Here is a 71,665-nt window from a genome sequence, read left to right as displayed (position 1 = left end):
GAAAAATATTACCACAAAAGAAACCTCTAAAGGTGGTGTCAACTTGGACTGGGCCAAGGAAAACATGAGCCCAATTACAATGTGTTTCGATCAGAAGAAGGGCTGGACTTCAGAGGAACTAGGCCCAAGAAGCAGGCACTAGAAGAGACTGGCTAGACAAACTAAGGAAACTAGCCCAGGTAAGAAGGTAGGCCTAGTTGGTATAAAGAGATAAGGGTCCGTGCCTTTACAGGAGCTAGACCCCAATATTCTAAGCTTTAAGAAGAGTAAAGGAAAGGATAAGGAAAGCAAACCCTCGAATGAGGAGAACAAAGCAGATGGCAGTGTGGTGGTGGCTGCGGGGTAGCATCGCTGAGCCCAATGAGCATACTAGCGTGGAACTGTTAGGGTTTGGGATCGTCTCTGGCAGTTCACTTACTCATTGAGGAGGTGATATTGAAGAACCCCACCTTGGTGTTCCTTGCTGAAACTAAGGCACAACTCAACCTAATAAAGGGGCTCTAATAGAAATTAGAGCTAACTCAAGGGATAGTGGTTCCTAGTGATGGTTGGAGTGGCGGCCTTGCCATGCTGTGGAAGGAAGGTACAATGGTGAACTTCAAGAGCTACTCCAATTCTCACATAGACGTGGTGGTTATGGATGAAGATGGTGGAGGTCTGTGGAGAGTTACAGGCTTTTATGGGCACCTGACGCAGGTATGAGATATATTTCGTGGGATTTATTAAAAACCCTCCACTCTCAAGACAAGATGCCATGGGTCGTTTTTGGGGACTTTAATGAGATTGCCCATTTGGATGAGAAATTAGGATGGAAAGAAAGGGAAGCAGACCAAATGGAGGCGTTTAGGGAGGCACTGAGTGTTTGTGGGCTTTCTGACTTAGGCTTTGTAAGGCAAAAGTATACATGGTGCAATGGTAGATTTGGGGACCAACGCACCCTTGTTAGGCTTAATAGGATGGTGGCCAATGATAGCGGGATAGATAAATTTCTAGAAGCAAGGGTCTTCCATGTATCTATGGCTACATCAAACCATTGTTTACTTACTCTTATCCTAAAGAGAAGTAGACCTCAGAGAAAAAGAAACAAGCGTTTCTATTTTGATGCGATGTTGGCAAGAGAAGCAGAGTGCAAAGATGTAATTGAACAGGCATGGGATCCTTATAGAGATATTTCAGACCTCCCTATCTAAGACAGACTGATGAGGTGCCAGAAACAACTACTGTGGTGAAATCAAACAGTATTTGGCAACGTTAATAAAATGCTGAAACAGAAACAAAACTGTTTGCAACAATTGGAATCTCTTAATTCTCTTAATGACATAGAGGTTGAAATACGGGAACTGAGGAAGGAGATCAACGAGGTGCTTATCAGAGAGGAGATAATGTGGAAGCAAAGGTTGAGGGTGGAGTGTCTAAAGAGCGGGGATAGGAATACAAAATTTTTTCATGCAACAACAAGCCAAAGACGGAGGAAAAATAGAATTGAGGGCCTTATGGATTCCGCAGGAGTGTGGCATGAAAAGGAAGGGGAAACTGAAGCTATAATCCTAGACTACTTCAAGGCCATCTTTAGATTGGACTACCAAACCAACTTTGAAACAAGCCTAGGAGCTATGGAAGAGAGTGTTAGAAAGCCCGATAAAAGAAATGCACCCGACAAAAGCACCAATTTGGAAGGCACTCAAAGAAATGCACCCGACAAAAGCACCAATTTGCTTAAGGAATTCAAGCCAGACGAGGTCCGAAAGGTACTCAAAGAAATGCACCTGACAAAAGAACTAGACCTTGACGGTATGTCCCATTTGTTTTATAAAAAATATTGGGATATTGTGCCTTGTGTATTAGATTGTGTTCTATAGGCCCTCAACTTAGGCATCATACCCCGCCACGCTAACTAGACATATATATATGCCAAGCCCCCAAAACAAAGAATCTCCAAAAGATAACCGAGTATTATCCAATCAGTTTATGCAACGTGTTATACAAAATTATTTTGAAGGTACTAGCCAACAGACTAAAGAAGATTCTGCCAGAAGTCATATCTAAATCGTAAAGCGCATTTGTCCCAGGAAGGCTCATAACAGACAATGTTCTTGTCACCTTTGAAACTGTGCATTCCATTGATCAAAGGAGGAAGGGAAAGGAAGGGCTAATGGCGATAAAACTTAACATGAGCAAGGCTTATGATAGAATGGAGTGGCCTTATTTGGAGGCAATAATGCGAAGAATGGGATTCTAGGAAAAATGAATTTTGTTGGTGATGATGTGTGTGATGACAATGTCCTACTCAGTTTAGTTAATGGGGATCCAAGGGGTGCTATTACTCCCTTAAGAGGGCTCCGACAAGAGGATCCAATCTCCCCATATTTATTCCTATTGTGGGTAAAAGGGTTATTGGTAATGATAAGGAGGAAAGAAAGGAATGGCAGTATTAGGGATATCTTGGTCAAGAGAAGAGCACCCAGAATATCCCATCTTTTCTTTGCGGACGATAGCATTATTTTTAGTAGAGCTACAATTGGGGATTGTAGACAAGTCTCTGAGGTGTTAGTGGATTATGAGAAGGAATCGAGGCAGAAATTGAATAAAGAGAAAACCTTGCTTTTCTTCAGTAAAAACACGAGCTTGGAAATCCAGGAGATGGCTAAGGAAACCTTTGGAGCACAGATTGTTCAACAGCATGAGAAGTACCTTGGGCTTCCCCCACTGATAGGCTGAAGCAAAAAGAAAGCTTTTAATCTAATAAAGGATCAAGTGAGCCTAAAAATTGCTGTTTGGAAAGGTATGCTTTTGTCCAATGCTAGTAGAGAAATTCTGATAAAGGCAGTGGTGTAGGCGACCCTCACTTACACAATGAGCTGCTTTAAGCTCCCGGACTCGCTTTGCTTGGATTTGAATTCGTTGATGGGAAGATTTTGGTGGGGTCAGAAAGCAAATGAAAGAAAGCTAGCTTGGATCTCATGGGAGAAGCTTTGTGCCCCAAAGACCAAAGGTGGAATGGGGTTTAGGGACTTAAAGGCATTCAATTTGGCGTTATAGGCGAAACAGGGATGGCAAATCCAGAAAAATCCAAAATCCTTAATTCATAAAGTTTTCAAAATGAAGTATTTTGCAGAAACTTCATTTATGGAAGCTCAAATGGGGAAAAGGCCATCCTACATATAGAGGAGCATCTTATCTGCAAGGGAGGTAATTAAAGAGGGATATAGGTGGGTGATTGGTAATGGAAGGAGGGTGCATGTATGGAATGACAAATGGATTCTAGTGGCAGATATGTATAAGGTGATAAGCCCGAAAGTCCAAATTAGTGGAGGAGGAAAGATGATCTCGTGTTTGCTAGATGAAGAGAGCAGATGTTGGAATGCCAATCTCATTCGAGATACATTTTTACCTCATGAAGTAGAAGTGATTCTTGGAATCCCAATAAGACCTGTGGCCCTAGAAGACTCCCAAGTATGGTCAAAAACTCCTAATGGAACATTTACAGTTAATAGTGCATACAAAGTTGCATATAAAATGCTCAAGGAAGCTAGTAAGGTGAACAGTAATTATGGTTGCTTTGACAATTCTAAAATGCAAGCTCTATGGAAAGCCATATATGGAACCTAAAGTGCCAAAGCAAAATTAAGCACTTCATTTAGAGAGCGTGTAGGAACATCTTGCTTACTAAGTACTGCTTAAAGCAGCGAAAGGTTATTACAGATGATAAGTACAAATTGTGTGGTGAAAAGGAGACCACAAGACACACGCTTTGGAGTTGCAAAATAGCTAGGGACACCTGGGAAGCACTAAAAGTGAAGGATGCTAATCGGACTCCACCTTTGGAAGAGTTCATCGATGTGATTTGGGGGCTGGGAGATCAATTTGGAGTTAGCAATTGGGAAGTCTTCGCTACTACAACGTGGAGTCTATGGAACAACAGGAATGCTGTTAGACACGGTGGACAAGGAAAACAGGGGAGAGTGATAGCAATGGAAGCTCAAAGGTACGTTGAGGAATTTTGAGCACACTTACCGAGCGACCCCCCAAAGATCATCCCACCTCCTAAGAAATGGTCTCCACCACCACTCAATTGGTATAAAGTCAATGTGGACGGCACGATTTTCAGGGACCAAAGGAGTATAGGAGTGCGTGTGGTCATTAGAAATTATCGAGGGGAGTTAATGGGAGTAATGAGTAAGAAAATTTACCTTCCACTAGGAGCAATTGAGGCTAAAGCAAAGGCAATGGAAGAAGGCATACTGCTAGCGTGGGACCTAGGTTTAAAAAACATAATCATAGAAGGTGACTCTCTGGCAGTGGTTCAAGACCTTAATGGCATTACCTCCCCTACTATTTCCATTCATAAGATAATTGAAGGCATCACTTGGTGTTTAAAGCAGTTCGACACATGGAAAATCTCTCACTCAAGAAGAAGCAACGATATAGCTGATCAGCTATTGTATGATGTACTGTCTATGGACCTTTGTCCTAGTTAATGAATTTAAGTCAGTGAGTTTTTCATCAAAAAAAGAAAAGAAAAGAATGGATCATCTGTTAATTTGGAATTAGATATTAGAGACCAATAGACCTTATATAGAACACAAGCTAGAGCCTCTTTAGATACATGATACATCTAAAGAGGGACAACTTATTCATCTCACATTACCTACATACTCTCCAAATATTTATAATATATTCATCTCACTATAACTATTATATATAAAATTGCAAACTAATTCAGACACATGATTCAAATTGAAGTTTTTGATACAACTAACAAAACAACTTTTGTGATATTTGATCAAGATGCTAAGAAAAACCTAAATAAATCTGCAAGAGATCTTGCTAAAAAAACAAACTGGAGGTACAAATTATTGAAATTAAATTAATTTAAAACTATTGATCATAATATATATGGAATTCCTCATATACAGATTGATATTTGAAAAGGAATCCCAAAAAGAAAATTTTAGGAAGAAAATATGTTTTCATACTTCGTTTGAATGAATTCAATCTAAAGGATGGTTTTGAAAATTACACAGTTGTTAAGATTTTTGATGCACCTTCTATTGACAAAAAGGTATGGAAGAAATGAAAATACACAATCTAATTTGCTATATTAATTCTTTTGCTACACGATTCCTAAAGTAACAAAAAAAAAATATAAAAACATTTACAAAAAACTATCACATCACTGAAATTTAATATGAATGCATATATCTATGCAAAATCTTAGCGACAACAAATTCACAAGTATGAACTTTGTGAGATCCAGTCAGAATCTTCCAATGTCAATTCATTAGTGATTAACACAAATAATGCAATAAAAGGAAAAAGTGATGAAAGCTCAAAAATTGAACAAATAGGGATGGACCACACTTCAAATGTTGAAGATGAAGAAATAGATGGTGAAAACATACCCCTCAACAAGATTTCAAGTGTTGCCATACCACAAAAACAAAGCATTGAATAAACAAAAAAACAAGATTTCACAATGAAGCTCTTTATCATATCACATAGTAAAAACCAATAATATGGAATGAATTAACATGCTTTTATCAACTTTTATTATACAATATTACTTCAAAGCTGTTTTTTTATTGGTCACTACTTGAATAGAATAATTATAATAAATATGTGATTGCAATTTATAATTGTTGTTTTATATGATAAACTCATTACTAACAAAGTTTTATAACAAATATGATATAATATATGTACAAAATTTTCCAAAAAAAAAAATTACATAAAACATTACAACATTATCCATGCATTACACGGGCAACTCACTAATCTATATATCTATATATATAATAATAGGTAAAGTTGAGAGAAAGTTCAATTAAATTTCAAATTAGAATTCAATTGGAGTCTAATTTTGTGCCACGTGTCCCATCTAATATAAGTTTTTAAATTTTTGTGCTAAGTGAGTTAATTCAATGTAAAAATTAGAGTTTAATTTTGTGACATGTGTCCCATTTAATCTAAGTTTTTTAATTTTTGTATTGAATGAGTTAATTTAGTGTAAAAAACGATGAGTCCAATATAAGTAAACCATAAAAAAACGTAATTTATGAGCCTTTTTTATAAAACTAAAAACAATTTAAGTTTATAAGTCATATATATATATATATATATTTATGTCCCATCTAATCGAATTTTTTTTAATTTTTGTGCCAAATGAGTTAATTATAAAAACAATTCAAATTTATAAGTCGTCTATATATATATATATATATATGTGAAGTTTAAAGAAAATCCAATCAGATTCTACAATTGAAGTCCAATTTTGTGCCATGTGTCCTAAATTATTTATTTTTAGAGAGAGTTTTTTTTCTTAATTTTGGAATTAAATGTGGGACCATATCATAAATATCTATTCAAGTGAGTTATTGTGTACAAAAACCAAAGAGTCTAGAATTAATGAACATAAAAATATTTTAAAAAATGAAAATTTTGCATTTTCGGCCTAATAACATTCTTACAAGACTTTTTAAAGAGTTAAAAAAAATAAGAATGACTATTAATAATATTCAAATTATATGTGTAAGAATTATATTATGCATCTTAATATATATCTTTTAAGCATATCCATGCATATGCATGAGGTTACAAGCTAGTATAGATAATAGGTGAAGTTGAGAGAAACTCAAATTAGAATTCCAAATTAGAGTTTTAATTTTGCGCCATATGCCCTAAATTATTTATTCTTAAAGAATTTTATTTCTTAATTTTAGAATCAAATGTGGGGGCCATATCATAAATATTCATCCAAGTGAGTTATTAAATATAAAAAATAAAAAGTATAGAATAAATAAATCTTAAAAAAAAAAGTGCTTCACAATAATTAAAAAAAATAAACATGGACAATAAATTTTATACCTAATAATCTCTTTACAAATTTTTTTAAAGAGTTAATAAAATATAAAAAATGACTATCAATAGTATTTAAATTAGGGAAATGCTAACGAGTGCCCTTAGGGCATTGGTTAATAATTCATTTAAAGAAATTTTTTATGGGAAATGAAAAAAAAAAAGTAATTAATATTTTGACAGTTTTTTTTATTTCCCATAAAAGTAGTATCAAAATTTTTCTAAAATGGATTATTAACGAATTCCCTAAGGGCACTCATTAGCGTTACCCTTTAAATTATATATATGAAAATTATATTATGCATCTTATTATATATTTTTAAGTGTATTTATGCATATACTTGAAATTACAAGCTAATTATCCTTAAAGTTCATCTAAATGAACCAAAAATGGTTGAAGTTTTCCGTGTAGACTTGGGTGCAACATTAATGACATGGTTCAGGTCTTGGTGGTCATCTCCTTTTTTCCCTATTTAGTCATTTCCATTAAATGTTTTCCCATTTAACGAAGACCCTTAATGGCCTACATGTTGCTGGCATGAACCAATCTAATTACGTTGCATGGGAGTCAAGATTGGTTGACTCGGACCAGAAAGTTGTAAGTGTATAATTTGGGCATGAAACATAGTCTCTCATGCAGAAAAATTATTATGTATTTCCAAAGTATCATAAATGTGTATTCTCTCCTTTCACATGAATGATAGGTTCTACTAATTAAATTCATGGTGAAACCTAACATTTATGTGAAAGGAATGAGTACGCATTTATGGTACTCTGAAAGTACCTAATAATTTTCCTCTCATGCATACATAAATCCTCTGTCTTCTTGGTCACGCCATAAGTCCTTTGGCTTCTTCCTCTAAATTTGAGGACTTTGGTGTAACAAGGACAAGTCTTCTTGGTCATATGCGATAAGTCCTCTGGACTCATATTTCCATGGGGAATCTTAACCATTCCATGATTCCAACCCTGATAATACTTTAACATCAAGACACCACATATATTTTGGTTGTGAGTGAAAATTCCACAAGTAAAATTTTCCTGAGCGGTTAATTTGGTACTTCAATTTATTCTCTCATGTTTACAAACAACTTAGGGAGATTCCTTGAATGATTAATATAATCACTTTAATCCTGAATGTTCAAAATGGGTATGAAACACCCTTGGACGTTTAGACCCCAAATTACTAAATATCAATTCAAGCTTATTATCAAACAAATAATGTGCGGAACATGAACATAAGCCAGACACAGAATTGGTAAACAATCTAAGCCAAATATAAACACTTCCACAACAGAAAATAAATTGCAAAGATAAAGGAAAGGAAGATGCAAACACACGGACAACACACGATGTGTTATCGAAGAGGAAACTGAAACCCTCGGTGTGAAACCTCTCCGCCGCCCTCCAAGCGGTAAATAATCTACTAAAGAATGTAGTTGTGATACATGAACAACAGAAGACCCTCCAAGCCTAATCTACCCAATGTATCTAAGCCCTCCAAGCTTCTTGCTCCAACGAGGTTCTGCCGAACCTATTTCTTCTTTTGCTTTCTGGATTCCGCTACTAAACCATAGCATCAACCAATGTAGATTGGTCCCTTCATAACTACTTCCCAAAGCACCAAATAAACCTTCACATGGATGTGGGTATGGTGAGAAAAGGATTTGGTCTCAAGGATCCAGCCAAGGATCTTCCAGTGCCATTTTATCAATGATCAACACAAATGATGCAACAAAAGGAACAAATGATGGAACAAAAGGAGAAAATCATAAAAGCTCAGAAATTGAACAAATAAGGATAGACCAAACTTCAAACGTTGAAGATGAAGAAATAGATAATGATAACATGCCCCTCAACATGCTTTACAAGTGTTGACATACTTCAAAAAACAAAGCATTCAAGAAACAAAAAAACAAAATTTCGCAATAAACCTCTTTATTACATCGCAAAATAAATATCAATAATATGGAATGAATTACCATGCTTTTATCAACTTTTATAAAGCTCTTTATTACGTCATAAAATAAATATCAATAATATGGAATGTTACCATGCTTTTATCAACTTTTATTATACAATATTACTCTAAAGTTGATTCTTTTTTGCTGATTACTTCAACAAAATAATTATAATGAATATGTGTTTGCAATTTATAATTGTTACTTCTTATGATAAGCTCAGTACTAACAAAGTTTTATAACAAATATGTTATAATATATGTACAATATTCTTCATAAAAAATTGCATTAGCTATTACAACATTATATGTGCATCGCACGAGCAACTTACTAGTTACTATAAATTTTATTATAAAAATTTTATAAACTAATGTAACATTTTAATAAAAAAAATATTAAATTACTTGTTATAATAAGTGACATATCAATTTATAAGACTTACGGAAGAAAAAAAAAATGTAAGTAACTCACTCTCTTTTTTCATTAAAAAAAAATAAAAAATTACTACTCTAGATTAATTGGGGAGCCTTTCCATGTTGGGGGCTAGGGCCCACCAGCTTTGTTTATGCAAAAATTATATGTTGTACCCGGAATATATGCCGGGTACACCATATGCCAGCTCTTATTTATGAATACCGACACACTAGTAGGAATTGTTCAACGCAGAGGAAACTTCATCTCCTTTCATGTATTTCTTCTAGGAAACTTCCAAAATTTTTATAAATTAGGAATACCAACACACCATTTTGATATGCAATTCTCTCTTCTCTCTCATCTCTCTCTCTCTCTCAGTTATATCAATCTCCCAGAATTTTTTTTTCAAGGTCGGCATGCAGAAGCACCAAGTTGTTCCAAGTAAGTTTCAAAAGAATTTTGAGTTAGACAAGTAAATTTTAGTAACCGAATAATATATAATTGCAATTTATGGTTTTGTATTTCATAAATTTGTTTGCAGAATTTGTTGCCAACAGCAACAACTCAGACCCTGGTAATCTAACAATTCGTGAAGAAAGAAAACAATCAATAAAAGAATCAGCTTCCATTGCATCACTTTTTCCACCCAACAACTCTGACACTGATCACTGATGATAGTTCAGAATCCAACGAAACACCTCCGAAATTTTCTCATTATTCCAATTCCATAATGGAAATTTTCTCACCAGCCAGGTCTAGTGATTCCGAAAATTATTTAGAAATAATAATTCCAAATTCTTCAATTCCACACTTCTTTCCACTCCCTAATGTACCAACAACAAGTCTTTCCATTCCAATAATCTTCCCACCTACCATGTCTGAGACTGAGACAGAAGATGGTTGCTCAGAATCTAACAAAACACCTCGTGCGGAATCACAACTCTCTTATTCCATAGTTCCACTCTTACCACCAGCCAGGTCTCAAACACGTAGTTCCAACAATTATGAAATAATTCCCACTGATCCTTCCATATCAGCAAGTCCCAGATGCACAATCCGGACAGCAATCTTCAATCACTTGACTGAGTTTCTTAAGCTGAAGAGCAGTAACAGTCCAAAATTCTCTCATCCCAAAAAAAATTCCATACTGTCATTCTTTTCCGCAGCCAAAGACTTGATCGAAATTAGTGAAAGAAAACAATTTCCTTTGCGAATGCTACTTAAAGCCACTAACAACTTCTCAGAAGATCACAAGATTGGGAAAGGTTGCTTTGGCTCAGTTTACCGTGCCACTTTAGATGGTGGCCAAGAAGTGGCTATTAAGCGCCAGGGCAGTGCTCGTGCCTTCCTAATTGAATTGAAAGCTTTGTTCCACCTCAATCACAAGAATGTTGCTTGGGGGAATGTGCAGAATAGCTTTGAAAATGATTTGTATATAGTTAGTTAGGCAAAACTTGAAACTATAAGGGAAAGTAGACATCTCGAGTTTTAAAAAATCGAGATCCATTTACATAAATCTCGAGTTTTAGAAACTCGAGTTCCATGCAAAAAATTTTTTAGTTTTATCGCCCCTATAGTGGCGTTTTTAAGTCCTATAGTGACGTTTTAAATCCCTATAGCACAAAAATCAACGTAAAATGGCTTTATTTATTATTTTTTTTAAAGGCTATTTTCCAGGATGGTACCTCAATCAACCAATTCAACCATTTGAACCTCAAAACTCATAACATTGAGCAGTATGAATAAAGAATGTGCTTGAGTAAACCAAAATAGAGCTCCAAAGAGCAAATTGATCCAACTGACCAATAAGGTATCTCCCCAATATCCACAATGAACTAATTGAACCCCAAATCTCAGAACAAAAAGGAAATCAAACAAAACTTGTCTATGCTAAACCTGCCTCTTGTACAAAATCCCAAAATGCAAATTCATTAAAATTAAGACTGTATTAGGACTATCAAAATCTTCAAGTTGTTATTACCCAGTAGCTCCTAGGCCAATCTGCACCTTATCAATGACATTCAAATTTTTAAATCAAGTAATTGTACTGTAAAAAAAAAAAAAAAAAGCATCAACTTTTAGATGAATCTTCAAGTTGTTCAATTGGTTTAACCACCGATAACCTGCACCCACACACGCATTAGATTATTTACAATCTCAGTCATTGATGGGCGATCTCGACCTTTCAGACTTACACAAGCCACTGCTAGGGACCCAACATGTGCCACTCCCTTTCTTTCAACTGGGGTAGGTGGTGGTACTCTTGGGTCCAAGACCCTGTGAATTTGATCTTGGGCAATGAATGGCACTATAAAATCAACTATAAGCCTTTGCTCACCATTTTCATTTTTATGAAGTGCCTTGTACCCAGACAACATTTCTAGCAATACAACTCCAAAGCTGTATACATCAATTTTGGTTGTCAACTGCCGAAGACTAAAGTACTCAGGGTCCATGTAACCAATGGTGCCAGCCACACAATCCAAATGGTGTGACTTGAAGTCCATGGGGGCCTTCTCAGATAGGCAAAAATCAAACACTTTGGCAGTCCACGTAGCATCTAGTAATATGTTAGACGACTTGATATTGCGGTGTATGATTTGTGGTACTGCATACACGTGTAGATACTCAATGCCTCTGGCTATGTCTAGTGCCACTTTAATCCGGGCAGTCCATGATGACAACAGAGGAGTACTTTGAAGCTCATGAAGATGGTCATGAAGTGATGTCGCGGAAGCCTGAAGAGAAGCACACACGATGCTCTCTTGATGAAACAGAAACTAAACTATTAGTTCCTAGGTAGTAAACCTCGAATCCACGAGGGGTTCCTTGAATCCACAAGGTGATAGGTCTAGAATCCACCAGAGAACACAAAAAACACAAGTCTGAATTTTTATTGATAAGAAAACTATGAAAAACGTTTACAGACTTAAGGGCCTATTTAAGGGCTCCTTAAAACTTGACTGACAGTAAAATATAATCTAAAATAACTCCTAATTGATACCTAACCATAACAGGAATCAAATTTGACCTAAAAAGCATTAAATGCACCTAAAAATAAGGAAATAAATCACCTAAACCTAAAATAACGTTTTTTACATAAAATACCAAAAATAATAAATTACAATAATTAAATAGTAAATTGTGTCCTACATCAGACCCCTCCACTTGAAACAAACTCGTCCTCGAGTTCATCTTTGAAATCTGAAATCTCCCATGCCAAGAGAACAAATACTTTGAATACTTCACCTTCTTTGTCTTCTTGCCAAACTTGAAAGTCATTAATTGGACAACTTGAACTTCTTCTCCCTTGATCTTCATGTAATTGACAATATTCACCAAATAAAAGTCAATAATCAAATCAAATCTTTCCACTCCAATAAAATCAATAAACTTTGTTTCGATGTCTCCCAATAAAATAATAGGAGTTTGAATGTTGCAATCATCTAATTTGATTTCATCGAGATTGTTGACAACTTCCTCTATAATTTCTTCTTTAATGGTCTCTACTATCTCAACCTCAAGATCTTTCTCTATAATAGGGTCTTCATTAATCTCCTCCACAATCTTGATTTTAGGTTCTTTTTCTATAACAAGACCTTCATTAATTTCCTCAAAAATCTCGATATTCTCTTCTTTGACGTCTCCATATTCTTCAAGAACAATATTTTTTTAACATGTAATTCTTCCTTTAATGGTGGAATATTTGGCTCTTCAACATAATTCAAGTATGAACTCCTTGGCCAATAATAATCTTGTATTGTATACGACAAGATTTCTTCACAATCTAAAGGATAAAATTTGATAGCAAGCATCTTTTTCATCCTTGGCCATGATCTAATTTTGTCTTTACCTTGTCGAATTCTATCAAATTGTACTCGTTCCCACCAACATAAGGCATACTTACTAAGTTTATACAAAGCAAGTCCAACTTTTCTCTCATAACAAATATTCTCATAGTCAAATAAATCCTCTAGATCAAGTAACCAATCAAGAAAATCTTCTTTTAAAAAATAACCATTAAAACTTGCAATTCTCTTGTAAGGTCTATATGAAATTTGCTTACCAATAGGTTGCCCGTGAGTTATGTCTCCGCTTCAGTTATCCCTATTGTTTCCATTCTTCAACGGCGCCATCCTAGCATAGATATTTGTGAGTGCTTGTTGTACGTCACGTAATACTTGCTAAGTTATTCGTCGTTGTTGTGGTGGTGGTTACCGTCTCGCCGGTTAGCAATCAGACCAGGGTAAGTCAAGGCTCTGATACCAACTGATGTCGCGGAAGCCTGAAGAGAAGCACACACGATGCTCTCTTGATGAAACAGAAACTAAACTATTAGTTCCTGGGTAGTAAACCTCGAATCCATGAGGGGTTCCTTGAATCCACAAGGTGATAGGTCTGGAATCCACCAGAGAACACAAAAGACACAAGTCTGAATTTTTATTGATAATAAAACTATGAAAAACGTTTACAGACTTAAGGGCCTATTTAAGGGCTCCTTAAAACTTAACTGACAGTAAAATATAATCTAAAATAACTCCTAATTGATACCTAACCATAACAGGAATCAAATTTGACCTAAAAAGCATTAAATGCACCTAAAAATAAGGAAATAAATCACCTAAACCTAAAATAACGTTTTTTACATAAAAATACCAAAAATAATAAATTACAATAATTAAATAGTAAATTGTGTCCTACATCATGAAGGGTACCATTTTTCATGTACTCGTACACCAATGCGTACTCATTACTATCCTCACAAAATCCTACTAAGCAAGCAACATTGAATTTTTTTTTTAAATACAAATAAATATTAAAATATTTAGTTAGTTGTCACGTTGCAAAAGAAAATTGAAAACTAGCATCTCGAGTATCTAAAACTCGAGTTCCAAGATAAAAATCAAGTTTTTAAGGCTTGATTTGTAAAAAAAATCCAAGTAAAAATCGAGTTTTAAAAACTCGAGTTCGGAAAACGCCGCTATAGGGGTTAAAAACGTCACTATAGGGCTTAAAAAATGGAGTTATTAAAAAATTTAGCAGGAAAACGCCGCTATAAGACTTTAAAACGTCAGTATAGGGTATAAAAATGCCACTATAGGGCTTCCTGAACCTGGTATTGAACACTTATGAAAAAATTTTGCAGGAAAACGCCGCTATAGGGATTTAAAACGTCACTATNTGCTAAATTTACTCTTATGTCTTTAGTACATAATATATAAGAAATATATATATATATATATTTATAGAAGTATATAAGAATTTTTTTTTTGAGAAAAAATATATGAAATAATTTGACACATTATAAAAATGACACAACACAATTTTTTTACTTTATTTTAACTTCTTTCTCTATCTATATATTTTTATACCTATATATTTTTATATATAAAATATGTGGTTTATTAAATTGGTTAAAATAACATATTAAAAAAGAAAAAAAAATACCGGATTAAAAAAAATTGTTATACTGATATATATATATATATATATATTAAAAAATACGTAGACATCATGTGGCACAATTGACGCGCAATAGGAGAAATTATAAAGTCCTCTAGTGGACCACGTCATTTATCCACCATTCTACTAAAAAAATTCACTTGTTTAAAATTGTTGAGTCAGTAATTAATTTTTGTTTAAAATTTTTTTTCTAATTAACAATTTTAAACAGTTGAAGTTTTTTAGTGGAATGGTGACTACATCACTTGTCTACCATGTGGATCTTATAATTTCTCACGCAATAGACAAGCTTGGCATTCAACATGTGAACCCAAGCTTTGTCTTGATTGTTGCTAGTGACCAGCCAATCTTGGCTAGTAAAGCTCTATTTAAGTCTTCCATTCTTAGCCTCAATCCACCATACTCTTTTTGGTTTAAAATGCTGCCAAGTCAACAAACCCCCCCCCCCCCCCAAACAAAACATACCTCCCCCATGTAAATTTTTTAAACATGCAATGATTGATTCATAGACAAGTGATTTACAGTGCCCAATACCATTATTTATTTTAAGAGTTTTTTAATTATATTTAAAATGTTAAATTGATGCATTTGGTTTAAAAAAAAAAAAAAAGCATAAGTGTAAATTTATACAAACTATATTTTTTATCTTCTCATTTTTTCTTTTTTGAAACCAAAAAAATAAGTTTTCTATTCCTCTATTTTTCCATATAAACCCCCCCAGTTTACTTCTTTGATCCGCTGCTGCTGCTAACAAATTGACATGCCCAAAACAGTTTAAAGAAGCAATCAGTTTTGCTAAATTAGGGATGCACATCTTCTTGTCATCTGTTCGCTGTTTCGAAAAGCATTGTACATATATGTGACAAAAGTTACTGGGACTAGTTGCATATCCATGAACGAATTAAGCAACTTTTCTTCTTTTTTCTTGGTAAATAATCAAGGGAAATCTTTATTGAGAGCAAGTTGCCAAAACACCTTTTCATTATTCTAAACAGAGAATCTACAAGACCTAAGAAAGTCTATAGATAGTCGCCGTTTACAACAAATTTCTTTGTTCTCATCAGTACAAGGGAATGATCCATTGAACTGAATAAGTTTGACAAACATGATGGTTAAGAAATCTGCAAGAAATAAATACAAACACAAAACAATAAAATGTTGAGCAAAAGATCCCAAGAAAGTAAATTGACGGTGGTAGTGAGACGACCAAAAATTAAGAGAAGCATCCAGTTCTTGGAATGAACCAATTTGGACTAACCCAAGTAAAGCCACCATAGTTGGCCATAAGTAATTATAAGTTCATGTAGCCACAGCTTCCATAAACTCTGCATCCTCTCCCATAGCCTGTAGAGTCTCAGGCAAAAGGCAAGCTTCAAAATCAATGCTACCCTCCTCCTTACCAGGAAACACAAGTAACCGCCCATCAAATTTAGTCCCAGCACCGCTTCGTAATGCCACTGGTTTTCCCCAACCAAAGTCATTACCATACACGTTGTGCCGTGGGGAGCTTCCTAAGAGCAAGGTGTTACTTATGGGGCGACTAAAGTTCACCATCCTAGGATTTTTCACCCATTCATCTAAGAACTTTCTCACCATATGTGGGGTCTTTGAAGCAAGCGCATTGTTTATGCGCCAAGCCGCCCAGCCGAGTCCATGTTCTATCAGTTCCCCTGCTCTGCTTGTGACACTTTCCAAGTCCACCGCATTCCCGAAGTGCTGTTCTGGCAATGGAGGCTGCATCCTTTGCCTTGTACCCATAGCAATCGTGCACTTAACCTCTTCATCAGCCTCCAGACACCGACTGCGAGTAACAGATCGCCAAAAATGACCCAAGAGAGCTTGCAGAGATGAGATCCTATCGGTGCCCATTTCATTGTTGGCCTTTGCTTTAAGTTCAGCAATTTTTTCTTTCGTAAAGTGAAAATACCTTTGTTTCAGCGGAGGAGGGACCCACTTCTGAGTCTTTTCTTCAAGCATATTTGGTATATGAACCGGAAAGTTGATGATTCCGTCAAAATGGCTACGTTCAAATATGGGATGAGGTTGCAATTTCTCGCAAGTGCCTCGAGAAATCTCAGACCAAGTATTAAAGAAATGCCAGAATGTGGTTCCATCACAAACCGCATGGTTTAGAGTGCAACCGATGAAGATGCAGTCAACAAGCTCAGTTACTTGCACTGACAGCAACGGCTTGGAAATGCCCTCGCAGTTCAGAACACCGTTCATAAGAAAGAAGGAATCGACAATCTGCGGAAGATAGATAGGCTCAAGGATATCAGCCATAGTAGTACCATCTGCAGCTGCATGGACGAATTGGGCTCCATGGTTATTGCAGTCAATGAAGAAGGAGGTGGTGTTATCTTCACTGTTCTCAATCATGGCAAGACGCCCAGCAAGGGGATAGAATATATCCAATGTGCGGGAGAGAGAGGATTGCAGGTGATGAATCACATTATTTTCTTCAAGTTGTTGCTCCTGTGAAGTTGTAGGTTTGAGAAAGATGAGGCCCCTTTGAATAGGACCGTATGTGAGGAGGCGGAGATCCCATGGAGTTAACTCGATTCTTCTGGTTGAGTAATTGTTACTGGTGGGTCGGATAGTACTGGTGGAAAGGAAGTGAACCATGTTGAAATTTGATTTCTACGCAAAGAAGTGTAGGACTTTACTAGGAAACACTGTAGGTCGAATCTCATCAAACGCTAGCGTATGATCATGCCCAGGTTGCCATTTATGGCCTAAGATCGAGCTATGATGCGCAGTTGGGGTTGACAGGATGACGAGGCCTTCTGGCAATGCAGTATATGGTCATAATAAATAAATAAATAATTCTAGCCCAATAATTTTTGACACGACCTTCTACCAGAAAGTGTGCAATGAATTTATATAAATTTAATAGACAGCTAGACATTGCAACCTAAAATAGTTGTCGTAAAAATTATCACATTTTATGGGATATTAAAATCATTTAATATAAAAAATCACATTTAAGTTAATCAAGTTTAAAATTCATCTAAAATTAGACAGTCATACAAAACTATGTAAAAAAACTATTATTGGTACAAATATTTTAATATTTTAATAAAATATAATGAAAAATAGATAATTTAATATAGAATATATTAGAAAAATATCTTTTGCAAAATAAAAAACATATATTCTTAGGGCCTGTTTGGATACAGCTGAAAACTGAAAACTGAAAACTGAAAACTGAAAATACTGTAGCAAAATAATTTTTAAATGTGTGAATAGTACCGTGGGACCCATTTTTAATGAAAAAATTGCTGAAAAGTGAAAATTGTGGGTCCGTGAACAGTAAAATTTGAGTTGAAAAGTCACATGTTGCGGCTACTGTTCAATGAACAGTAACCGCAACAGTGATGAACAGTGAAAATTCGGCTGGGAAAGGTTGACACGCGTGTGAAAAAAAAAAAAAAAAAAAAAAAGGAGCTGAAAACGTAACGGCCAGACGCAAACGCGCTGGCCAAACGGTCTCTTATACTAAAATGCGATTAACAATCAATGGGAGTCACTAACAGTGGCGACTCTAGGAATTTTGTATAGGATATTCCTATTCTACTTTGAAAAATTTTTGGGTCATTTCGGGTGCTTCAAAAAATACTGGCCGAAATTCAAGATTTGGTCGGCATGAAGTTTGTACTTAAAAAAAATAATGTTCTTAAAACCAAAACAAATTTGCATTCTGTACACCAAAAAACCTCAAAAGGGAAAAAAAAGAAAAAAAAAAAAAAAAAATGAACAAAGTTACCTATACAATAAACTATAAGTCATTTGAAATATTAATAAAATTATTAATTATTGTTGTTTAGTTGTTTCATTAATTTGTTTGTCTTTTTAAACTATAATTTGTTATATTGTTGTTTCATTAATTATAAAATTATTAATTGTTGTTTAGCCTAACATAATTTAATTTGTTTATCTTTTATAATGTATTGGTTAAAGAAATTATTAATTATTATTTATTAGTTCCTTCATTATTTTTTTTTACTAACTATTAGCATAGACCCCATGTGCATTATCCACTACTTGCGTCTCATGTCTTTACTTCCCACCCGGTCCCATGCCCCATTCGCCCCTCCCCCCACTCAACAGACAAGCCCCAATCACAAGAGCCAATAAGAAATTCACAATCACCAATCATAATAGACAATACACTAAAAGACAAAAAGAGAATCAACCAATCACAAATATTAATAAAGTTACAATAAAGCTAAGCAAGCCCGTATCAAAAAAATAAAATAAAATAAAATAAAGCTAAAGCAATTTCACCAAAAAAGAAAAAGAAAAAGAAAAAAGAGAATTAGCCAATCAGATTAAGTCTTTAGTTTTAAAGAGAGAGAGACTCTCATTTTACTTTCATACTTTCATTCTTCAAATAAAAGAGAGAAAGAGACAGAGAGAAGTAAGAGAGTAGAGAGAAAACCCATTAGAGAAAAAGAGAGAGTAAGAGAGAAGAAAAGTGTAAAGTAAAGATGAAATACCTTAAGGTTGAGGGAGTAGAGAGGCTGAGGCTGAGGGGTGGCGCTGTCGGGCAGGGTAGCAAGTCGAAGCGATTGGCAAGGAAGAAATCTCCGATCTGATCTATGCTATTCCGATCTCTGATTTGACTGGCAAGGCCGAGGTGATGACCGATCTCCGATCCGATTGGCGATGATCGATGGCAATAAGCTTTGTTGCTCGAATTTGAAGCGGAGGCGATGAGCTCTATTTCTCCATTTCTAATTTCAGTTTTTGCTACCATCTGTGGGTTAGGTTTGCTACCATCTGTCTTTAGGTTTGGTTTTGGTTTTGGTTTTTTTTTTTTTTAATTTTTTTTTTGAGAATCTGTGGCCTGTGGGTTTGCTACCATCTGTTGGGCTTGCCAAATGTGTTTTTTTTTTTTCTTTAGATTGGGTTTGCTTTCCCATCAGTTGTTTAGGATTGATGTTGGGCTTTGGGTAGTGGGCTTGCTCTGCTACAATATTTATTATTTATTTTTTTTAGATATTAGTTTAAAAATTTTTTGGTTTTTTTTTTTGCTTGAAAGTAGAACAGATAATTTTTTTATTTTTTATTTTTTATTTGAGGGTGTTCTTGATTTTTCTTGAGGGTGTTCCTATTTTTATTTTTAAGGGTAAACAAATAAAAAAAATTTAAATTATTATATATTAAAAAAGTTTTATTTTCAGGTCAAGGTGTTCCCAGGAACACCCTACCCTCAACGTGGCGTCGCCACTAGTCATTAATGGTCACTGACATGGTAATTGAGTAATGGCACTACGAGGGTTTGTCGGTAAATTAAAAAAATGACAAATAAAATTTGACATGTGTATTAAAAGCATAAAAAAAAATGTAATTTAACAGTTAGATTTTTAAAATATGTAAAAAAATATATATTTTATTGAGTAAGGTCGTAGTATTAAATTGCAACTAATTTTGAAGTTAAATTAAAAAAAAATGTTCCAAAATTTTTTAAAGAGAGAATAATGATGTCCCAAATTTTTTATTTGGTTGTTGTGCGTCCTTGACCCCTTTTTTTTTTTTTTTTTTTAAGAAACAATGGGTTCTTGAGTGTTGGATTGTGTATTTTGGATCTGTGGTGGGGCCGTTGTTGCTAGCTTTTTAATAAAGCTGAGTTAGTCATGTGTATTATAAGGTCTATGATGGGGCTTGTCTTTGGCCGATTGTGATGAAGATTTGTCGGTTCTCGGTTGGAGCCACAACAAAGGATAAAAGCAGGATTCTTTATTTGGAAGAGGCCAAAAAAAAAAAAAAAAAAAAAAAAAAAAAAAAAAAAAAAAACAGAACAAAACTGTATTTCAAAAATAGATAAAACATGAAATATTAAAGTATCTATGTTCAGTTTAATTAAATATAAATAAGTAAAAAATCGAAACAGTTGTTTTTAAAATATTTAATCTCAATCTTCTACTGTAAAATATATTAAATGGAGCTCAAACTTTTTGTTAAATCTGAAAATCATGTGTATTAAATATTATAAAGATTTTCATAAAATAAAACATTTCATTAAAAAATGTTCTTCAAATTTTTGCAAAACGTACTTTGACAATATTCATAATTAAAAATGTTCATCTTATAATTGTCATACAAACTCTTCTCCTCAGCTTCTGCTGATCCTTCTACTTCTTTGTTTGCTCAGAGCCTCAGTTGTTATTTTACAATTCAAGACAGTAAAAACCTATTCCATCCGAGTTTGAACACCTAAAAAAGTTTGCAACTTATGAATAGTAAAGTTGCATATATGTAACCTTACTATTTATAGGTTGTAAAGAAAAAAAAAAAAAAAATCTTGTGGTTGTGTATGAAGAGAAAAAGATAGTGGGATGAAAGAGAGAGATAAGAATATTTTTTATTATTTTATTAGGTTAATTGTAAAAATAAAAACTGAAATATAAGATGAATTGTAAAATAAATTAATAAAATAGATAAAGTAGTTTTAGAGATCGTACTAATGCCATCTTCGGATGTGGTGAAGTTAAAAAGAGAAGACAATGAAGTTTATATAGTAATTTCAAGTTGATCTTAAAAAGTATATATTAAGTATGCGTTTGAATTGCATTTTTGGTGCTGTGTTTGTGCGTTTGTGTTTACCTTTTTTATTTTTATTTTTATTGAGAAGCGTGTTTCACATGACATTTTGTCTGTCAGTGGATCCCATGCGTTGTGCACGGGACCCACTACTTCTTTGACTAGCAAAATTTTCGTTGAAATGTGTCTGTTAGTAAGTCCTGCGCACTTTTCACGAAATCCACAAACCTCTTTTTTCAACAAAACTTTTATTAAAAATGGGTCCCACGATACTATTCACACATTTTAAAATTATTTTGCTACAGTATTTTCAGTTTTTAGCAAAATAAGCGGTATCCAAACGGACCATAACTCTTATTGAAGCAATATATAGTCATATGGTCAATCCACAAGCGCCTAACAATTTTTATATTTTTATTAAGTAAGAAAGAAGAAATGTCGTAAAACCTCTCCGCCGCCTTCCAAGCGGTCAATAATCCACTAGAAAACGTAGTTAGGATACATGAACTTCTCAGACCCTCCAAGCCTAATCTACCCAGTTACCTAAGCCCTCCAAGCTTCCTGCTCCAACGAGGTTGTGCCGAACATTTTTCTTTTCTAGCTTACCAGATTCCGCTACTAAACCATAGTATCAACCAATGAATATTGGTTTCTTCCAAACTGCTTTCCTTAGCACCAAATGAACTTTCTCACAGACGTGGGTGTGGTGAGAAAAGTATTTGGTCAATGACCTCTCAAGGATGTATTAATGGAGTGGAAGAGAGTAGAGGAATTTGTAGAGTCTCTTAGATGAAGATTGGGGATGAGGCAATCTTATTTTGCTCTAGGGTTTCTCTCACAAAATTCTCTCTAGAAGCTCTCTACATTTTGTGGGTATAAGGGTCTATATATAGTGGTGTGTGTTTGGAATATGAAGAGACATTTTTTGCCAAACAAGGCTGGTTGGAGGCTTGGCCTCGTGGCTTGTCCAAGTCGGGAGTTCAAGTCGTGAAGTAACGGCCTGGACAGCCTGGGACTTTTGTCCTATAGTGCGACAGCTGGTGCAACCCTTCAGCTCCCCTGTGTGCTTCTCACGTGCCTACAGTTGGCGGCTTACCAGTCGCGAGTCAACCGCAAGTCCTAGTTGCGAAACTCTGCTTCTTTGCACAAACTTGAGCTTTTTTTCACACTCTTTTCACACACTACCCTTATATGAATCCCACCTAAATACAGGGTTACTAATTGCTAAATTACAAGTAAATTGGCATGGAATAAAGCTAACAGGATGGTTGATAAATTTCAACCTTACATTCTTGGTTATAATTCTCTTGGTTAATCCGTCCATTTTAGCTAAGTATGATGATCAGTCCATCCTCTATTCAGACCTTATAACTTATCTTTTCTTTGGATGAATTCGTCCACTGATAACAATTGGGTTATACTGAGCTCGCCTATTATATGGATTGCATAGTTATCGTACTGGGATGGATTCGTCCACCTATGGACTTGTGAGCCCATCCATTATGTAGATACTTTGGAATGGATTTGTCCACCTATGGGCTTGTGAGCTCGTCCATTATGTGCACTAGTTATCACATTTTGGGATGGATCCGCTTACTTTATTTTAAAAATTTTTTGTTAATGATAGACCCGTCCTCATGATGGGATAAACCGTCCACTTTAATGGACCATGATTATTGTCCTCTTGGATTTTAATCATAACCATCCACTTTACAGGTTTTACTATCCTCCTGGATGAACTGTTAATTTTATGGACTTCAACCTATATTCGTCCACTCTACTAGACTTAACAAAATATCCACCCTCTTGGGATGAACCGTCCACTTTATGGACTTTCTTTATATTCGTCCACTCTATTGGGCTTAGCAAAACATCCACCCTTCTGGGATGAACCGTCCACTTTATGGTCTTGATAAAAGTATTCATCCTACTAGGATGAATCGTCCACTTTATGGACTTATATTCGTTCACTCTATTAGACTTAGCAAAATGTCCACCCTCCTGGTATGAACCGTCCACTTTATGGCTTGATAAAATATCCATCCTACTGAGATGAGCCGTCCACTTTATGGACTTATATTCGTCCACTCTATTGGACTTAGCAAAATGTCCACCCGCTTGGGATGAACCATTCACTTTATGGACTTGTATTCATCCACTCTATTGGACTTAGCAAAATGTCCACCCTTCTGGGATGAACCATCCACTTTATGGACTTAATAAAATATCCATCTGACTAGGATGAACCGTCCACTTTATGGACTTGATAAAATTTTGTAGAAAAACACTTCAGTCATATCTGAATATTCCTCTTATTATTAAACCAAAAATAGTTCTTAAATAAAAAGAAGCTTTTAAAAAAGAACACTTAAGAAGTATTGTAGTAAAAGTAAACCGTCTAGGTAGTAAACTAGAAAATCGAAGAATGTTGTAATAATTAACTTAAACTAGCAAAATTTGAACAAACTGAGAATCTATCAGATGTTGCTTTCTACTGGTAGTACTTTCTTAGGTGCTCGGTGTTCCATGGATGGCACAGCTTTTGCCCGTCTAGTGTTTCGAGGTGGTAGGTGTCTTTCCTTTGCCACGGCGTAATTCGGTAAGGTCCCTCCTAGTTGGGGCCGAGCTTTCCTTGTGCAGGATCTCTGGCAGCACCCATTACCTTTCTCAGGACGAGGTCTCTGACCTGGAAGTCCCTGTGTCTAACTCTAGAATTGTAGTTCTTAGCCATGAGGTCTTGATAATGTGCTAGTCTTTGTTCAGCTATGGTTCTGACTTCATCTATTAAGTCCAACTGCAGCCACATAGCCTCGTCATTCCTTCGTTCGTCATGATTGTCCACCCTATAGCTTGTGAGTCCGACTTTGGCTGGGATGACTGCTTCACTCCCGTATGCTAGTCGAAATGGTGTCTCTCCAGTGGGTGTTCTTGCTGTTGTCCAGTATGCCCATAAAACGCTTGGAAGTTCCTCTGGCTAGATGCCTTTTGCCCCCTCGAGCTGAGTTTTGATGATCTTGAGCAAGGATCGATTCGTAACCTCAACTTCTCCATTGGCTTGTAGGTGGGCGAGTGACGAGTAATGGTTCTTGATTCCTAGCTCTGAACAGAATTTCCTGAATGCATTGTTGTCGAATTGCTTTCCGTTGTCAGAGATAAGCACTCTTGGTATCCCATACTTGTAGATGATGTTCTTCCAAACAAAACTCCGAATATTTTTTTCCGTGATAGTGGCTAGTGCTTCTGCTTCCACCCACTTGGTGAAGTAGTCGATGCCAACTACAAGGAATTTCAGCTGCTTGATTGCTGTTTGGAAGGGGCCCATGATGTCTAATTCCCATTAAGCAAACGGCCATGGGGTTGTCATAGGGGTGAGTTCCTCCAATGGTTGTCTGATGGAGTTGCTGAACCTCTGACACTTGTCGTAGGTTTTGACATACGCTTGCATGTCCCTCTGCATGGTGGGCCAATAATACCCTACTCTGATTAGCTTGAGCACTAATGATCATGCCCTCGAGTGGTTTCCACGGATCCCCTTGTGAACTTCTCTTATGACGTACTCTACTTCCTTAGGGACTAAGCATCTCAGGTAAGGGCGAAGAAGCCTTTTTTGTACAAAACATCCTTCATGGGCACAAATCGCGAGGCTTGGACCTTCAACTTCCTTGCTTCGTCCTTTGTGTCTGGTGTTATTCCATTATTTAGGTAGGAAAATAATGGCATGGTCCAGTTGCTTTCAGAACCTATCTCCTACATATTCGTACCATCGTCTATTAGCGTCGAGGTTTGGATGAAAGATAATACCTAATTGAGGACAAATATGCATTCTATTCAGGCGGCCTTAGCAAGTCGATTGGTGCATTCATTCTCCTCCCTTGGGATTTAAACAAACTTGATTTGGAGCTTGCCAATTCGACCCTTCACCTTATCGAGGTATTTCTTCATTCTTCATTCTTGCATTTGTAGCCGCCGTTGACTTGACTGGTTACATATTGGGATTTGCAATGTATGATAATGTTTTTAGCCCCTGCTGCTCTTGCAAGGTCCAGCCCTGCTATTAAGGCTTCGTATTTTGCTTCATTGTTGGTCGTAGGGAACTCAAGTCGGATCATGCACTCGATCCTATCTTCTTCTGGAGAGATGAGTACTACGCTGGCTCCTCCTGCTTGCTTATTGGAAGACCCATTCATGTAAATGGTCTAATGCAGAATCTCATCTATCCCCTGGCCATCCATTAGAGTGGATTCGGTAATGAAATCAGCCACAACCTGTCCCTTTATGGCTGTTTGCGGACAGTACTGTATGTCAAATTCACTCAACTCAACTGCCCATAAAGCCATCCATCCTGTAGCGTCAAGGCTACTCATTGCTCTCCTCAAAGGCTTATCCATCAAGACAACAATGGTATGTGCTTGGAAGTATGACTTGAGTTTTCATGCTACGATTACCAGTGAAAAGGCCAGCTTCTCCATCTGGGGGTACCTTTCTTCTGCTCCTTGAAACGCACGGCTTGTAAAGTAAACGGGTCTCTGAGATCCGTCTTCCTCTCTTACCAATGCTGCATTAACAGCGACTTGCGAGACGGCTAAGTATAGGTAGAGCTCTTCCCCTGGCTTGGATAGGCTGAGCAATGGGGGAGATGAAAGGTACACTTTTAGGTTTTCAAACGCTTGCTAGCATTCGTCTGTCCACTCAAACGATTTCTTCAACGTGCGGAAGAAGGGAAGGCATTTGTCCATTGCCCTTGAGACGAACCTGTTTAGTGCTGCTATCTTGCCATTCAAGCTTTGCACCTCCTTGACCGTCTTCGGTGGGGCTAGCTCTATTATAGCTCGTACTTTCTCTAGATTGACCTCTATACCTCTTTGGGATATCATGAATCTTAGGAACTTTCCTGTAGTAACCTCGAACGCACACTTACTCGGATTTAACTTCATGTTGTATGTCTGGAGGGTGTCGAAAGTCTCTTGGAGGTCGTTCAAGTGATCGTCTTCTCGTAATCTTTTCACTAGTATGTCGTCTACATAGACTTACACATTCCTCCCAATTTGGTGCGCAAACATCTTGTTCATTAATCTTTGGTATGTCACCCCTATGTTTTTAAGCCCGAATAGTATTACTTTGTAGCAGAAGAGCCCCTGGTTGGTAACAAAGGAAGTTTTTTCTTAATCAACTTCTTCTATCTTGATCTGGTTGTAGCCCGAAAAACATCCATGAAGCTCAGAAGTTGGTGTCTTGCGGTCGAATCTACCAAGGTGTCTATCTGTGGGAGCGGGTAACTGTCTTTAGGGCAAGCTCTATTAAGATTCGTGAAATCAATGCACATCCTCCATTTTTCGTCGGCCTTCTTGATCATGACCATATTCGCTAACCAGTTGGGGTAGTATACTTCACGAATGAAATCTGCATTAAAAAACTTTTGAACTTCTTCAGCTATAGCTTTGTCTCTTTCTTGAGGGAAAACTCGCTTTTTCTATCGAATAGGAGGCAACGTGGGTGACACGTTCAACCTGTGAACTATGCCTGGCATGTCCTTGTGACTCCAGGCAAATACATCTTGGTTTTCCTTTAGGAATGTTATGAGCACCTGTCATATCGTCCGACTAGATGACGTCCCCACTCTAGTTGTCCGTTCAGGCCTTGAGACATCAAGGGTCACTTTTTCTAGTTCCTCCACCGGCTTCGCTACTGCCCGTTGTTCCTCTATAGACATGGTTTGCTGGTGATCATCCATCTCTAGCATGGCAATGTAGCATTCACACGCAACCACTTGATTCCCCCGCAACTCCCCTACGCCCCGCAACTCCCCTACTCCATAATCCGTAGGGAATTTGATCATTAAGTGGTAGGTTGAAGTTACAACCTTCCATGAATTAAGAGTGGGTCGTCCGAGAATGGCATTGTAAGCGAACGAGCAGTCAACCACGAGGAATGTTACATCCTTAATGATTTGTTGGGGGTAGTCACCTACCATTACTGACAATGTGATGGTGCTTAGGGAAATACCCTTGTACCTCTGAAAGCTACGAGGGGAGAATTTGTCGATACCAGTTGTTCTCTGTCAATCCTCATTTACTAGAATGCTGGGTAATACAGAATGTCCACTGAGCTGCCGTTGTCGACCAGGACCCGATGTATGTTGTAATCCCCTACTCGTAGGTTAACAAGTGCATCATCATGCGGGTGGTGAAGTTTTCGAGCATCTTCTTCGGAGAATCCGATGACAGGGTTGTCTATCCATGCCATCTTAGGTATGGATCCTGTGAGCTAGACATTCTACACCATCTTAAGGTAGGTCTTGCGGGCTTTTTTGGATGACCTAATGGATGCTATGCCCCCTACAATCATTCTTATATCTCCTATGGGCGGTCTAGGACATTCATTCTCTTGTAGCAGTCGACTGTGTCGTGGCCGTGGTCTTGGTGGAAACGGCAGTACTTATCGCTTGACCTCTTATTGTGATCTCTTTTCAGCTTGCCAGGAAACGTTAGGGCTCCTTTGTCTTTGATCTGCATCAAGACGTGGTCTATCGGGGTTGTCAACGGTGTGAAACTTGTGAATTTCTCGGTAGGGGGTTTAGAGCGTCTGTCTCCCTGCCGTTCTCCGGTCCTAGCCATCTTTCGCCCTCTATCTTACCGAGTGTCCTTATGTCTTTCCCTTTTTCTAGGTTTCTTTTCTCGGGCCAATAATGCATCTTCCGCGTTCATATATTTGGTAGCCCTGTAGAGTACATCCGACATGGTTTTTGGATCGTTCTTATATAGAGAAAATAGGAACTTACCCTTCCATAGCCTATTAGTGAATGCTGCTACAAGTATTTTGTCATCCACTTCATCAATCGAGAGGGCCTCCTTGTTAAAACAGGTTATGTAGAACCTCAGCGTCTCATCCTCTCGCTGCTTAATGTTCATCAGACATGCAATAGACTTCTTATACCTGTGTCCCTCGATGAAGTGCGAGGTGAATTGGGCGCTTAACTCCTTAAAGGAACTAATGGAGTTGGGCATCAGCTTGCTGAACCAAATCCTTGTGGGGCCCTTCAGCGTGGTAAGGAAGGCTCTACACATGATCTCATCTGGTACCCCCTGAAGGTGCATCAGGGTCTGAAAAGACTCCAAGTGATCCAGTGGATCCTTGTTCCCATCGTAGTTTTCCACCTGCGACATACGAAACTTTGGTGGAAGGGGGAAAGAAGTGACGGGTGCTATGAATGGCGAATCTGTTCCATGGACTAAGTCATCGAGTTCACTTGATACTCGTCCCTTGAGGGCATTCATCATGAAATCCATCTGTTCTCTCATCATCTGCATTTCCACAACAATGTGGGGTGGAGCTGTATCAGTGATTGATGGACGACTCATGTCCTGTCTTTTTGTTCTACTTGGGGCATTACTTCCTTTTGGCCCCTCTTGGTCTTTTCGTTCAACACTGGTACCTTTTTGGTCCTCCTCCTAGGTGTTGTATCCCGTGTTCTTCTGACGCAGCTGCTCTTCTAGGTCTTGATTCTGTTGGGTGAAACGTTCCACTACTGCTGTAAGGGTTTGGACTTGCCTTTCGAGGGCAGTGGGTCGCGGCTCGTCTCCTTGCATATTGTTGGTGGTCGCCATCGAGCGAGTAAGTACCATGCACCTCTTTGTTCGGGAAGTGTTTGTGTGGCTTACAAGTTGCTGTTGTTTCCCACAGACAGCTCCAATTGATGATGCCGAAAAAAAATCACCAATGAGCTACATAGTCCTCGTATGCTTGCAGCAACACCTACACAAAAATAAGAAAGGACCTAACAGAGAGCACCGGTGTGGTGCCAGTCAAATACCTTTCGAAGGTCAAGTTAGAATCTTTTCACAACTTTAGAGTGCCAGAGCTAGGGTGAATTATGCATACCTTTTTTCGAGGGTCTTCAGGTTTTATAGTAGAGTAGAATCTAACTCCCATGACTTGCGCCCCAAACCCCTTTCCTTTTTGGAGAAGATCTCTATTGATACGCATATATTTTAGAATCCTTTTTGTGCTAGAATTCTACTCATGTTGGGATGTTGTGGGCTAGGGTTAGTCTTGAGATGCAAGTCGTTTCTATTTAAGGTTTCTTGGAGACCACACAATCATCAGTTGAGCGCCACGTGGACTTTGGATCTGTCCACCAGGTGTCCATTCACATGCAATCCGTTCATCATTAGCTCATTTGCATCGCACTGTCAAGTCCACTTAAGTGGATCCGTCATCTCTAGTTCTCTTCTTCTTCAAGATTCTCCCAACTGCAAACTTACATTCTCATTTTGTTATCGAAATGTATTAGGCTCAGGGTCTATTGAGTTTATGAACAAATAGCATTGGTTTTGGGGCAAGTTTGTTAAATTATATTAGAAAATGCAAGAGACCATTGGCTTTTTTCTTGTATCAAGCTACGAATAGACACAATCTAGTGCTAGGAATGAAAATCAAGTTGGAGAAGTGGTCAAATAAACTACTCTTGGGAGTAAATAGAAATTGATTTTTAATGTATGTTGAAGAATGACTATGACTTTGTACCAAAGGCATGCTAAATAATAATCTGCTCTAGTCTGGTTGACAATTCATTTCAAAGGTATTCAACTTTAATCTCATGTGCTCTGAACTAAGTTAAGGATATATACAGATGGCAGTGATCATGCATGGCTGGAGCTGGACTCGGACATATTTTAATTTAGAGCTTATGGTGTCTTTTTGTGTTAATCTCATGCTAAATAATGAGGAGCGCAAGCATATGGGGGTATAAACCCCCCTCCCCCAACTGCTATTTTAGCAATTGGACAGTTGCTATTTTACCCACTAAAGCCTTAAAAACCATCCACATCCGGGTATGTAAACTTATATTAAAATAATATTATTTTCTCTCTCTGCTCCATCTTTTCTTCTTTTCTACATCTTCGTCTGACTCTTCACTCTTTCTTCTCTCTGTCTTTGTTCTTCTCAATTCTTTCTTAGACACTCTCTCTCGATTTGTTGGCAGTGGATTGAAGGGGCTGTAGATCGGGTCTTGCGATTTGAGTGGTGTGGGTTTGCCGTGGGTTTTCTTGTCATTTGCGGCTGTGGTGTGCTCGCCGTTTGCTTGTCGTGGGTGTGTTTGCCATTTGCTTGTCGTGGATTTGCCATGGGTGTGCTTGCCGTGGATTTGGGTTGCCGTAAGTTTGGGTTGTGGTCATGGTGGTGGAGACCTTGGGATGCTGATTTTTTTTTTTTTTTTTTTTGGTGTTCAATGTTGATGGTGGATTGTGAGTTTTTGTGGATTGCTGGTGGTGGTGGTGTCAGGTGTGTAGTGCAGCGGTGGCGGGTTGGTATTGTGCTCACGGTGGTGTAGACCGTGGGTTGCTATTTTTATTTTTATTTTTTGAATGTTGATGGTGGATTGTGAATTTTTGTGGGTTGCTGGTGGTGATGGTGTCAAGTTTGTAGTGCAGCGGTGGTAGGCTGGTGGTGGTGGTGGTGGTGATAGGATTTGTGGCGGTTCTTGTACAGAAAAAAATTAGAGAGAAAGAATAAATAAAAATAAAGAAATGATAAATAAAGTATAAAAAAAGAATATTTAACTGATGTGATTAACGAATAGAAACTGGGATGTAGGGTATATTGTCAAATGAGTTGATATAATAGATAAAATAACTTTTCAGATGGTAAAATAGAGATTGGATTAGAAACCTGGATTCTAGTGCTCTAATTACTTATATTTACAATCTACTATTCACGAGTTCGTAAACACAAAATAATATAATTTATTCACTTTCTCTCTCTCTCTTTTTATGGTAATTGAATTGTTTATATTATTTAATGTTGTAATTTATATTATTTAAATAAGTTATATGTAAAAATAAAAACTGAGATGTTCGGTGAGTTGTAAAATAGGATGGTAAAACAGATAAAATAGGTTTTTAAGGTATAAAATAGAGACTAGTATATATCCTCGGATGCAAGTGCTTAGGTCGGGTCTGTAATTAGCACATGAAATGATGACTTCCCAATTTCCTATAAAAAAATAAAAGGATCTATGATTTTTTAGTGGAGTTTGTGATATATTTTTGTGTTAAAATTTTAATTCTTTTTTTCCTTGTGGTATGTATTTGTTTCTTAAAATTTTTTTTTTAAAAAAAATATATATATATATATATATGTGATGATAAGTATAGTAGTAACGTTTACCCCGTTTTGTACGCCCCTGGAAAGAAACAATTTATGACGGTGGAGGCTGCTTTTACTTTACACATCATTTTGTAAGTTCGAAGATGTTAACTGTAATTATCGCACACTCTTAGTGAGATAGTCACTTCACAAGTGTAAGTGCTTGTGAAGTGTGAGGGATAAGGGCCGAAGTTCAAGTTTCTCGGAGGGAGCTTCACACATATATACACTTAGATTATATTAGAGTAAAAATTCTATCTTGCAAAAAAAAAAGAAAAATGTCAACTGTTATGTGATCGATAACTTTAACTTATTCCTTTCCTTTATATTTTATGGAATTCTATTCTTTTATTACGATTCATGTCTAGCCCATTTCTTTACAAATTCTTAATCTTTGGAGTGAAGACTAAAGTGGGACAGAGACAATACTAAACTTGCTATCTATGAAAGTGAAACACTTTCCCATGTTTTTGTGTCATTAACAAAAGCTCTACACAGAAGGGTACAGTCCCGTACTTCTTTGAGTGTGTGTTTTGAAGTAACTTTCCCAGGTTTTTGTGACACAATAACAAAATCCCAAGCTAAACATAGAAAGCTACAAAGTCTTGTTTTTCTTTGAGTCACAGAGAGAGAGAGAGCTCATCATGGAAGACGGTGGGAATGGCACGAATGTGAGCCATGAGAGCAGAAGAGAGAACTTTGTGCCACAAGATGTTGAATCAGCATCGAGAAGTGAAATGTCATCTGGGTCTTGGAGGCTCAGCGTGCATGAGTTCCCAGCACTGGCTGAAAAAAGAGATAGGGAGCATAGTTTCTTCACTCTCCGCACCCTTCTTCATGCCCCATGTAAGCAGTAACCATTCTTTCATGAATCATGATCTGTGTTTGAAAACATAGATATAATTGATTAAGGGTTGGCAATGGGCCGGCCCGGCCCCTTTTTTCTTGACCCATGGGCCTACTGGGCTGGGTTTCGAACGCTGTTGAGTAATGTCTATTTTGTTTTCAGAGAGCTGAGCTACTAAGTTGGGCATAATGAGCTATTCATAAACTTTTTTAATGGGTCTTTGAGGGGCTTATAATTTTTTTAAAAAAATTATAATTATATTATATTACAAAACATAAATGATCAAATTAAATATACTTAAAAAAACCATTGATTAACTTGTATTGATTGGAATAAATAAGTATATTAATGTATCCATGAATATATTATGGTGATAATAATTGCATTACTACAAAATATGGAGAGATTTTTTTTTTTAAAAAGAAAGAATCAATGACCTATTAAATTTAAAAAAAAAATGTCTATAAATACTTATCATGGAAGAGGGTGGGAATGGCATGAATGTGAGCCATGAGAGCAGAAGAGAGAACTTTGGGCCACAAGATGTTGAATCGGCTGCGAGAAGTGAAATGTCATCTGGGTCTTGGAGGCTCAGTGTGCATGAGTTCCCAGCACTGCCAGAAAGAAGAGATAGGGAGCATGGTTTCTTCACTCTTCGCACCCTTCTTCATGCCCCAAGTAAGCAGTAACAATTCTTTCATGAATCATGATCTGTGTGTTTGAAAACATAGATTAATTGATTAAGGGTCAGCAATGGGCCGGCCTGGCCCCTTTTCTCCTTGGGCCATGGGCCTACTGGGCTGAGTTTCGGGCGCCGTGGAGTAATGTCTATTTTGTTTTTTGAGAGCTGAGTTATTAAATTAGGCCTAATGGGCTGTTTATGAACTTTTTTAATGGATCCTTGATGGGCTTATAATTTTTAAAAAAAATTATAATTATATTATATTACAAAACATAAATGATCAAATTAAATATACTAAAAAAAACCATTGATTAACTTGTATTGATTGGAATAAATAAGTATATTAATGTATTCATGAATATATTATGGTGATAATAATTGCATTATTACAAAATATGGAGAGATTTTTATTTTTATTTTTATTTTTTTTAAGGAAAGAATCAAAGACCTATTAATTTTTTTTTTCAACATCTATTTACTTCTATTTTATTAACGTTTTAAATGGTTTTTTTTTTCTATCTTTTAATATAAAAAAATGTCTCTAAAGTAATTAATTTTTTTTTTAATTTGAAATTTACTAGACTACTAGCAAAATATATTTTTAGTAAGCATGATTTAACTCAATTACTTTAAGTATCTTAGTGTTTGGCCAAGACATGCCAATATTAGAATGAAAGTTATTTTATTTTTGGAATTCCATATTCTTTTTTAGGAAGATTCAATGTTTAAGATTGAGAGTTAAAAAAGTAACTTTCAATCTCAATCTTTGAATAAAAAAAATTTTAAAGTTAAAAGTGAAGAAGTAAAAAAATTTGTGAGAGAAGTTAGGGGTAATTGCACTTGGTGCACTGGATCCTAATCCAGATTCAAGAACTATTTAGTAAAAATAAAATAAAATAAAAGGACATATCACATAAATGTTCTTTGTTTAATGTGAAATATGTAATTTAATTTTGGGCCTCATATCTGAGTGACTCATCTGACTCATTGGTTTCTTTGTTCGGTGTAAATTAATCTGATTTTTGGCTTGATAACTAAGTTGACTCGGATGAAGGGGGGGGGGGGGTCAGCTTATAATTCAATTTTGGCTTGACAACTGAGTTGACTCAACCAAGTTACTGATCCAATGGTATGTTTTGTGAAAAAGGGGCTATTATCCCTATGGCTAAGAACATTATAGTTCAATTGACACTTTTTGGTGTCGTTTAACAGAAAATTCTTTCAAATCATCTCTCCCTAATTATCAAATTATCCAAAAAAGACTATTTACCCAATGATAAGTTTTGCATCCCTTCAAGGGAGTGGTCAGGATTCACTTATTAATATTGGGCAGGGATCATTTAGGTGCCCAATCTATGGACTTTCACAATGGCTGAAATGGAGCATGATTGCCATCAAATCCAAAACTCACTACGAAATTTCCAGCAAATATGATCCTGAAATTTTTAATGCTCATGAATTGATTGTTGAATGTTGAGTGTTCACATCCCTATTCCCAACTTTGTTAGGATAACAACCACAATTGAAATAAATACATTAAGAAAGAAAATATATAAATTTATGATCTTTTTTCAATACTGTTTGAAGCAAATTTATTCTTGTTAGATGTTTTTGGGAATTCCAATTTACCAGCAAGGGACATTCTAAAATTCCTTCCTGCACTTAAAATTTGTGAATGATTGAGTCATACGTCTTTCAGGAATAACTCCTTTCACATTCTTTGGAGAATATACATAAAGAGAGAAACTATAGAATAGACTTCAATAATGTCATAATAATTCAATGGATTGTTACTCTTTAACATACTTGATGTTGGGGTCTTTTGGAAAATGAAATATCAAAATAGGATGACTTTGAATGCTTTCAATAATTCAATTTGACTAGTGATGAACATAATGTGAAACTTGTTACTCTTGACTGCAGGGAAACGAAGCAAGGTTGCTGATTATTATAAGAAACAAGAAAGACTCCTTGAAGTGTTTACTGAGATGGAGACCATGGCTGAAAATGGTTATATGCCTGGAAATCTAACAGAGGTTGGTTGTGTTCAACTTGATGATTTTGAATGACAACTGGTGGAACAAAATGGGACAAATGTTTAATGAAAATTTCAATCTCCCATCATATGCCACCTTGTGCCTCCCCACCCAAAAAAGAAAAACCATACTATATCTTCTCAGCTAAAATCTTTCTTGTTTACTAGAAAAAAGAAACGGATATTTTTTTTCATTGTTAATCTTTTTGCACATTATTATTCTCAGGCTGAGATGCAGCAGCTTGTGAAGAGAGAGAGGGGATGGCGATCTATATATCAAACATAGCTAACATCGTGCTCTTTGTGGCAAAACTCTATGTTTCTATTCAGAGCAGATCATTGGCGGTTATTGCCTCAACATTGGATTCACTCTTAGATCTCTTGTCAGGGTTTATATTGTGGTTCACAGCCCATGCCATGAGAAACCCAAACCTGTACAGTTATCCAATTGGAAAGAACCGGATGCAGCCAGTGGTAAGTCATCCAATCGAATAACTCTTTGAAAATTCAGATTCTGATGGATTTAAGTTGTTGAAGCTGATAGTGAGCATTCATGTGTACTTGGTTAGGGTTGTATCTATGGATCATTTGGTTGGTCAGAAGTTGCTAGAGTGAAAATTATGCATCTTAAACTAATTAAACAAGTTAACCCCAAAGAAGTTGAGATTTTATGTTTTTATTTCTCCTTTTCCCTGATTTCAACAATTCTTTTTGCAATCAATGAGGGAAATAAACTGAAATGCTATTCCATCATTACTACTATTGGCTCAGCTATGTCTTATTCCACAAATGGTAGAGGCAAAAGCAACAAATAGACATTTCATGATGTCATGCTACAGTTTATTCTATTACAAGAAGTCTGAGATTAATGTATTGCAAGACTAATTATTTCATTAGGTCCATGGTTTAGGCTCTCATTTTGTTATCTAAATGTTGATCTTAGGGTCTTCTGAGTTTATAAACAAATACCATTGGTTTGGGGCAATTGGTTAATTAGAAACTGCAGTCAATAGACACAATCTAGTCTTAGGAATATAAAGTTCAGGAATCAAATTTAAAAGTAGTCAAATAATCTACTCTTCAGAAGAAATAGTATTGGTTTTACGCATAGAGTTTGAATGTAGGTTCAAGAGTGATTATGACTTACAAGGATGTAGACTCAAGGCATGCCAATAATCACATCATAGACTGTGTTTCAACTTTTCGTTACAACTTACAACACGTGCTTTAATATATTTTACTAATTTAGCTTGCAATTGCAGGGAATCATTGTTTTTGCTTCAGTAATGGCAACTCTTGGGTTACAAATTCTGCTCGAGTCTGTTCGGCAATTAATTGCACAGGTATGCAACTTTTATCTCACGTGTCCTGATCTAAGTTAAGGATGCAGAAGGCAGCAATGAGCATGGCTAGACTAGGACATATTTTAATCAAAGTTGGCTTTGAGAAGAGATTGAAATTAGCTCCCTTCTTGATGTCTTGTCAGAACTCCGAGGTCAAATGTGACCTTGGTTCTTGGTACTTCATGAAAAGGATGACATAGGTCTTGAGCGACTACCTAAATGTATGAGATCCTTGTTAGATCACATTCTGAGTTGGTGGATGCAACATTTGAACATGACCATTCTAAAATTTCATTTTCTGTAGTCATTTACTGTATCAGTTTGCCCTTTAATATTAATTTTCAATTCCTGTGCTGATTACAGACCCAGCCTGAAAAGGATCCTGAGAAGGAGAAATGGATGATTGGGATAATGGTCTCTGTAACCATAGTGAAGTTTCTGCTCGTGGTCTATTGTAGAAGATTTAAAAATCAAATTATTAGAGCCTATGGTCAAGATCATTGTTTCGATGTTATTACTAATTCAATTGGTTTGGGAGCAGCTGTTCTGGCCATTCAATATTATTGGTGGATTGATCCTACTGGAGCTGTTATAGTGAGTTCATATGCATCCCTTCCCCCCCTCCTTATTTTACTATACTTTTGATAATTGGGTTCATTTGTTGTTTTTATTCATCCAAAAATAATAATGATAATTGGATTCAGCTACTTTACAAGTTATTAGTTTCCTTTCTTTTCCTAAAATTATCAAAATCACCAGCAGCCATGTTTGGCATGACAAAATATTGGCATTCACTCTATATCTCTCGTTTTTTAAAGTGAATTGCCCACTATTTGTGGCTTGAGGATAGAACTTTCATTGGCTCCTTGGAGTTAAAACCTTAAAGGTATCCTTTTTTTTATAATGATTTGTTGAACCTGTGATGCAGATAGCATTATATACAATGAATATATGGACGAAGACAGTCATTGAGAATGTCTGGGCACTAATTGGAAGGACAGCACCACCTGAATTTTTGGCAAAGCTAACATATCTGACATGGAACCACCATGAAGATATCAAGCACATTGACACAGTAAGAGCGTACACTTTTGGTTCAAATTATTTTGTGGAGGTTGACATAGTTTTGCCACAAGACATGCTTTTGAACAAAGCTCATAATATTGGTGAGTCACTGCGAGTGAAACTTGAGCAACTCCCAGAAATTGAGCGAGCTTTTGTTCATATAGATTTTGAGTATACTCATAGGCCAGAACACAAGATTGCGATTTGATGAAAATGATGATGATGACAGTAGTGATGATCAGAGCTCAGCCTTTCCAGAGCACAAGGGTATTTGAATGAGTTGCTGATTTAGTTAATATGTGATGCAATTTTATTGTGATGCCAGATTATATAATTTACTATCTGACGGCTTAATGCCACTAATCATGAGGTATCCCTCTTTATTATTTAGTAGATGGATTAGACAGTTGATCTTGTACTAGTCCTTGATATGGAACCATTTTTCTTTTAATGCAAGATGGTAATAATTTGGATAATATGATTCACCCTTCAGGACAAACTTCATTCTAGTCATGCTAATGCAGCAAGCCTTCATTTTATTGTTCTTGTCAATTTCTTTATGGAAGTTATGGAAGCAATAACTTCATTTTAGGTATTTTCTTAATTTCTTTAGTATGGTGTCACTATTGATTCTCCTCTTGCGGCTACCAAAAGTGTTTGTTCTGCCATATGACTTGAAATGAATAGATTAGACGACCAATCTTCAGTTATCTTGAATCTTCTTCCAATTTATTAGTCGAGCAACAGCCATTTAGGCTGCCAGATTGCTGCTGCTCAATCCTTCTGGGGTTCAAAAGTTCAAGATATTAACTCTTATGTTTGTCAAAATTGTTAATCCATTGTCCTACTTCATACCAAAAATTTAGTAAAACCATAATGCAGATAACTTCACATACAATTGAGTATTTGGGGAAATGCAGTGATGAAGCATGTATAGCTTATGGTACTCTCACATGCACACGGGGTACATTGAGCAAAAAAAAAAAAAAAAAAAAAAAAAAAAAAAAAAAAAAAATTTGGCCTGAAGTATATGAAGCATTTATGATTTTGTAGTAGATATTCAAGTTAACAGTGAAACAGAATTTGAGCAGGACAGAGGTCATCTATTTGGACCCTAGCTTTTTGCTAAACGTACCTTTAGATAAAAGCTAAATGTCAAATAAAGTAAGATAATTGATTGCTGTATGGTAGAAAAAAACAAAGTAGAGTGATACCTATAATAAGCAAAAAGTACTTTTCATTTTTAGAAAAACCATAACGTGAGACCTGTTAGATTAAAGGGTAAAATGTAAAACTGACCTTCTAAGTTTCTTCAGATTTTCTTTCAGTTCTCTAACTTTGCTTTTGTTCATTTCAATCCTTTAATTTTCAAGTTTATTCAATTAAGGCTTTTCTATCAACTTTTGTTATATGTTGCGGTTAATTTTTCAATTTTATAAATTTTTCTTCAAATTTTTTAAATTAAAAAATTCAATTAATGATTGAAAAATAATTTCCAATTTTTTTTTTCAAAAAATTTTAACAAAAGTTAACGGAAAAGCCTTAATTGAATAAATCTAAACTTAGAGGACTGAAATGAACGAAAATAAAGTTAGAAGACTAAAATGAAATCTAAAGAAAGTTAGAGGGTCAGTTTTGCATTTTATCCTAGATTAAATAAATTAATAAATTCATCATTTCCTAAAAGTATTAGCATTTACAACCCCCCAAATTGCTATTTTAGCAATTGAGACACTTAAAAAGTTCTTTAACCCGGTATTTATATCTAAAACATTTTAGTATCCGTAGATAGTGGGTACTTATATTTACAACCTACAGTTCATGAGTTTGTAAACACAAAATAATATAATTTATTCACCTTCTCTCTCTCTCTCTCTCTCTCTGCACTTCTTCGTACTTTCTTCTCCCTTTCTTCTCCCTTAGTCCCTCTCTATCTTCGAGTCTCTTTTCTCTCTCAGCTTTCCCTCATGATTTTGGGTAGGATCTCTGAGTCTCTCTTCTCTCTTAGTTCTCCCTCACAATTTTAGGTAGGGATTTGGGTTGGTGGTACAAATCAGCGTTTGGGTCAGTGGCTGTGGTTGGAGTTTGGGTCAATAATTTGGGTCTGCGTTTGGGTGGTTTTTGGGTTAGATTTGGTGGTGTTTGGGTCAGCATTTGGGTTAAAGTTTGGGTGGTGTTTGGGTCAGATTTAGGTGGTGTTTAGGTTTTCGTTTGGATTGGCGTTTGGGTGGTGATTGGGTTGACGTTTGGGTTGGTGGGTGTTTCGATGGTAGCGATAGGTTGTTTCGGTGCTTGCTAGTTTTGGTGATGGGTTTCGGTGATGGTTGTTTTGGTGGTGGCTGGGTTTCACTAGTGGATCGTTTTGGTGATTTTATTTTAGCATTGAACATAATAAAATAATATAAGCAATACAATAAAATAATATATCTACTACATTAAACAACTACCACTACCTCGAACACAATAAAATAATATAACTTTTAATAAAATATTTCTTTTTTATCATCTTAGCTACCATGCATGGCTATCTTTGGTTATACATTGTAGCTCAACAACTAAATTTTTTAAGTTTTCCTTCATAATTGCAACATGCTTTTAGTATTGGTGGTGCTAAAAATAGCAATATTTTTTTTTTAGCACCACTAATGCTAATGCTAATACAATGAAATTTTAGGAGGAAGATGACAAAAATCTAACGATTCTTATCCTCAAATGCTGACAGTACATGAACGACATTCTTATCTTCTAGTTTGGTGTCTGAATTGTTTTCCCTAGAAAGTGCCAAAGTAAGGAAGGTAGGAGGAAGTTTCTCCGCACAGTACAAGTGGATAAAGCATTAAAGTTTCTGGGTGTGTATATATATATATATATAGATATATTTGCCACTCCCTTAACTTTTAAGTCCTAATTGCGCGCATTGTGGATATGAATATCAGCAGCACAAGTTACTTTCTGAAGGTTGGTGGGTACGTATAGTAGGGGTTAGGATGTGTTTTGGTGTCATATTTTACTTTTAAGTGGCCATGCGAAAGCAACCACATGCATATTGAATTATTGTATATGTCTTTTAGGATTTTTAATACATGAATTAGCCATTTTCTTTTATTTTTTTAGTAAAAGTTCATTTACCATTCCATGAAAATATTTTTGGCACATAATAACAACTCTTAAATTACAACTAATGTGAAGTATGATATTTTGGTTAATACTCATTAAATGGTCAGATTGTAAAATTTATAAAATTATGAACATATACACCTAAACTTCAAAGTTTAACTTAAAAACAATACAAAATTTAGTTGTCCTTATGTTATATTATCTATACACAAATTTCGGGAAGAAGAATAGATTATTCCATCAAGAATTTGAGCTTTTTCTTTTTTTTACTCTTACGAAGTTATAAAAATTTTTTCCCCCTTTTTTTAATTATTAAAACTATTACTTCTTTTTTCTTTTTTCTTCAACTTTATATATATATATATATATAGGTTTTGAACTAATAGGAAAGATTTTCTTTTCCTTTTTCAATTGAAGTTTGTCATAAAAAAATAGTCTATTACTCTTTTAGTTATGGCACAAAGAAAAAAATAATTACGTAAATAAAATTCATAAGAAGGAATTTAAAAAAAAAAAATAATGAAGATTATGATGGATAAAAGGGAAAAATTCCTTTTTTATTTTATTTTTTATAATAAGGATTATCGACGCATGTGCCGACTCTTATTAATCATCGAGTATGAGCATCCACGTTGAAATCTCACGAAGCTTCGTCCTTTTTTTTTTTTTTTTTTTTTTTTTTTTTTTTTTTTGTGGAGAAAAACACGAAGCTTCGTCTTTTTCATTTCAAACGTATCCGGCCGGAATTGTATGGAATATTGGCACATGTCATATAACTTCCATAACTAACAAACGGACACGCAAAATATCTTTTTTGCATGATTTTGGGGGATTAAATAATACTCTATATATTTACATGGGACTGGGTTAAATTAGTAAATTTGAAAATATTACCATATTAAAAAACAAATTGGGTGCAAAGGGTGTTTTATTTATTTATAATTTTTTTTTATATGTAGATCATAAGTTTACACACCAAGTAGGTAAGAGTGCCTAATTCCATTACATCCCATAATAGTGCTTTAATATGGTAGAAACTTCATTTTGCAACTCTTATTTAATCTTGTTTGTATCTCATGTGCAATGTGCATATCATCATCACACCACGTCACAAGTATTTCAAATTATAACTCAAATATCATAGTCAAATCAAATCTAATTCAATATTTCAAATAACTAAATGATAATATTTATTTCAAATTTAGTTTTATATTTGAGATACCATTTTGTGAGTCACTTCTTTCATCGGCAACAGAGAAATAATTGTGAGCCATCTCTCTCTCTTCCTCTGCCCCTCTCTCTTTATTTTGTGTTAATCAGAGTTAGGCCATATTTTTTTAATGATTTCTCACAATTTTTTAAATTATTTTAGTTTTATTTCTTAATTATGGAGGCTTGGGTTGCATAATATGTAAGGAATTTGAATGATGGAGTTGATAAAATTCTATATGGAGAGTTTTACATTTTGTTTGTGTTTATGTATGGAGTTCGTAAATTATGTGTTGAGCTTTGCATTTTGGTAAATTTAATTAGTAAGATAAGAATCATATAATACTAAACACAAATCTTCAAGAGTGTTTCTCTTACAATATGCAAATATTTTGTTACATGTAATTACAAATATTATTGTGAAACAATCGGTATATTAGATTGGAATTATAAATGATGATGCCGCAAATCTCACCAGTGAGTTGCACGACGCTTGTACGCTCAAAACAAAACCTACACAACGAAAAGGAAAGGGCCTCACAGAGAGCACCGGTGTGGTGCCGGCCAAATACCCTCCGAAGGTCAAGTTAGAACTTCTTTACAACTCTAGAGTGCTAGAGAGGGGTTAATTATGCGTACCTCGGCTTATGAGGGTATTGGGGCTTTTATAGTAGTAGAGGGTGGACCTTTCTTCCTTGGAGTAGAAGTCTTTTCCTTATAGGAATCCTTATGCGCGTAGATTGCGGAATCCTTTCCTTATAGGACTCTGATACTGGGCGTGGAATACAAGTAATTTCCCTAAGACCCATGCGTGATGACCAAGTTATGTTCTTTATGGAACCGTCAGCCTTTCAGCCGTCAGCCTGTACTTCCCTTCAGCTAAGTTACCGTCAGCCTTTATGCTTTGTTCAGCAGCCTAGGGGACTTCAGCCCGTCGGTTTTGTTTTAACCTAGTTAGCATGCATTCCTTCGCGCCTAGCATGTCATAGAGGACCCGTCAGCCAGAGCAAAAGCTGACGGGTTGGGCTCATGGTACCTGCGTGTAATTCTTCCATATCAGTTGCCCCCTACTCCATATCTCCGTCGGCTGTTCCTGACGGGTTATGGAGTTTGCATTCGTCACTGCCTGCCACTTTGATCAAGAGAAGAATCATTACTGCTGACCCTTTTAACATTAAATGCAAGGACAGGTGGCGTGCTTGGATTGGCTCCGTGTCTGAACGCGGGCGTCGCTTCGTCTTCCGTGCGTTTAGCTTATATATATATGTGGTCCCCTCTCCTCATTTTCACTATTTCATTCACCTGATTTCTGGAGAGCACATCCGTCGCCCATATTCCGTCAGCTCTTCCAAAGTTCCCGCCGTTGCTTTTTCAACCGTCACTCCAGAACTTTGTAAGTTTCCCTTCCTTTCTCGCATGCTTTCAATTTCTTCTTCTTTTTCAAAGTGAGGTCGTCATCCTAGGTGCTTAGTTTACACCCGTCACTTGTAGGTAGATGTCGAGTGATCAGTCGTCGGTCCGCGAAGGAGCGGGCTACGACGAGGTGTTTGGTTCAGGCTCAAGTAGTGAGTCTGAGAGTTCCTCCTGGTCGTCAGAGAGGGAGACGTCAGCACATGTTGCCGTCGAAGAAATGGAAAGTCAAGGAAACGGCGGCCAGGAGGAAGAAGTAGGCGAGGGGAGTGAAGTTGAATTAGGGGGGAATAGTGACGGGGATGAAGGCGTCGAGGAGTCTAGTGAAGGGGATTCTGTAGGTCCTGAAGGTAGCCGTCCCTTCATCCTTCCCAAGGACTGGGCTGTGAATAAATTCTCTCCAAAGATGACGCTTAAAATTTTTAATGAACTACGTACCCGTTTTCAAATCCCAGACCATATTCCCATCCGTCTGCCTATGGAGGGTGAGAAGTGTTACACGGGAAGAACTGCAGACGTTGGCATGTATGACGCCATGTTTGCTGCCGGGTTGAGATTGCCCCTGACGGCTTTGCACCGTCAGCTAGCTGATTACCTTGGCATCTCAATTAGTCAGATTGCCCCAAACTCCTGGAGGATTTTCATAAGTGCCGAGGTGTTGTGGGGTCGTTTAAGCGGAGGTCATCGTCAGCTTACTTTGGATGAATTCTTCTATTGTTATAGACCTCGGCACCTTTCTTCATCAAGAGGGATGTATCACTTCGCCGTCAGGGAGAAGGATTTAAGGCTGGTGTCTGAAATGCCAGATTCCAATAGAGCCTGGAAGAGTAGGTTCTTTTTCGTAGAGGGGACGGATTGGGTGTGCCGTCAGGATGAATGGGAAACAATTCCTCATGGTTGTTTTGACAATACTTGGGGGTTTGTTAAGGAGTCAGGTCTTAGTCGTCACCTTTTATCCTCGTCAATTTGCCATATATATTTTTTAACTTTGAAAAGATACTAACGCAGCCAAATTTTTTTTTTCAGCTTTCGCTCGTCCATCAATAACTGACGAGCAAGAAGACTTCATCCGTCGGCTTTTGGAGATACCCATAGGAGAGCGATCGTGCCGGGACTTAATTACCCTCGATACTCTTTACACATACTGTGGGGGTCCCGAACCAACGCCCGAAGCTCGTAGGTTGGAAGATTTTGCTCGTCACCGTGAGTCTTTACCTATCCGTCAGCTTTTAAACTTTTAGTCGTCGGCTTTCCCTTATGTTTGCTTTTGTTTGCCTGTTGCAGAAATGGATGTTGCTAAGGAGCGAATTAAGGCCGCTGCTGCCCGTCAGCGGGAGGAGAAGAAAGCTAAGGGTGAGGCGACGTCTACGTCTGCCCCCAGGACCGTCGCCAAGGGCTCCCAGAAGAGGAAGACTGACGGAGTGGTCATTCGCCCGCCGAAGAGACCAGCCGTTACTCCCGTGAAGTCGCCCCCTACGTCGGGTCATGGAGCTGGGAAGGGCGTCATGACCTCTTCCGGTCCCGTCCTGCAGGGACCTCAGAGCCTGCTGATGCACAAGGACTTTGCCGTCGAGGCCATCCAAGCCCTCATAAAGCCGACGGACATGGATCCTTGCGATCAGCTAGGGACGGAAGAACTGGGGTCGTCGGCCTTGTTCGACCTTTCTCGGGTAAGCCGTCAGTTTTACTTTGACTGTCGTGCCCAACTTTTTCTTTTTACTAACTGACGGTTATATCATTTTTTAGGCTTTGGTTCGTGTGAAGGCGCTGCAGGATCGGTGCGTGGCCAAGGAGGGGGTCGTCACTCGCGTTAACAAGCACAACGCCAATATGCGAAACCAACAGGCTCAGTATAAAGAGGCGGTGCGCATACTTAACGTTGAGCTGAAAGAGGTGAAGACGGAGTTGGAAGAGGCCAAGCGTCAGCGGCTCGAAATAGAAGGAAAGCTGACGGCTCTTTACGACCAGTTGGAGACGGTAGGGGCTGACGCTGTTGAGAAATTCAAGGCGTCAGATGCCTTTATCGATTCCTGTGGCAGTTATTACGGCACGGGTTTCGACGACTGTCTTAAACAGGTGGCGTCAGCTTTTCCTGATTTGGACCTTTCTGGCATCAACATAGATGACGCTCGGCCCATGACGCCTGCGACGGATGCCGTCACCCCTGGTGTGGACGACCCTGTTGATTCCCCCCCTCCTGAAGAGAGTGGGGTTGTATTGGCCCAACCCGCTGCGAACCTTCCGACGGCTGCAGCCACTCCCCCTATGGTCCCGCTTGACGAAGAGGAGCCTGCCGCGAAATAGAAAATTTCTTGAAGTGACGTTTTTATCATTCTTATTTTGTTTCATTTATTATTATTATTTTTTTTTTTTCTATGTAGAAGACAATCTTATTTAAGTGCCCCTTTGGGTACCGTTGTGTAATATTTTAACAGTCCCCTTTTTATTTAAACGCCTTCTTTTTTAAGCTTGGATTTGTTTATGACGCCGTCAGTTTGCGTGGCTTATTTTGCTGGGTTTTTTTTGTATGTTCTGAAACCAAGATTGTGGGCCTTCACTTTAATTGTACCGTTAGTTTTATTAAACCATTGGTTAACTTTGATGAACCCGTCAGTTTTTGATTATTTTGTTTTAATGATTGTAGAAAGTTTTGGCAAAATCCCATCATCTCGTGACGAGGTTATCTGCCTTATGGTCGTCAGTTTGTGTACTGACGGTTTCGACCTTCTTTAGACCGTCGGCTGTTTTGCTCGTCCATTTTTGGACCGTCAACTTTTTGATTTGGCCCTTTTTGGACTCGGCCATCTTTAGACCGTCTCCTGTTTTGCTCGCCCATTTTGGACCGTCAGTTGGCCTCGTCCATTTTTGGACTTTGGCCATCTTTAGACCGTTAGTTTAAAATGATTGTGGTCTTGACAATTTTTAGTTTTTTAGACTGTCAGCTTGAGAGCTGAAATGACTGACTTGGTTAGTCTCTTTTAAATCGTCAGCTTGAGAGCTGAGATGGTTGGGGACTGGTCAGTCATCTTGAGAGCTGAAATGACTAACCTGGTCACCTTTTTTAGACCGTCAGCTTGAGAGCTGAGATGGGGTTTGGCCTATCTTTTAAACCGTCAGCTTGAGAGCTGAGGTGATCGATTTGGCCGTCAGCTTGAGAGCTGGAATGACTAACTTGGTCACTTTTTTAGGCCGTCAGCTTGAGAGCTGAGATGGGGGTTTGGCCTATCTTTTAAACCGTCAGCTTGAGAGCTGAGGTGATCGATTTGGCCGTCAGCTTGAGAGCTGGAATGACTAACTTGGTCACTTTTTTAGGCCGTCAGCTTGAGAGCTGAGATGGGGGTTTGGCCTATCTTTTAAACCGTCAGCTTGAGAGCTGAGGTGATCGATTTGGCCGTCAGCTTGAGAGCTGGAATGACTAACTTGGTCACTTTTTTAGGCCGTCAGCTTGAGAGCTGAGATGGGGGTTTGGCCTATCTTTTAAACCGTCAGCTTGAGAGCTGAGGTGATCGATTTGGCCGTCAGCTTGAGAGCTGGAATGACTAACTTGGTCACTTTTTTAGGCCGTCAGCTTGAGAGCTGAGATGGGGGTTTGGCCTATCTTTTAAACCGTCAGCTTGAGAGCTGAGGTGATCGATTTGGCCGTCAGCTTGAGAGCTGGAATGACTAACTTGGTCACTTTTTTAGGCCGTCAGCTTGAGAGCTGAGATGGGGGTTTGGCCTATCTTTTAAACCGTCAGCTTGAGAGCTGAGGTGATCGATTTGGCCGTCAGCTTGAGAGCTGGAATGACTAACTTGGTCACTTTTTTAGGCCGTCAGCTTGAGAGCTGAGATGGGGGTTTGGCCTATCTTTTAAACCGTCAGCTTGAGAGCTGAGGTGATCGATTTGGCCGTCAGCTTGAGAGCTGGAATGACTAACTTGGTCACTTTTTTAGGCCGTCAGCTTGAGAGCTGAGATGGGGGTTTGGCCTATTTTTTAAACCGTCAGCTTGAGAGCTGAGGTGATCGATTTGGCCGTCAGCTTGAGAGCTGGAATGACTAACTTGGTCACTTTTTTAGGCCGTCAGCTTGAGAGCTGAGATGGGGGTTTGGCCTATTTTTTAAACCGTCAGCTTGAGAGCTGAGGTGATCGATTTGGCCGTCAGCTTGAGAGCTGGAATGACTAACTTGGTCACTTTTTTAGGCCGTCAGCTTGAGAGCTGAGATGGGGGTTTGGCCTATTTTTTAAACCGTCAGCTTGAGAGCTGAGGTGATCGATTTGGCCGTCAGCTTGAGAGCTGGAATGACTAACTTGGTCACTTTTTTAGGCCTTCAGCTTTTGGATCTCGTCCACTTTGTGGATGGTCAATTTGTCAGTTTTTAATATCCTCTTATTTGTAAGTAGAAACATCAGTAGTTCTAAGTAAATTCCTCTTATTGCCATGCATCTATATAAAAATTAATTCGAAAACAAAGTCTACCCATTTTGGGCTTATTGTAGCAAATACTTAGGTAGGAAAAGAAAAACTGCCCTTTGGGCTTATTGTAGCAAATATTTGAAAAGGTAGTTCGTAGGTCTTGGCGTCATCCCATAGAGCAACTTTTGCTTTATGTGAACGTCGCCCCTACTGGTAGTATTTCCGTAGGTGTTCAGCATTCCATGGATGTGGTAGCTTCCGTCCGTCCAGTGTCTCTAGATGGTAGGTTCCCTTCCTCTGCCGTGCCGTGACTCGGTAAGGTCCTTCCCAATTAGGGCCGAGCTTCCCTTGAGTGGGGTCCCTTGCTGCGCCCATAACCTTTCTTAGAACGAGGTCCCCTACCTGGAAGTCTCTGTGTTTGACCCGGGAGTTGTAATGTTTGGCCATGCGGTCCTGGTACCGTGCAAGCCTCTGCTCTGCTGCCATCCTAACTTCGTCCACCAGATCAAGTTGCAGACGTATGGCCTCATCATTCCTTTTTTCGTCGTGGTTGTGCACCCTGTAGCTTGTAAGGCCGACTTCAGCTGGGACGACTGCTTCGTTTCCGTACGTTAGTCGGAATGGTGTCTCTCCTGTTGGTGTTCTTGCTGTTGTTCTGTAGGCCCATAGTATGCTCGGCAACTCTTCCGCCCATATGCCCTTTGCCCCCTCAAGCCGGGTCTTGAGAATTTTTAGCAAGGACCGGTTTGTAACTTCGACCTGCCCGTTTGCTTGGGGGTGGGCGGGAGAGGAGTAGTGGTTCCGTATTCCTAACTGTGAGCAGAAGTCCCTGAAGGAGTCGTTGTCGAATTGCTTCCCGTTGTCCGAGACTAAAACTCTTGGGATGCCAAACCTGCATATGATGCTTCGCCAGACGAAGCTCCGTACGTTTTTTTCCGTGATGGTGGCCAATGCTTCAGCTTCTACCCACTTGGTGAAGTAGTCAATGCCGACAACTAGGAACTTCAGCTGTCGTATTGCCGTGGGGAATGGTCCCATAATGTCCAACCCCCACTGAGCGAACGGCCATGGTGCCGTCATTGGGGTTAGTTCTTCGGGTGGCTGTCTGATGATGTTGCTGAACCTTTGGCATTTGTCGCAAGCCTTCACATAAGCTTCGGCATCCTTTTGCATTGTTGGCCAAAAGTACCCAGTTCGTACCAACTTGTGTACTAGCGACCTTGATCCTGAGTGGTTTCCACAAATTCCTTCGTGTACTTCTCTCATGACGTAATCCGCTTCTTCAGAACCTAAGCATCGTAGGTAAGGGCGGGAGAAACCTCTTTTGTATAGAACATCTCTGATCAGGACGAACCTCGTCGCTTGAACCTTCAGTTTCCTTGCTGCCCCCTTATCATTTGGGAGAGTGCCGTTTTTTAGAAAGGAGATTAACGGCGTGGTCCAATCATGCTGGGGATCGAGCTCCTGTATGTCGACCGCACTGATGAGTGGAGAGAGCTGCGTGAAGGCGAGTGTACTACTAATGGCGACCATGTGCTCGGCGGAGGCGGCTTTGGCCAAGCGGTCGGCTTGCTCGTTTTCGCCCCGGGGGATCTGCATAATTTTGACCTTCAGCTCGTTCATTCTTCTTCTTGCTTGTTCCACATACTTCTTCATTCTTTCGCCTTTGCATTCATACTCCCCGCTTATCTGGTTAACTATGACTTGGGAGTCGCAGTAAACTTTCACTTTCTCGGCTCCTGCTGCTTTCGCGAGGTCGAGCCCTGCAATCAGAGCTTCGTACTCCGCCTCGTTGTTGGTAGTGGGGAATGCGAGGCGGACCATACACTCTACCGTGTCTCCTTCGGGCGACTGTAGTACGATGCCGGCTCCGCCGGCCTGTCTGTTGGAGGATCCGTCCACATGTATGCTCCACTGCGGGGATTCCCCTGCCCCCTCATCCTCGCAGTTTGCGAATTCTGCTATGAAGTCTGCCACAGCTTGTCCCTTGATAGCAGTGCGCGGGCGATATTGGATGTCGAACTCGCTCAGTTCTATTGCCCAGAGTGTTAAGCGCCCGGCAGCATCCGGGCTACCCATTGCTCGTCGTAACGGCCTGTCGGTTAAGACAATAATCGTGTGAGCTTGAAAGTACGGCTTCAGTTTTCGTGCCGCTGTAACTAGCGCGAAAGCAAGTTTCTCCATGGGTGGATATCTTTCTTCAGCCCCGCGTAACGCCCGGCTAGTGTAGTACACGGGCTTCTGTATTTTCCCCTCTTCTCTGATCAAGGCGGCGCTGACTGCGGCCGAAGAGACAGCAAGATATAGAAATAGTTCTTCTCCTGGTTGTGAGGGACTCAACAATGGTGGGGAGGAGAGGTAAGCTTTTAATTCTTCAAACGCTCGCTGGCATTCATCGGTCCACTCGAAAGATCTTTTCAACGTGCGGAAGAATGGTAAGCACTTGTCCGTTGCTCTGGAGACGAACCTGTTTAGCGCTGCTATCTTGCCGTTGAGGCTTTGTACCTCCTTTACATTTTTTGGTGGTGCCATCTCCATTATAGCCCGGATCTTGTCCGGATTGGCCTCGATGCCTCTCTGGGACACCATGAATCCCAAGAATTTTCCTGCCGTCACCCCAAAGGCACATTTTTCCGGGTTAAGCTTCATGTTGTAAGAGCGAAGGGTGTCGAATGTTTCCCTGAGGTCTTCTAAATGATCTTCTTCCCTTCGACTTTTGACCAACATGTCGTCGACATATACCTGGACGTTTCTCCCGATCTGCTGTGCGAACATCTTGTTCATAAGCCTTTGGTAAGTTGCACCTGCGTTTTTTAAACCAAACGGCATTACCTTGTAGCAAAACAGGCCTTGGCTAGTTACGAAGGACGTTTTTTCTTGATCTTCATCGTGCATTTTGATTTGATTGTAGCCGGAGAAAGCATCCATGAAGCTTAACAGCTGATGTTGAGCTGTAGAGTCTACTAGGGTGTCGACTCTCGGGAGGGGGTAGCTGTCTTTAGGGCATGCTTTGTTTAGATCGGTGAAGTCTACACACATCCTCCATTTCCCGGAAGCTTTCTTGACCATCACCACGTTTGCTAGCCAATCGGGGTAGTAGACTTCTCTAATAAAGTTTGCCTCTTGTAGCTTGCGGACTTCTTCGGCTATTGCTTGATCTCGTTCCGGGGCGAAGACCCGCTTTTTCTGTCGGATGGGCGGAAAGGATGGTGATACATTCAGCCTATGTACCATGACGGAAGGATCTATTCCGGGCATATCCTCGTGGCTCCAGGCGAATACGTCCCGATTCTCCTTGAGGAATGCTGCAAGCGTTTGCCGAGTGGTGGGACTCGCGAGGGTCCCTATCCTAGTTGTCTGGTTAGGTACGGAGTCATTCAGAGGTATCTCCTCAAGCCTCTCGGCTGGCTCCGTTGCGCTCCGGTGTTCTTCTATGTTCATGGTATGGAGGTGGTCATCCATTTCCATCATGGCTACGTAACATTCGCGTGCGGCAATCTGATTTCCACGTAGCTCTCCGACCCCGTGTTCTGTTGGGAACTTGATCATCAAATGATATGTTGAAGTTGCCGCTTTCCACGCATTGAGGGTGGGCCGTCCTAGGATAGCGTTATAGGCGGACGAATGGTCAACTACGAGGAACGTCACGTCCTTTGTGATTTGCTGTGGATAGTCGCCGGCTGTCACAGTCAACGTAACCGCGCCCAGCGGAAACACCTTTGCACCTCCAAAACCAACAAGTGGGGCGTTTGTTGGAATCAGCTGTTCCCTGCTGATTTTCATCTGCTGGTATGCTGGGTAGTACAAGATGTCTGCCGAGCTACCATTGTCGACCAACACTCGATGCAAGTTGTAGTCCCCTACCCGTAAGCTGACAACAAGCGCGTCGTCGTGCGGGTGACGTAGGCGTCGCGCGTCTTCTTCTGAGAACTCGATAACGGGGCTTTCCCTTCGGGCCACATTTTGCACTGGACCCGTCAGCTGAACGTTTTGGACCATCCGAAGGTACGTCTTCCGAGCCTTTTTGGACGGCCTGGTAGCGATCCCTCCTACGATCATTCGTATGTCACCAACGGGGGGTTTTGGTCGGTCGTTGTCTCGTCGGGGAGGATGTTCTGGAGGTGCTGGATCCGCTCTTTCTTTGCTTACGAACTTCTGCAATTTCCCTTGCCTTATAAGTGCCTCAATTTGCTGCTTCAAATCGTAACAGTCGGCTGTATCATGGCCGTGGTCTCGGTGAAAGCGGCAGTACTTGTCTCTGGGGCGCCTGTTAGGATCCCCCTTCAGTTTTCCAGGGAAGGTCAGCGCCCCCTCGTCCTTAATTTGCATTAGGACTTGATCTATTGGGGTGGTCAGCGGGGTGAAGCTTGTGAATCTTCCTCCCGGAGGCTTGGAACGCTTTTCGTCTCTTCGGTCTCCTGCTCTGGGCCTCTTTCTCCCTTGGTCTGGTCGCGCCTCCTCCTGCCTTTCTCTTTTCCTTGGCTTCTCTTCTCGGGCCTGCAATGCGTCCTCCGCATTCATATACTTAGTAGCCCTGTAGAGTACTTCCGACATGGTCTTTGGGTCGTTCTTGTATAGAGAGAACAAAAACTTGCCCTTCCGCAACCCATTGGTGAAGGCTGCTACAAGTATTTTGTCGTCGGCTTCGTCAACCGATAGCGCTTCCTTATTAAAGCGCGTTATGTAGGATCGTAATGTCTCGTCCTCTCTTTGCTTGATACTCATTAAGCATGCCGTGGACTTCTTATACCTATGTCCGCCAATGAAGTGTGTAGTGAATTGGGCGCTTAGCTCCTTAAAGGTGCTGATAGAGTTGGGCGTCAGTCGGCTGAACCATATCCTTGCGGGGCCTTTGAGTGTTGTGGGGAAGGCCCTGCACATAATCTCATCTGCCACCCCTTGAAGATGCATCAGGGTTTTGAAAGTCTCCAGGTGATCCAAAGGATCCTTCACCCCGTCATAGCTTTCTATATTCGGCATGCGAAACTTGTGGGGCAGGGGGAAAGAGTTCACGGCCATAGTGAAGGGTGAATCGGTACGGTTGACTAGATCGTCAAGATCGCTAGAGACTCTCCCTTTGAGGGCGTTCATCATGACCTCCATCTGTTCCCTCATTGCTTGCATCTCGGCGGCAATATGTGGTGGAGTCGCATCCATGAGGGATGGCATGCTCACATGCTGCCTTTCCGGCCTGCTTGGGGCGTGGCTGCCCTCAGGTCTCTCCTGATTCCTGTTTGGAGCGCTAGTCCCTTCCTGATCTTCTGGTTGGCCATTTGGTGGTGTATCCTTCTGGCGCAGCTGTTCTTCCAAGTCGAGGTTCCGTTTGGTGAGACGCTCCACGGCGGCACCGAGAGTCTGAACTTGTCTCTCAAGGGCAGTCGTGGGCGGTTCCTCTCCTTGTACGTCATTAGTAGTTGCCATTGAGCGAGTGAGTACCATGCAACCCTTTAGACCGGGAAACGATAATGCGGCTTAGTCACTTAAAAGCGTTTCCCACAGACGGCGCCAACTGATGATGCCGTAAATCTCACCAGTGAGTTGCACGACGCTTGTACGCTCAAAACAACACCTACACAACAAAAAGGAAAGGACCTCGCAGAGAGCACCGGTGTGGTGCCGGCCAAATACCCTCCGAAGGTCAAGTTAGAACTTTTTTTTCAACTCTAGAGTGCTAGAGAGGGGTTAATTATACGTACCTCGGCTTATGAGGGTATTGGGGCTTTTATAGTAGTAGAGGGTGGACCTTTCTTCCTTGGAGTAGAAGTCTTTTCCTTATAGGAATCCTTATGCGCGTAGATTGCGGAATCCTTTCCTTATAGGACTCTGATACTGGGCGTGGAATACAAGTAATTTCCCTAAGACCCATGCGTGATGACCAAGTTATGGTCTTTATGGAACCGTCAGCCTTTCAGCCGTCAGCCTGTACTTCCCTTCAGCTAAGTTACCGTCAGCCTTTATGCTTTGTTCAGTAGCCTAGGGGACTTCGGCCCGTCGGTTTTGTTTTAACCTAGTTAGCATGCATTCCTTCGCGCCTAGCATGTCATAGAGGACCCGTCAGCCAGAGCAAAAGCTGACGGGTTGGGCTTATGGTACCTGCGTGTAATTCTTCCATATCAATAAAAGTTAGCATCATATTGGAATTATAAAGTTATATAATTATGCTCTTTATTTTAGTTATATCTCCCCAAATAAAATATTACATATTCTATAATTTCTTGACCTAATTTCATGATCAAAATCGTGCAAGTTTTACATCTTTGTTTATGATTTAAAGTAAAATTTATGAACATATATTATCTTGAATAATATTTAAAAATTTTTTTAGAAGAAAGTCAAATGAATATACAAAATTGAATCAGATGAAATTATCGATTATATTTTCTATTATTATTTATGTTTTTATATAGTAAAGTTTACATATTACACATTTTGTATACCTTAGGTAATTCAATGTGTAATTAATATTTTCTTAAAACAAACAAAAACTCAAAAAGTTCCTACAATTTAATTAACAAACATAAAATCACAAAGATTTATATAATTGATCTTTCATATAATTATTTTTATCAAATAAAATTAATATTTTATAAGTCTATGATTAAAACAGTGCAACTCATGGGTTTTTAACAAGTAAATAATATTCATAGAAACTAAATATTAAAATATCACTTTAAACAACCATAAATTAATAGAATTAAATTCAACCAAATTAGACTACTATGGTCAAATATAAATTTAAAATCACTTTGGCACCTCTTACCTAAATAGAAATTGAACTAAAGAAGAAAATCATAAATCATAAGATAAAGGCATAAATGTACTTTTAGTCTCTACATTTTGGCTTTTTTTCATTTTAGTTCCTACATTTAAATTTTACCACTTTTAGTCCCTAAATCAATTAACGTGTTCCATTTTAGTCATTTTCGTTAGCCCACTACCGAAAATTGTTTAGGTGGCAAACGGAACTATTAAAATAATAATAAAATTTTTTATTTTACTATTAAAAATGCCACTTCATCTTATAAATTAAAAAAAAATTATTTATTAATTTTAACTAAAAAAAAAAAAATTAAAACTGGGTTGTATAAAAGAGAAATTAAATTAAAAAATTTTGGGTCTCTATTAGATCGATGAGAACAATCTCTCACAGATTAGTGGGTCCTTCAAACCTCTCTCTCCCAAACAATGCCTGCATTCAAAAACCAAACTAGCCATCGAACTGCACATCTCACTCCATTGTGTACGACATCGCTTCGAACATCGTTCGTCCCATCCTAATCCAGACCGACACGTGGTGCTCTTCGGGCTTGTTGATCCCCAACGGAACCTTAGTCCAAATGGGCGGGTACCACGAAGGCGACTGCGTGGTCTGCACGTTCACTCCCTGCGATGACTCCTCCTGCGACTGGACCCAGCTCGGAGTGGCGCTTGGTGAACACTGATGGTATGCATTGAACTAGCTCTTGCTCGATGGGCGCGTGATCATCGTCGACAGCCGACGCTCCTACACGTATGAGTTTTTCTCGAAGACCGACGCGGCCACGACCTTTTACATGAGTTTCTTGAAGGAAACGTGCAACGATTATGGCAACAAGAACAATCTCTAACAGATTAGTGAGTCTCTATTAGATTGGTGGGTTTAAAATTTCTGGGTTTGTTTACAGGTTTCTCAAATTTGGGTTTGAAATTTATGGGTTTGTTTCTGGGTTTGATGTTTGTATGGAGGGTTTGATTTTTCATGTAATGTTCTGGATTTGCTAGAGATTGAAGGTTGGTTTTGGGTTTGTGTTATTTGTGTTTTGAATCTTTGAAGGTCTTTGTATTTTGTAGATCTGTGCCCTTTGATTTTACGTGTTCCATGTTGGCATGTTCTTGATTTTTTTTAATTTCCTTGGCAACCAAACAAATTATTTGAGGAAGAACATGAACATGTTCTTCATGATGACTGAGAAGAACAAAATGGAACGCGTTAATTGATTTAGGGACTAAAAGTGGTAAAATTAAAATGTAGGGACTAAAATGGAAAAAAGCCAAATTGTAGGGACTAAAAGTGCATTTACGCCTAAGATAAATAATAGAAATTAGACTAAAAGAGCAATGAAAAAGAAGGAGAAGAAGATCGTATCCCTCAATATTTAATTAACTTTAAATAAGAAAACTCTTTGTCAAGGAAGGGGGAGAAGCTAATAAAAATGTGATTAGGCGATGAGGAGAGACTTGTGGATGGCTACAAAGTGGAAGGGGATTGTAATACTTTTAAGAAAGTGAAAACCTTAAGTACATTACTTTAGGTGTGTTGATGCCCATTTTTTGCAAATCTGTACCCAAAGGCCCATGAGGAAGAAAGCCCAATGAGAAGCAAGGCCTAAAGACCCACCAAGAAGACCAAAGAGCAAGAAATTTCCAAAGAAAGAAGTGCAAGTGAAAGAAATCTATAGCAAAACGCAAATCTGCAGCAAATTACAAATTTGCCGCAGAATACAGTTTTGCCGCAGAATACAGTTCTTTGGCAGAATGGCTTCGGCAGATGAAGACACACGTCCCTATTCTTCAGCAAAAGGCTTTATTGCTGCAGTATACAAATTTACTACAGAATACGATTCTTTAGCAGAATACAGATCTGCCGCAGAAATACAGTTCTCTGGTAGGATGACTTCGGCAGATAAAGATAAATTGGGTCCAAGACCCTTTTGATCCAGTCAACATTACTTAGCTCACAAAAGCCCAAATCCTTTTGTATAAAAAAGATAGGCGTGAAAACTGATATGAAGAAGCATAGTGAAAAGAAACAAGGAACGACAAGAAGTGTCAACAGCAAGAACAACAATCTGGTATGGGAGCAAATGCCAAGCCACGAAACAAACACCCAAACTAGAGGGAGGCCCAATGATCCAGCAAGGCCCAACCCCCTAAGAAAGGGATAAGTCATAAACGTTGGAGATGCAACCCACACCAAAAAAAGCCAAAAAGCGCACGGTAGGATATACACACCCATTCTCAGACCTCAGCAAACGTATGAAACATCAAAAAGGTAAAGCATGCGTACGACCCAGGCATCACCAGCCTATACTTGGCCACTATGGGAAAGGATGAGGTCATGGGTAAGGGCACAGTCTGGCGGTGGGGAGAGGAGTGGAAACCCATTCTTATGGTTCTTGCTCAGGCTCTTTCAGTGGGCACAGTCCTGTTGGGATGACATGCTACCCAAAAGAGGCAAGGCTGGGTAAGAACCACTAGGTGCATGCCATGAAAGACCGAGAGGGAGAGGGTACACAATGGACGAGTAGAAAAGGAACCTTCATTATCTGAAAGCCACAGGTCAATGGTGGTAATCAGAACCATTGACTTGGTAAGTGGTCGACAAAAGGCTCACATACCATACAAGGGCCATTAAGGGGTTAGAACAGTAAAACTGGTCACGGGAGGCTTTATATAAGAGACCTGTAGCTATGTACAGAAAAAGGGAGGGAGGAATGGAAAAAGAGAAAAAAAGGGGAGGAGAAAACAAAGAAGAATTAAACAAAGAAAAGAAAGAAAGAAAGGAAAAAAGAAAAGAAAGGCAAGAAAGAAAAGAAAGAAAAGAGAGAGAGAAGATAAACAAAAGAACAGAGGAGGGAGAAGGAAAAACAGAGTATTTTATGGCAGGCATGCACCCAAATGGGTTAACCCCCTCTCTCCCTCAATAGCCTTGCTCTCCATTGGAAGAAAAACGACTTATACTCGAGCACACACCATTTGGGGCTGGCCTCTCAAAGCAATTAATTTCTCCTCTGAAGTTACTTGCGTTGAGGGAGCAGTTTTCCCTTCCCTGGTTAGAGCCCCGCAGTAATACTTAGTGCGACAGACCCATTCTTTTAACTCTACTAACCCTGTTCTACCCTTTGTTTAAGTTATATTTTTTGAACGTAAGGCCTTTTAAGTCATTTACTTTACTTATTGTGGCAGAAATAGTGACTATACTTTCTTTACATTATCTATATTATATTTGCCTACCATAACCTCTTAATAGTGGCTCTGCCTACTGTGAGCTTATAAACAGACTTCAGCAAACGTAGTGTGGTTTGCGCACAAGCCAGGCCAAGGAAGTGGAAAAGTATATCTGCAGTAAAAATGAAGAGTAGTCATTCACACGGCAGAAGGCTTTAAAGCACAGCAGACAGTTTTAATGCACCGCAGACAGCTTTATTGCACAGCAGAAAACTTTATTGCACAACAAACAGCTTCACTACATGGTAGAAAGTTTTGCTGCACAGTAGAAAAGTCAATCCTGTGGCAGAAACTGGAGAAATGTCTTCTGCGGCAGAAATAGAGGATAAGCTCACTTTGCTGCGTCTTCCCTCAGACTTGGACTCAACGTTTACGCACAAGCCGACCAAATTGAGTTGCAGTTGGACTGGTCTCAACTCTCTTACTTAGAATACTCGGGCCTACTACCGCGGGAGGCAGCCCAACCCAACACACAACAAAAAAGGCCCCCACAAAGTGTAATAAATTAGTTTCTTCAATTAAATTCGAACTAACATGACCAATAAAATACAAACAATATATTTTTTTTAAGAACAATTAAATTAAATTCAGATTAGTCTAATTGGGGAATCTAATGTGTTACATCTTAGTTTTATCATTTATAGACTAAAAGTTACAACTAAAAAATAGTAAAAGTGGGATAAAAATGTAAAAGTTGGTTAAGAATATGGGATGTTGTAAAAAAAAAAACAGCCTGATCCGCCAATTTTTAACCTTTTATCATATTGTGTTTTTATACATATCTTATTATTATTATTATTATTATTATTATTATTATTATGTTTCATAGTATAAATTGAAAAATTAAAAATTTTAAAGAATTTAAAAAAAAAAAATCAAATACTTATCAAATAACATTGAGGTGTGTTTAATACAAAAAGTTCATATTATGTTATTGAATAGTAATAGTATAGTTACAATGTCTATATGGAATACTCAATTAAAATCATGTTTTAAATACATGATTTCAATTATAATTGTGAAACGATTTCACAATTTATATATATCTAAAAGGTAAAAAATACTATTTATTGTTGCTACGCTCCAATTGACCCCTATCATCTATCTATTTCCTATATTTTTCTCTCACCTCTTTAACTATTCTTCTATTTTTTAATTTCTCACCTTACAATTACACTTCCTACAACATTTTCTCATTGCTTTTACCTTTTTATCTCCCCACTACTTTATACATTAACATTACCATTCCTCCACCTCTTCATCTTCCTTTTGTTTTTACTCTTCTTCTTCCATTTTATTTACTATAAAATTTTGTTGTTCTCTCTTCCATTCAATCCATATTTGGCACCAAAAAAATGTGAATATTCTCTCTCTCTTACTATAAAAATTTATTATTCTCTCTTGCCTATCTATTTTAGGTTGGCTAATTTTTGTGTTGAACACTACTTTAGATAGATGAGATGGATGCAATTTGATTGTACTTTAATTTTTAATATTTTTTCTTTTCTTTTCGTTTTTTTTTTTAATTTTATTGATAGATGTTATCCTACGACATTATATAGTATTTAATGATATAATGTTATTCTACTATGTAGCATGGCTTGGATAATTTTCTTGTTTACAACTGTGGTGGGCCTTTTTGTACTTCTGAGTTGGACTGCATCCTACTGCGTTGTGGCCCAATAGTTTTGGGGTATGAGAGTCGGGACTGGCTTGATTGAAACTCACTTCAAGTGAGCTTGTGCACAAGCTAGGACCCCTTTGCTAAGATCTTGGTCACGTGCCCACAGCAAAAGATGCTATCACAAAAATGTTATACTAGGAGGGCATAATATAATAAAATAAGAAGAATATATTTGCTATCAACCAAAGACAATAATTAAACCACTTTCTTAGTAAGGGAAAACACAGCGATATGAGTACGGCAGAAATAGGTGAGTGACAATAATAAAAGAAAAGAAGGAATAATGTCAATGCTTGATCAATTAATAAAAAGAAAAAGGGGGATTAGTCTGCTACGCTTGGTTCCTTAGCAGATTTAAGTCTAGGAAGGGAACTACTCTCCAATGTGGGCAATCTCATAGGGAAATCCTACCATGAAAATTGCCTACTTTAAAAGAATGGGCCTAAATGGCTTATCCTCAAATCCTTTAATCTTGCTAGAGGGGTAGGTTGTTGAGAGGGAGAAAAGGGAGTAGCCTATTGGTGCATGCCCTATTACACTCTTGCTTCCTCACGTCCCTTTTTATCCACTATGTTTTCCTTTCTTCTCCATTTCCTTTCTTATTCCTATATTCCCTCTTTTCTTCTTTATTTTTCTTTCTTGTTATTTTCCTCACTTGTTTTTCCTTACTTTCTGCTTGCTTCTTGTTATTCTTGTTGTTTTTCACTGTACACAGCTAAGGCCTTTTTATACTGCCTATTATGAAGAATTTTACTGTTTTACCCCTCAACTACTTTTGACCTGGTGTGGGTTTCCTTCCCAAACGGTATTGGTCTGCCAACTACTCAACCATCACCACTACCCTGTGCACAAAAGAGTTTTGTTTTGTTTTCTTGCTTTCCGTAGCATCCCCATCCGGATAAAGGTTGGGTATTCTCTTTTACTAACTCCTATAGCATGCACTTAGTGATTTCAGCTCATTTTTCCTTCTTTTGGATGGTATGTCATCCTAGCAGGACACTTCCCCCAAAAGAGCTTGAGTGGGAATCCCAAAATAGACTTCCCCCTTCTCCCCACCACCAAACTATACCATCTTTTACCTCTGGCTCATAGCCCACCATGCCTGTATTGGCTGGGTACAAGTGGATGTGCCTGAGCCTTGTGCGTGCTTCATCCCCATGTGAGTCCATGGTTTGTCCGTCATTCATGTGTTTGTCATTGTCTGTGAGTCTATCTGGTCTCGCTGCATGTTTTTGTTGCTTATTTTCAACCTTTTGTGGCATGGGTGAGTCTAGGTCTTTATCCTTTGCATTTCGTTTCCTTCTTGGGTTGGGTCTTGCTTGGGCAAGGGCCCTTTCTTCTTCAATTCAACCCTTGTTTCTCTTTATTGCTGGTTTGTGGGCCAACTAGTATTCCTATGATGCCACTCCATTGCTTCTGCCATGTTACCACTTGACTTGTACCTGCTAGGCCTCCTGTGGGCCTGCCATGTACTTTTCCTTTATTCAATTCATGTTACCCAGTATTTTTGCTGGGTTAATCCTCATGCCATCTTGGGCTCCCTTGACCCATATCTTTCTTTTGGGTATCCTCGACCCACTTCATTCTTTTGGGCATCCTTGGCCTATTCCATTCTTACATTCCCATGGGCTTTTACCACATCTTTTGGGCTTCCTTAGCCCAACTACCATATCATTTACTTTCGGGAGTTTGTTGGCTTTTACGTCAACCCCATTTGCTATTTCCTTTCTTTGGGTTCCTCCAACCCATTTTGCTTACTTTCCATTTTTTATAATTCTCATGGGCTTATTACTTCCTTGTTTGGGCTCCTTTGGGCTCGTTTGCTTTCTTTATGGCCTTTTATTATTATTATTTCATAGGCCTGTGGATCATTATTCCTTCCACTCGGGCTTAATGATTTTTTTTTTTCACTTTGCTAATTCTTCTTTCTTCGCTCTTTATTATATTATTGGGGTTTTTCTTGCCATTGGCCCCTTTCTTCTTTCTTTGCTAAAATGGGCCTCAACAACAACTATACATTTTCTTTTGAGTATTCTTTTACTCATATTCTTTTATATAAATTTACTATTTTTCTCACATTCTCTCCCAAAAAAGGTGAATATTCTCTCTCTCTCTCTCTCTCTCTCTCTCTCTCTCTCTCTTATTTATTCTTTTCTACAACTCTATTTTAGATTGATATATTTTTGTATTTTTTTGTATCTATGCATTGGGTTAATACATTTTTGTGGTGTGTTTTTTTGAGTTCCTCATCACATGTACTCTCTCTCTCTCTCTCCCTCTCTTATTGTTTTGGTTTGAGTTAATTTTTAGATATTTTGGAAGTGATAATTTGAGTTTATATTAAAATACAATCTACATGACTATGTGTTTGAATGTATCTATCAATTATTTGAGTAATATCCAAGTAGATTGTATTTATCAATTATTTGAGTAATATCAATTGTAAATTTATGATGAATTTTAATTACCATGATAATCTCTTTAAGGGAATGAAAATTTTAAAGAATAAATTGGAAAATACTTTTATAAATAGTTCAATTTTTAAGGAGAATAAATTATCTTCAATAAATTTTAAAGACTAAATTATATACTATACCACATATGAATTAAGGTAGACAGTAGTTGGAAGATGAAAAGGTAAAAGTGAGAGAGAAAGGTTGAAGGAAGTGTAACAATAAGTTGAGAAACTAATAATAATAATAAGAGTTAAAAATAAGAAAAATATGATATTTTGATGGTTCAATAAAGGAGTTCTTAATTTACCTTAAATGAATAAATGTTAGAAAAATATAGAAAAAAGAAAAAATATAATTAGATGACTTTTGATGTGACTCAACTAGAGCGCAACAATAATAAATGTTAAAATTAAATAATAAAAAGTGATAGAAAATAAAAATTTATTGAAAAATATAATCTAATTATCTTAAGAAGAAAATTATAATTAAGAATAAGAAGATTATATGATTATACAAAAATTAATATGATGTTTACAATTGTTAAAATACTATGTGAGTAATTATTAAAACAAGGTTAACAATTGTTATCAAATTAGTCAATCATATAATTTCTTAATTTAAAATATTATACATTAGAATATTATAGGAAAAATATGAATTGACGAATACAATCAATACAAGATTTAATTTTTCTATAAAAAATAGAAAGAGTAGTAGCAATCATCATAAGCCATCTTTTGGACTGTAGGGCAGAAAAACTTGGGTTTGAGAAAATTTGTTTAAAACTAAAAGAATAATTTTCAAATTGTAAATATTTTTTAATGATACAAAAAAGTGTTATAAATAAATTTTATTAAAAAATGAATATTTTCGCTAATAACTTATGTTTTGAATTCCTAGGAAATATTGTACTATTTTTTAATAGTTAATTTTATTTAAAAAGATAATTAAGATGAATTAACAATTATTGATTTTCCTTTTATGCAATGTAACATTTCATGAGAGCGGTTTGTGAAGACAATTTTATTTATTTGAATTTAAGATCTTTCAACATTTATGAAAATTAGTATTATGATATACTGCTAATTTCATAACTTGAACCATTTCTTCTTAGCTCCCAAGCACCTAAGATTTTAAGTTAAGAAAAATCATACATATATATATATATATATTTTCCTTTTGTTTTAGAAACCTTAGTCCAGTTTGCCAAAAAAAAAAAATTGTCACTATATATGCAACAAAAAATTTGAGATAGTGGATTTGTATTCAATTTTATTTATTAACGAGCTGCATTACACAGTTACGTGGTCCTTCCGTGTGCAAAATGAAGACAACTTTTTAGCCGACACTCAGTTTGCAACGAAGCTTCATAGTGTCTATTTTCTTAGTCTTTTCTCAATTTCGTTTACCGCGTTTTATAAAGCGAAACCCGGACCTTCACCACTCATCAGTCTCATTTTATTTATATAAAAAAAGAGCTAACAGTCTCATTTTCACTAGAAGAGTAGTTGCAAACAAACCCCAAAAGCTCAGCAATCTGCTTTTTATTCTTTTTTACTTTGTTTTGTGTCTCTTTGAGTGAGAGAGAGAGAGAAATGGAACCTCTTTTGCTACCAGAGGTGGAGAATTCGTCTGCGCCATGGAAGGGAGAGATAGGGGGAAACAATGGGAGCAAAATGGAGCCTCCTTTGTCCCTAGACGTGGAGAAAAAGGACATGTCGTCGTCTACGTCAAGGAGGAGAGAGAGAGGGGCAAACTCTGAGAGCAAAACGGAGCCTCTTTTGCAACCAGAGGTGGAGAATTCGTCTGCGCCATGTAAGGGAGAGATAGAGCGAAACAATGGGAGCAAACTGGAGCTTCCTTTGTTCCCAGTGATGAAGAAAAAGGACATGTCGTTGTCCATGTCAAGGAGGAGAGAGAGAGAGGCAAACTTTGAGAGCAAAGCGAAGCCTCTTTTGCCACCAGACGTGAAAGGCACGGTGGAGGAAAAAATTGAGAGCAGAATGAAGCATCTATTGCCTGAAAGAAGGAATGGTGAACATAGCTCCTTCACTCTGCGCCATCCTCTTCGTACCCCAAGTAAGCCCAATTCACAAATTTTATGTACGTATAATATTATTGATAGGGAGGTGTTTATTTCTGTGTGTTTTTGCCACAAGACGTGAAAGGCATGGTGGAGGCAGACATTGAGAGCAAAACAGAGCCTCTTTTGCCTCAAGACATGAAGGAGGGCATGGTGGAGGTAGACATTGAGAGCAAAATGGAGCCTCTTTTGCCAACAGAAGTGAGAAGCATAATGGTGGAGGCAAACATTGAGAGCAAAACACAGCCTCTTCTGTCATCAGCCGTGGAGAAAGAGGACATGTCATGGAGGATAAATCTGGAAGAGTTCCCTAAATTGCCTCAAAGAAGGGATGCTGAACATGGCTCCTTCATTCTACACTTTCTTCGTACCCCAAGTAAGCCCTCTTCACAATCACAAATCCTTATGTATGTAATATGAATGCACGGATACAACAAAATTGGCAATGTTTCTGAATGATGGAGTCAGAAGGCTTTAGTGAATAACTTTAGATAACCTGACAGCTTTGAAGTTCCTGTTGGAGTTTTGGCTAGGTACTTCACATATTTACTTTCGTTTTCGATCGGTTGTTTTAGAGTTATAATGTATCAATGTTTTATTATTCTTTAACACACCTGATGTTCTTTTGGAAAATGAAACATGAATAGTTGATGACTTTGTATGCTTTCATTCACCTCCTTGTCCATTATTATAGTGATGAATGTAATGTGAAAGTTGTACTCTTTGGCTGTAGGGAAACGATGCAAGGTCAATGATTACTACAAGAAACAAAAAAGGCTACTTGAAGAGTTTACTGAGATGGAGACCATGATTGAAACAGGTTGTGCGCCTGGAAATCTAACAGAGGTTGGTTATTCTGCACTCGCTTTCATATATTTCTTGTGAGATTTTATAGGTTTTGTTTTAATTGTATTTCCACCCCAGCTTGATGATTTTAAATATATGTGCATTATAGTGGTGTTAAACGGAAAATTTTGGAACAAAACAAGAAGGAAATTTCTGAGTTTGATTATAGAAATAAATTGAATGACTACTATTTGTGATCATATTTCTTCCTCTATGACACATTTGTTTCCTTGTGAACCTGTTTGATAAAAGTTTCAAGCTCCCCTTACATGCCCCCACCACCCCCACACCCCCCCACCCCCCCCCTCCCCAAAAAAGAAAAAACCCACCTCTACTAGGAACCCAAATTATGCTACATAGGCATACAGACATAATCCTTGTAATCTTCTAATAATTGTTGTAATTCCATCTTTACAATTGGTTAGTTAGTTAGGAATTAAGCACATGGAACACAATTAAAACATGGCTAATTCTTAGAGCACATACTAAAATAGTTAGCCAATCATCTTGAGCCATGTCAGCCAATTAATTTAGAGTTAGCCTCCTATAAACACATAATTTTAATTCTCAATTAGGTATTAAGTCAATTAATCAAATTGTTGTGTGGTGCATTTTTTTCTCTCTTAATAATTCTTTGTAGATTGACTACCTCGAATATATTCAAATTCCATGCAATTTCCATTCATCCCCGTTAGAAACCACTAATTTCCTAAAAAGTGGTATCAAAGCCATCAATTTTGAGATAATTGAATCTGTTGCATTGCACCGAAGTTACAAGGAGTTACCAAAATCAAAGGTTGAGATTCTTTTAGGAACCAATGGGTTCCTAACACCCCCTAAAAAGGCAAAAAGACAAAAATCTTTTCAACTAAAATCTGTCTTGGAAAACAGAAACTGATTTCTTGTTAATCTGTTTACGCTTTATCAGGATGAGATGAAGCAGTTGGCGAGAGTGTGAGAATGGCTATCTATGTAACAAATCAGCTAACATCGTGCTCTTTGCAGCAAAGGTTTTTGCTTCTATTGAGAGCAAATCATTGGCGGTTATTGCCTCAATCTTGGCTCCACTCTTTGATCTCTTGTGGGGATTTATATTGTGGTTTACAACTCATGCTATGCAAAACCCAAACCAGCATCGGTATCCAATTGGAAAGAAACGGATGCAGCCAGTGGTAAGTCATTCAACCCAACAATTGTGAGGCTGCATTTGGAAACACCTTAATGTATATTTGAATTTAAGCCTCTCCGTTCATGCAATCAGTTTAATAGGTTGCATGCTTCTTGATGATGTTGAGAAAATCACCAATGAATTACACGTCACTCACACACTCCAGAAATCTCTTGCACAATAAGGAAGAGAAAAAACTACTGAGAGCACCGGTGTGATGCCGGCCAAATGCCCTCCGAAGGTCAAGTTAGAACCTTTTACAACTCCAGAGTGCTAGAGAGGGTAAATTACGTGTACCTTGATTTGTGAGGGTATTGGGGCTTTTATAGTAGTCGAGAGTTGAACTCTTTTACTTGGAGTCGAAGTCCTTTCCTTATAGAAATCATCTTTAAGAGTCCAAAATGTGGTGGACAAGTCTTTTCCTTATAGGGAAGATCTTCACCAATATATGTAATCTCTAGAATCCACCTTGCACTAGGATTCTGTTTAAGACTTTCTGAGAATGGGCCACAAGTATTCCCATCAAGAGGTCCAGCAGGCTCATGGCCGATCAATCCGTTCCTCTCTCATCCGTCCACTCCGGATTCGTCCTCAACAGGCCTTGCACATAACGGGCTTGTCTACCTTTCAGCCCACGAACCATAATCAGCCCGTTCCATCATACTAGGTATCGTAGTCGTACATTTTTCCCCTTTCAGTTGCCCCCTCACCCGATGGATCCGTCATACCTAAGCAGACGGACCCATGGGGTGGTGGTTTTAAAACCTCGATCAATTGACTATGATACCTAGCCCCATGAACTTATCTCCGTACACTTACAAGTTAGAAGTAACACATTTATGACCCATGCCAAGTGTCACCCCTTCAATGGTCGTTGTTTTAGAACGAGGTGTCGCTTCGTCTTCTGTGCACATCTCTTATAAATATTGACCCATTCCCCTCTCATTTTTCCACTTTTCACTAGAAAATATTGTCAAAGCGAGTCTATCATACCTGTCAGAGAGTACTTTGTTCACTCTTATACCCGTCGTCTGCGACCTCTTGTTCATTCCGTAATTTTGGTAAGCAATCCTCACTCCGTCCTCTTTTTAATTTTTATTTACTTTTTAATATTATATATATATATATATATATTTTTAGACTTTATTCCCCCGTCGCTCTTAATTTTGGTAAGCAATCCTCACTCCGTCCTTTTTTTAATTTTTATTTACTTTTTAATATTATATATATATATATATATATAGACTTTATGCCCCCGTCGCTTTTTCCAAACCCGTCAGAGTCTTAGGTTTTGTCATTACATATAGGCCATGTCTAGTGCGTCAAGTAACCAGTCAGTCGTCCGTGACGGGGCGGACTACGAAGAGGTATACCCGTCAGGTCCCAAAGACCAAGATGCTCTGAGCGAGGAGAGTAGTCCGTCTTCATCCTCCCCGTCCTTAACAAATGAGGATATGAAGATGATTGAAATAGAGGAGGGTTCAACTGACGACGAAGAGCCAATAGTTAGATCCGTCGTGGGAGCTGATGGACTTAAGGAGTTCATCATGCTTCCAGAGTGGACGGTGCATGCCTTTACATCCACCATTAAAGAACCTCACTTTAATACCCTTAGGGCTCGTTACCAAATCCCAGATCACATCCCACTCCGTCTGCCCTACATGTAAGAAAAATGCTATTATGAAGGAGTGGACGGCGTAGGGGTGTATGAGCAGATGCTCAAGGTAGGCCTAAGGTTCCCTCTAAATTCTCTTCATAATGAACTCCTTAAATACGTAGGTTTATCCATCAGCCAGGTATCTCCTAACGCTTGGAGGATCTTTATAGCAATTGAGGCCCTATAGAGCTATGTCGAACGGTAGAAGAAGGCTTACGATCAGGGAGTTCCTTCACTGCTACCATCCAGACGAGATCGATAAATCGAATGGAATGTATAGCTTCGTCCCTAGGAGCCCCGTCCTAAAAGTGATATATGAAACCCCAGACTCAAACAGAGATTGGAAGAGCCGTTATTTCTTCATTGAGGGAGACTGTTGGATGTGTTATCCAGGGGAAATGGATTTCATGCCCGTCGACACAGTTTGGGGCATTTTAAACCCATCTGGTATGGCCCGTCGTGTAGCAACTACTAAGTTTATTTAATATTTATTGTGTTTTTTAATGTCCGTCTTCTTTGGCACAGTTCGACAGCGTCCACAAATCACTCTCAAGGAGTTCAGCTTCCTTGAGAAAAGTTTTGCAAAGACAAAACCTGAGGAACGGACCTGGGCTAAGCTCGTCAACCTCAACACCATTCACTGATATTGCGACGGGCCCGAGCCAACTCCAGTGGCACTTAAGTATGAGAAGCGCACCCGTCAACATAAGTCCGTCGTTCCTCCTTGATTTTTTTTTTTTTTTTGACACCCGTCTACCTCTTTCAAAGATGGACGACGCTAAAAGGCGAGCGACTATCAGGCTTCAAGCTGCCAAAAACAAAGAAGCTAAAACGGACCCTATGGGGACGAGCTCCAGCAAACAAACACTTAAGAGGAAACAACCCGTAAAGGGTGACCATGCACTCAAACAGTCTAAGGTTTCCCTGGAGCCCATTGTTGGCTTAATGGCTGAGGGGAATAAGACGGTCACCCCGGTGAAGCATAGGGCTAGTAAGGGCCTAATGACGGGTTCGTCTGGTAACCAGAAGAAGCCCCCCGTCCTACTCCGTGAGGACTCCAAGTATGCTCTTGAGAGGCTGTCATCCATCATTACCATTGATGACTGCGAGGACTTGGGGAACCACTCGACGGAGGCGATGGAAGAGACGGGCCTCTTCAGCATTGCGCAGGTAACTCATCCGTCGTTATATGGTCTGTCCTTTCACCCCTTTCTTTTTGCCTTTGATATTTTACTTATGTTTTTTGTTTTTTTTTTTTTTGTTTTTCAGGCCATGATCATGATGAAGGGCAAGATGGGACGGTGTCTCAACCATGAGACGACCCTTAACCGTGTATGTGAGAAGGCCAAGGTGCTGGAGGACGAGCTGTTTGAGCTTAAGGCCTGGAAGGTCGTCCAGGAGAAGAAACTTAAGATGGCTGAGACAGCTCGGGACGAATGTATCAAGCTGACGAACCGTCTGAAGAAAGCTTTGGAGGAGAAAGACAATGAGGTCCGTAAGGTGAAGGAGGTCACGATACGCGAGTATCATGACTCTGACACCCTGATCACGGAATTAAGTCTTGCGTATAACGACGGTTTTGATGATGCCATTCGTCAGGTGAAGACTTTGCACTCGGAGGTGGACCTGTCAGCCGTCACTATCACTGCCCCCGAGCCAACATTTGTTCAACCCGTCCAATCAGAAGATACAGATGCTCTCTTTGATGAGAACCTTCCCATCCGTGAAGCTCCTACTGACCAGACCGTCGTTGAAAGCCAAGCTAAGGAGGATCAGGACCGTCATGGTGAAGAGAGAGATAAACCTGTGGAAGATTTGTAATAAATTAGTTTTTCAATTTTTTTTTTTTTTTTTGGTTGTTGTTGTTGTTGTTGTTGTTGAAGTGCAGAACAATTTCTAATGCCCCGTTATGTTTTAGGGCTTTTGAACATTGCCCTTTTGGGTTTTTTCTTTGTATATTTGTTGAACTCTACAAGGTCCGTTGACCTTCATTTTATTTTTGTGAAATGCAGTCATTTTACTTTGAGCATATTTTTGGATACTAACACTATTCGATGGATTCCGTTTAGTTTATGTGCTTCGTCCGTTCTCTTCTTATTCTATTCGGACAATCCATCCATTCTTTGGTCTTTTAAGGGTTGTCACCCTATAGGATGATCCGTCCATTCTTTGGACTTAGAGTTATCATCCTTTTAGGATGGTCCGTCCAGCATGTGGACTTAGTTTTTTGTTCGTCCATTATTTGGACTTTAAGAGTTATCATCCTTTGGGAAGATCCGTCCAGCTCGTGGACTGAGTTTTTGTCCGTCCATTCCTTGGACTTTAAAAGTTATTATCCTTTTAGAATGATCCGTCCATTCTTTGGACTTTAAGAGTTATCATCCTTTTAGGATGATCCGTCCATTCTTTGGACTTTTAAGAGTTATCATCCTTTTAGGATGATCCGTCTAGCTTGTAGACTTAGTTTCTTGTCCGTCCATTATTTGGACTTTAAGAGTTATTATCCTTTTAGGATGATCCGTCCATTCTTTAGACATTTAAGAGTTATCATCCTTTTAGGATGATCCGTCCAGCTTGTGGACTTAGTCTCTTGTCCGTCCATTATTTGGACTTTAAGAGTTATTATCCTTTTAGGATGATTCGTCCATCTTGTGGACTTTAAGAGTTATCATCTTTTTAGGATGATCTGTCCATTCTTTGGACTTTTAAGAGTTATTATCCTTTTAGGATGATCCGTCCAGCTTATGGACCTAGTTTCTTGTCCGTCCATTATTTGGACTTTAAGAGTTATTATCCTTTTAGGATGATCCGTCCGTCTTGTGGACTTTAAGAGTTATCATCCTTTTAGGATGATCCGTCCATTCTTTGGACTTTTAAGAGTTATTATCCTTTTAGGATGATCCGTCCATCTTGTGGACTTTAAGAGTTATCATCCTTTTAGGATGATCCGTCTATTATTTGGACTTTAAGAGTTATTATCCTTTTAAGATGATCTATCCATCTTGTGGACTTAATTTATCTCCATCCGTAGTCAATAAACATAATCGAGTCTAAATATTCCTCTTATTAATTAAATGAAAACCATATGTTTGTAATAAGTTAAAAAAAAAACCTGCCCCCTTGGGCTTAAAAAGGTACTTATAGAAAGAACTGTTTGAAGTAAAAACTAGGAAAATGAAAAAAAACTAGGAAAAATGGGGAATGCTGATATTCTTCATATCTTCACACCGTCTCTACTGGTAGTATTTTTGAAGGTGCTCCGTGTTCCATGGGTGTTGTAGCTTTCATCCGTCCATGGTTTCGAGGTGGTAGGTCCCCTTCCTCTGCCATAACGAGATCTTGTAGGGTCCTTCCCAGTTAGGGCCAAGTTTTCCTTGTAAAGGATCTTTAGCTGCTCCCATCACCTTTCGTAGCACAGGGTCTCCGATTTGAAAATCTCTGTGTTTGACATTGGAGTTGTAGTATTTTGCCATGAGGTTTTGGTATTGAGCCAACCTCTGCTCTACTGTAGCCCGAACTTCGTCCACCAGGTCTAGCTGTAGCCGCAAAGCCTCTTCATTCTTATCTTTGTTGTAGCTTTCCACTCGATAGTTCGTAAGCCCTATTTCTGCTGGAATGACAACTTCACTTCCGTATGCTAGTCTAAACGGTGTTTCTCCAGTGGGCATTCTTGCCGTAGTACGATATGCCCATAAGACACTTGGTAGCTCATTAAGTCAGATGCCTTTTGCCTCCTCGAGCCGGGTCTTGATGATTTTGAGTAAGGACTGGTTCGTCACTTCGACTTGCCCATTGGCCTGTGGTGTGCGGGCGACAAGTAGTGATTCCTGATGCCAAGCTCCGAACAGAAATCTTGGAACACCTTGTTGTCGAACTGCTTTCCATTGTCGAAGATGAGCACTCTTGGTATCCCGAACCTGTATATGATATTTCTCTATACAAAACTTCAAATGTTCCTCTCCGTGATAGTTGTCAAGGCTTCTGCCTCCACCCACTTAGTGAAATAGTCGATCCCTACTACCAGGAATTTCAACTGTCTTGCTGCCGTCAGGAAGGGGCCTATAATGTCTAGTCCCCATTGGGCGAACGGCCAAGGGGCTATCATGGGTGTAGCTCCTTGGTTGGTTGCCCGATTAGGTTGCTAAACCTTTGACATTTGTCGCAAGTCTTGACTTAGGATGATCCGTCCAGCTTGTGGACTTAGTTTCTTGTCCGTTCATTATTTGGACTTTAAGAGTTATTTCCTTTTAGGATGATCCATTCATCTTGTGGACTTTAAGAGTTATCATCCTTTTAG

At 38.5% G+C, this 71,665-nt stretch overlaps 4 protein-coding genes, 1 non-coding gene and 1 pseudogene across 6 annotated transcripts; 4 read left to right on the top strand and 2 right to left on the bottom strand.

Moving 5' to 3' along the window:
• Window positions 1–9,577: 9,577 nt before the first annotated feature.
• Window positions 9,578–9,875, top strand: LOC112025865 (uncharacterized). The gene is made up of 2 exons (XR_010629421.1): window positions 9,578–9,671; window positions 9,772–9,875. It is a non-coding gene; the product is annotated as an uncharacterized LOC112025865 (transcript).
• A 5,781-nt stretch (window positions 9,876–15,656) lies between these two features.
• Window positions 15,657–19,469, bottom strand: LOC111990602 (uncharacterized acetyltransferase At3g50280-like). Its single transcript, XM_065774690.1, has 2 exons — window positions 19,193–19,469; window positions 15,657–17,479 (listed from the first exon to the last, which is right to left on the bottom strand). Exon 2 carries the CDS (start codon window positions 17,316–17,318, stop codon window positions 15,993–15,995), a length of 1,326 nt encoding a protein of 441 aa, XP_065630762.1. The 5' UTR covers window positions 17,319–17,479; window positions 19,193–19,469; the 3' UTR covers window positions 15,657–15,992.
• Window positions 19,470–32,708: 13,239 nt separating this feature from the next.
• Window positions 32,709–37,831, top strand: LOC112026579 (metal tolerance protein 9-like; annotated as a pseudogene).
• A 6,246-nt stretch (window positions 37,832–44,077) lies between these two features.
• On the top strand, window positions 44,078–45,505 carry LOC136068027 (uncharacterized). Its single transcript, XM_065774648.1, has 3 exons — window positions 44,078–44,296; window positions 44,378–44,763; window positions 44,840–45,505. Exons 2-3 carry the CDS (start codon window positions 44,380–44,382, stop codon window positions 45,395–45,397), a joined length of 942 nt encoding a protein of 313 aa, XP_065630720.1. The 5' UTR covers window positions 44,078–44,296; window positions 44,378–44,379; the 3' UTR covers window positions 45,398–45,505.
• Window positions 45,506–47,694: 2,189 nt separating this feature from the next.
• On the bottom strand, window positions 47,695–52,041 carry LOC136068038 (uncharacterized). Its single transcript, XM_065774660.1, has one exon. It carries the CDS (start codon window positions 52,039–52,041, stop codon window positions 47,695–47,697), a length of 4,347 nt encoding a protein of 1,448 aa, XP_065630732.1.
• Window positions 52,042–63,089: 11,048 nt separating this feature from the next.
• LOC112026573 (uncharacterized) lies at window positions 63,090–66,630 on the top strand. Of its 2 annotated transcripts, XM_024059266.2 has the most exons (4): window positions 63,090–63,693; window positions 63,774–64,073; window positions 64,431–64,543; window positions 65,472–66,630. In XM_024059266.2, exons 1-4 carry the CDS (start codon window positions 63,210–63,212, stop codon window positions 65,499–65,501), a joined length of 927 nt encoding a protein of 308 aa, XP_023915034.2. In that variant the 5' UTR covers window positions 63,090–63,209; the 3' UTR covers window positions 65,502–66,630. The 2 variants fall into 2 exon arrangements, with proteins under 2 accessions (XP_023915034.2, XP_065630761.1); XM_065774689.1 differs by lacking the exon at window positions 65,472–66,630 and having other exon boundaries at window positions 64,431–64,807.
• The last annotated feature ends 5,035 nt before the right edge of the window (window positions 66,631–71,665 follow it).

Source organism: Quercus suber, unplaced genomic scaffold (genome assembly GCF_002906115.3).
Source record: "Quercus suber isolate HL8 unplaced genomic scaffold, Cork oak 2.0 scaffold_96, whole genome shotgun sequence".
Classification (NCBI taxonomy): Eukaryota; Viridiplantae; Streptophyta; class Magnoliopsida; order Fagales; family Fagaceae; genus Quercus; species Quercus suber.
The sequence above is the reverse complement of the archived record's forward strand: the minus strand, read 5'-3'. Positions and strand labels throughout refer to the sequence as shown.

Coding starts and splice junctions, on each gene's coding strand:
- LOC136068027 (XM_065774648.1), top strand. CDS start 44,380: ATGGATGTTGCTAAGGAGCGAATTAAGGCCGCTGCTGCCCGTCAGCGG. Junction 44,764..44,839: donor CCTTGTTCGACCTTTCTCGG/GTAAGCCGTCAG, acceptor ATCATTTTTTAG/GCTTTGGTTCGTGTGAAGGC.
- LOC111990602 (XM_065774690.1), bottom strand. CDS start 17,318: ATGGTTCACTTCCTTTCCACCAGTACTATCCGACCCACCAGTAACAAT.
- LOC136068038 (XM_065774660.1), bottom strand. CDS start 52,041: ATGTCGGAAGTACTCTACAGGGCTACTAAGTATATGAATGCGGAGGAC.
- LOC112026573 (XM_065774689.1), top strand. CDS start 63,210: ATGGAACCTCTTTTGCTACCAGAGGTGGAGAATTCGTCTGCGCCATGG. Junction 63,694..63,773: donor CCATCCTCTTCGTACCCCAA/GTAAGCCCAATT, acceptor TTTTGCCACAAG/ACGTGAAAGGCATGGTGGAG. Junction 64,074..64,430: donor ACACTTTCTTCGTACCCCAA/GTAAGCCCTCTT, acceptor CTTTGGCTGTAG/GGAAACGATGCAAGGTCAAT.